The 72,089-nt window shown below is 40.0% G+C and overlaps 1 protein-coding gene and 1 long non-coding RNA gene across 5 annotated transcripts; one reads left to right on the top strand and one right to left on the bottom strand.

Moving 5' to 3' along the window:
* Positions 1–38,270: 38,270 nt before the first annotated feature.
* On the bottom strand, positions 38,271–60,208 carry LOC120940539. Of its 2 annotated transcripts, none has more exons than XR_005749444.1 (4): positions 60,063–60,208; positions 47,777–47,878; positions 40,928–41,075; positions 38,271–38,960 (listed from the first exon to the last, which is right to left on the bottom strand). It is a non-coding gene; the product is annotated as an uncharacterized LOC120940539 (long non-coding RNA). The 2 variants fall into 2 exon arrangements; XR_005749443.1 differs by having other exon boundaries at positions 59,556–60,206.
* Positions 60,209–62,301: 2,093 nt separating this feature from the next.
* On the top strand, positions 62,302–68,841 carry IRX2 (iroquois homeobox 2). 3 transcript variants are annotated; one of them, XM_040353466.1, is made up of 5 exons: positions 62,302–62,987; positions 64,955–65,360; positions 66,097–66,801; positions 67,285–67,352; positions 67,915–68,000. In XM_040353466.1, exons 1-4 carry the CDS (start codon positions 62,751–62,753, stop codon positions 67,326–67,328), a joined length of 1,392 nt encoding a protein of 463 aa, XP_040209400.1. In that variant the 5' UTR covers positions 62,302–62,750; the 3' UTR covers positions 67,329–67,352; positions 67,915–68,000. The 3 variants fall into 3 exon arrangements, with proteins under 3 accessions (XP_040209400.1, XP_040209399.1, XP_040209398.1); XM_040353465.1 differs by having other exon boundaries at positions 62,303–62,987; positions 67,285–67,969; XM_040353464.1 differs by lacking the exon at positions 67,285–67,352 and having other exon boundaries at positions 62,308–62,987; positions 67,915–68,841.
* Positions 68,842–72,089: the final 3,248 nt, after the last annotated feature.

Below are 72,089 nucleotides of genomic sequence, written 5' to 3' on the forward strand. Positions count from 1 at the left end.
AGCTGATAAATCATTTAACATATGTTAAGATAACTTTAGTTGTATAATAATTCAAACACATGTAGCATTTGTGATTTGTAAATGGTTACACTTTAATTTTATTTAAATGCTTGATAGTAACATCACCATTGCAATTTCCATTAAGTAGAATAGTCTTGTTTATAACCCGTTCTGTTAATAGTTCCCTTTAACTTTACAATACATACATGCTTTGTTATATGGCAATGCAACATGAATACCAAACAAAGTAAACTGACATCAAAGGACATACAAAAAAATAAACAGAAAATACACATTGCAAGCAATAAAATCACTTGGATTTTGTTTTTCCTGGCAAATACTAAATGCTTACATTGATTGACAGATGCAGATGCACAGTTCACTAAAACATTTATTTGAGCATCATATTAAATTGTGTTAGAAAAATCAGTCTTCGCAGAAGTATGTAGGTGTCTGCTGTACGCAAAAGGCAAATTGTTGTTTTGAACTATAAACACTGTTTAAAGGTTTAGTGTACACCTTGGATTCCTGCTGCCGACAGAAGTACAGAGACCTAAATCCACTGCATACTGGGACTAACTGATCAAAGCAGTAGTTAAATCTATCCATGGAAAATCTAAGTAGTCTTTGGAGGCAGCTCTTTGAATGCAGATTAGTGATTTCATTGAAGTAGTCAATCAACTGCCTTTTTCCCTGGCTGCTGAAATGTCATTCAGTGAGCATACAAGATAAAAAAAGATGAATAAAAAATAATATTTTAACTCGAACAAACTTAGTACTTGTAGACTTGATCGCATGAATCCGCTTCAGTCAGGATCATTTTAGAGGTAGCTACAGGAATGAATCTCACAAAGGGACTAGGTTTAATCATCCAGTCCCAGACTATATTGATTTTGAGACTACTTTCAATGACTATATAAATAAGCCATTTCTTTGCAACTGTATCTGGAGCCGGTCATGAACCCAAAAACCTTCACAACCTGGTCCAAAGTGAATTATGCCCTGAAGAAATAAATTAATAAAACGAACGTAGCTCGGCTTCCACACCAACTTTTTCCACGTTTCAAGAGCTTAAAAATATAAAATCAATAATCATTTAGTCATAAGAGTAAATGAAGCGACATAACATCAAAGTATACCCTTTAGCCATTCGAGTCATTCTAGGTAATTTATCTCATCAAAAGCCACTGGTAATAATCCTTTTCATTCTGAGACAAGCAATCACACAGCTGCTGCATTATCCCACAGTAAACAGGTTTGAAGAAAATATTAAAAATCAATATCTGTTTCCTTCTATCAGACCAGTTGGCATCCATCATAAATGTGCTTTTGTGAAGAGTTTGTTAAGTTTCACAAGCTTTGGTATGAATGACAACTGAACATAAAACTCGACCGGACTTAACATTAAATGACAACTGGGTTTGTTTAGAGTTACACAAATTGTAAAAAGTGGAGAATGTGATGACATTTCATAAATGGCCATCACTTACCTAATTTAATCAAAACAACCACCAAACTCATCACCCTTTTAACTAGCAAGTCTCCTATTAATTATTTCTAGTTTGTAAGACCACAGATGTCCTGTAATTTAGTTGATGCCTGTGTGTAGATTTAAACATTTCTTGATACAACACTGCATCATGGGTTAAACCCTGCTCTATAAGTGTCAGTTATTTCATTTGGAGCCTTCCTAAATGAAGCAAGCATCCTTCAGCCCTTAAGTTTCAAACCATTTTTACAAACACACTAATGTAAGTAAAGCTGAACTGATGCACATTGTCCTGGAAATAGTATGCAGCCAGGGGTCTAATGAAACTTAAGTCCACTAGAATTTATTAGCTTTGGCTCAGTCAGTACTGTAAGAACAAGAAAACATCCCTTTAATGCCCAGTTTGAATTTGCCATGACTGAACCAATTCATAGCACCATATAATACAACAGAAAGGCTTCTATTACTCTCAGCATTCATCGGGAGACACAGTAGGCCACTGGGTATATGCCTGACTGTTAGGGGCATATACCCAGAAAGTTGGGCCTTTTCTATTGGTCTGCACAGGCAGCCAGCCTCAGTTTAGTCTAGTGACTGGAATAAGACATATTTTTCAGCTCTTCTGGTTTAAGGTTGAAGATGTTCATGGCAGCATCACACTAGACCCCCAGATCCTGAAGATTCACTATAACAGCTACTTCCATGTTTGATGCCAAACCTTGGCCCCTCAAACCTTGGAGATGTACTACAGTCTCTGCTCCTAGGTCACTGTAGTGGAGGACTTTCTCAGCTTAGTGTCAGAACCATGGTCTGAATATCTTGGATATTGATATTTACACTTGCATCCTCTTCTCTAAAGGTGAGTAAGGCTATTCCCAGGGATAACACTGTGTTCCCATCAAGCGTTTGGGCCTTTTCCCAGTTTTCTATTGTTACTTGAATGGCAATATGTGTTGTATTTTTACTAAGCATGGCAATCACTACATAGAGCAACCACTGCATACTTAGTTCTGCTAAAGCGGCTCCCTTTCTCCTCAAGTAGGCTGAGGTGATATATCACACACTCTATTCTTGTAAAGAACACTTTGCTGAGTGCACACCTGAACAAGAAGTGGGTAGAGCCTTGTGCACAAGAGCAGCAGCTCTCTCTGCTCTCTATTCTCACTAGAGGCTTCTATTACTCTCAGCATTCATTGGGAGACACAGTAAGCCACTGGGTACATGCCTGACTGTTGGGGGCATATACCCAGAAAGTTGGGCCTTGATATTGATGTCTACACTTGCATCCTCTACTCTAAAGTTGAGTAAGGCTATTACCGGGGATGACATTGTGTTCTGATGGAGTGTTTGGGCCTTTCCCCAGTTTTCTATTGTTACTTGAATGGCCATATGTATTATATTTTTACTAAGCAGGGCAATCCCTACATAGAGCAACCATTGCATACTTAGTTCTGCTAAAGCACCCCCCTTTCTCCTCAAGTAGGCTGAGGTGATATATCACACACTCTATTCTTGTAAAGGACACTTTGCTGAGTGCACACCTGAACAAGAAGTGGGTAGAGCCTTGTGCACGAGAGCAGCAGCTCTCGCTGCTCTCTATTCTCACTAGAGATCAAGGGAACAGAGGGAGCCAATGGCTACTGCTGCTGTAAATCACAGCCAGTGAGGAGAGATATGGGGCAGGACTCATGCTGTGTGTGTCTATGGACATACAAAGCACAGCTCTGGAACTAACCCACATGTTTGCTCCCATAGCATATGGCTTGCTATGGGGGAAATTAAAAGAGGAGAGGAGCCAGGAGCGCTGGACCCCAGAAGAGGAGGATTGGGAGTGCTCTGTGCAAAACCATTATATGTTTATTATTTAAGAAGAAAAATCCTATAGAATCTCTTTTACTTTGGTCAGCTCAGAAATTTCTACATACAATTGATCAGACCTGGAACAGAGAAAATGTCTGGTCTCTGAGCACATGATAGACACTTTTGTTCATTTCCCCATCTTCCCTCTGCAAGGTGTGTACTGCAAGAAACACCTCCCCCACAATAAACACCTATCCTGCGATAAAAATCTCCCACTAATACACATGCGATCCCAGCAATAAACATACCTCAGCATCAATAAGCAACCCTCGCTATCAATAAACATCCCAATAGCAAAAAACACCCCACCTTCTCATCAAAAGACATTAGGTTGGCTTTAAGTTGGCTGTGGGCTAAATGAGAGAAAGCACTCACTTTCCCCATTTATGCTAATTGGTGTTTATGGTAGAATCTCTCCTACAGCTGATTGTATTCTGACAGCCACTGCACGGCTGTCAATCTTCTGCCTTGTTCCATCAATTTTCATATCAAAGGATATAGGGTAGGAGGATGCAGACATGGCCGCTAATGACTCAAATTTCACCCAGCTCACCAGAAACTGGCCCCATTTTTCATGCATAGCCAGCTTTAAATTCAGCATAACATAGCGCTCTGAGAAGGCCTTCCTCTCAGGCTTGTCAAAACCAAAGAAGAACCTAGCAGTTACCTCAACTCTGATGCACTGCTGTATCTGAGGTCTGACAGGGCTCTCTGCCACTATACAGAGTGCCTGCATAGTTGTAAATGACAGGGAATTTCAGATCCAGGGACATAACACTTAATCCTTAACCCAAACATGTCAAGCCACCTGTTTTGGACAGAACAGGGAATGATTAGAACATTTTTTTTAAATTGGTCATTAAAAACGACTGTGTGTAGGCTCCAGAGCATTTTTCTCATCGTGAAAAATGGGCATTCAAAATTTAGAACATGCTCTAAATCGTCGTTTTTCACGTTGTCGTTTTTAATGACGTGAAAACGGTCGTGTGTAGGCTTTAAAAAAAACGTGCATGCTCAGAAGCAAGTTATGAGACGGGAGCACTCGGTCTGGTAAAACTAGCGTTTGTAATGGAGATAGCACATTCATCACTCTGTAACAGACTGAAAAGCATGAAAACTGAAAAGCGTGAATCGTCTTTCACCAAACTTTTACTAACACAAAATAAGCAATAGCAGCCCAAAGGGTGGTGCCATCCGAATGGAACTTCCCCTTTATAGTGCCATTGTACGTGTTGTACGTCACTGCGCTTTGCTCGAGCATTTTCTTTTCATGATCATGAAGGCAGGCTTGACAAGAATCACGTCGAGAAAAACTTTTCCATGACATTAAAAACGGTCGTGTGTACGTGGCATTACTCCAGAGTCATTGCCGCTAACCTTAAAGTGATTGTAAGATCACCTTGTAAAATAACCCATTTAGTTTGAAACAGAAATTAAAGGCAAAACATTTATGTATATGTAGCTGTATCCCCGTAGGGGCTGCTGGTCCATCTCTCACCCTGCACACAATCTTCAGACACTCAGTAGACAAGAAGCAGTTCTTGTACTTTGTTTTTATCACAGACTGCACTCTCCTAGTCCTCTCAGGTGTGCCTCCACAGTCCTTCTGACTGTTTGAACAATCACCAACCCTCTTGGCTGCCTCTGTGGAACTCCTGGAGACATGCTTGGCAGTGTTCTCCTGCTGTCCTCTTTTGCTCCTCCCTGTACCTCTTGGTCAGGACACCTCAGAATACTCCAGGCAGCTCCACCTCTCCTCTTCTCCTTCCTTTCCAGAAGATTATAGCATTTTTTGGAAGGAAGGAGGAGGTTGCAGTGATGCTGTCTGTTAGTCTCCCAGCACTTCCTGGCTTCCTGCCAACCCAGACTAAAACACACAGGCTTGGCTACATTTTCCTGCACTACAAAAAAATCTAACTGTACACATCCTAGGACCACTAGAAGGTGCTACATATACAGTGCCTTGAAGAAGTATTCATACCCCTTGACATTTTCCAAATTTTGTCATGTTAAAACAAAAACGTAAACATATTTTATTGGGATTTTATGTGATAGACTAACACAAAGTGGCACATAATTGTGAAGTGGAAGGAAAATGATAAATGGTTTTCAGATTTTTTTACAAATAAATATCTGAAAAGTGTGGCATGCATTTGTATTCTAGTAGAACCAATTGCCTTCAGAAGTCCCCTAATTAGTAAATAGAGTCCACCTGTGCGTAATTTAATCTCAATATAAATACAGCTGTTCTATGAAGCACTCAGAGGTTTGTTAGAGAACCTTAGTAAACAAACAGCATCATGAAGAGCAAGGAACACACCAGACAGGTCAGGTATAAAGCTGTGAAGAAGTTTAAAGCAAGGTTAAGTTATAAAAAATTATCCCAAGTTTTTAACATCTCATGGAGCACTGTTTCATCCATCATCCAAAAATGGAAAGAGTATGGCACAACTGCAAACCTAACAAGAAATAAATCACCGCTCTAGGATACTAATCAAAAAAGTCTCCTCACCTGATCCAAAGCTACGGGTGCTGGCAATGCATGGAATGATGCAAAAATGCAGGAAAAACTTTCTGGACAGTTGCACTCCAAAAATTAATTGCTTTTATTATAAAATCAAAAAACACACAAAAAGCATACCACAGCAGACGGGGTAAAAGCTGATGTGTTTCACACCAAACTTTAGCGCTTATTCATAGCTATGAATAAGCACTAAACTTCGGTTTGAAATGTGTCATGAAACGCGTCAGCTTTTACCCCATCTGCTGTGGCATGCTTTTTGTGTGTTTTTTTATTTTATAATAAAAGCAATTAATTTTTGGAGTGCGGCTGTCCAGAAATGTTTTTCCTCCATTTTTAATGTCAATAAAGTTTTTATTGAGATATTTTCAAGCAACAGATAACAAGGCGCAAGGCCTACAGCTGGTGCACCAGCATCATGCAGTGTAAACATAATATCACTTTACTGGTTGCTCACAGAAAGTCAACAAATCCACATAGGCCTTGAACATAAAGGTAAGTATTAGGTTATATAATACTAGGAACGATAAATAACAAAGAAAATAAAATAAAGAAAAAAAAGAAAAAAGAACAAGGAAGTAGAGCAATAAGCAAAGGAATAGAGCTATTACTCAACCATCGAAGACACCAATTGCTATCAGTAACAACAGTTTCACTAATTGAATACTCATTCAATTCTGTAAAGCTTGTTACTTCGTGTATCGAGGGGGGATGCAGTTGTTTCCAGTGACGAGCAATCACAAGTCGCGCACTCAGAAGGATGTGCACAGCTATAATTCTTTTTGTAGGGGGAAGCTTCTCAACGTCTAGTGAGAGCAGTGCAAGGCCCGGCTCCGCTGGTACGTTTAGTCCCAGGACATCTGAGAGTAGGCTGAATACGTCTTTCCAATAATTGGACAATAAAGGGCAAGACCACAGAATATGGTAAAGAGTCCCCGGGCCCCCACACTTCCTCCAACAACAGGCCGAGGCCTGTGGTGCAAATTTTGCAATCCTAGATGGGGTCATATACCATTGTAGTAAAATTTTGTGGGTGAGTTCCCACAGATTGACACACTTAGTCGCCACATATGTCACGTTGATAGCCTTACGCCACTGATCAGGAGAAAATTCTTTCCCTAATTCCTTCTCCCATAATGACATTGCAGAATTCTTGATGAACACACCTTTATTATTAAGTAATAGATAAAACAAGGATATACCTCTGGTCTTTACTGTTGGGCTAGTGAAATACAAAGTTACCTGCCAGGGTAGGGAGATGTCCCTAATCGGGTGGCGCCAAAGGAAATGACTGACTTGTAAGTATGCAAATATATCATGAGTAGATAGATCAAACTCCAGTTGGAGAGCCCGGAAGGTTTTCAGGGCTGGGCCCACCATCAAATCCCCCACCTCCCTTATCCCCTTGGCTATCCACCCGCCAGTCAGTATTAGAAATTATACTAGATAAACATTGTATAGGCAGAGGTATCTTGGAGCAGGTGTGATGCTCGTGGAGGTCTGAGGAGGTAAGTATCTCCCAACTCCGGAGTGATGCCAGAATTGTAGGAGATAGGTCCCCCCCTTGAACAGATGGGATAACGCAAGAAAGTTAAACAGATTACGTCCGGGTACCTGAGACTCCTCCAGCTCCACCCACCTCTGCTCGCTGGAGGGAGGGAACCAGGCCTTAAGTTGGGCCAACAGTGTCGCTATGTGGTAGTCCTTTAATACCACTCACGCCCCCCATACGCCTGGTCTTGATTAATTTGGAAAATGCACAGCGTGCTCTCCTTCCTTTCCATAAATACTTGTTAAGCAGCGATTGTGCAGTCGTAAAAAAGGAGTTTGGTACTGGAATGGGGAGGGCTCTAAACAAATAGATCATCTGCGGCAAAATCACCATTTTAAAGGCCGCCAACCTACCCGACCAGGAGAGTTCTGTTTTAGCCAATTCTCGGAGTTTGGCTTCAAGTTTAATAAGGAATGGCGAGTAGTTAGCCTTAACCAAGTTAGCAGCTGAAGGCGTAAGGGTAATTCCCAAGTAGCTGATCCCTGTATCATCCCAGGCGTATGGGTAGGAGCTGGCCAGCACTTTCTGTAAACCTCTGTCTATATTTAAACCCAAAATATATGATTTACTTTCGTTGACCTTGTAGTATGATAGTTGACTAAAAAGTTGCAAGGATTTATGTACCGAAGCCAGGGATTGTTCCACGTCCGTTAGCATTAGTATTACGTCGTCCGCAAATAAGCTAATGGTATGAGTAGATTTAAAAGTTTTAAAGCCCGAAATTTGAGGATGGTCTCGAATGTGACACGCCAAGGGCTCCATCATAAGATTGAAAATTAAAGGCGACAGCGGGCATCCCTGGCGCGTGCCATTCGTAATAGGAAAAGGAGTAGATAGAACACCCGATGTGAATACCTGAGCCGTTGGACAAGTATATAACGCCATTATGGCCGAAAAAATCGATCCTTCAAAACCGAAAGCGGATAACACCTTAGCCAAATAACCCCAGTGCACCCGATCGAACGCCTTCTCTGCATCCAAACCTAGGAGCAGAGAAGGCGTTCGCGTTCTATTTGCACAGTGGATAATGTTGATCAGGCGTCTGGTGGCGTCTGAAGTCTGACGCCCTTTCGTAAAACCGGACTGATCGGCGTGCACGAGGCCAGGAAGAACTACGTTTAAACGAAGGGCAATTAGTTTGGCATATAGTTTTAAGTCTAGATTAAGCAGCGAAATGGGCCTAAAATTCTTTGGTTCAGACGGGTCCTTCCCTGGCTTGGGCAATGTAATAATTAATGCTTTTAACATTTCTGAGGGGAAAGAGGCCGAGGCAACCGCACCATTGAATAATTCAACCAAGTGAGGTGATAGGATCTGCTTAAATGATTTATAGTATTCTCCCACAAACCCATCAGGACCTGGAGATTTATTAGGTGGCAGGGATTCTATGGCTGCGTGGACTTCTAAGATACTAAACGGGGTGTTCAGCTCGCGTAGTTGATCTGGAGTCAACTGGGGCAATGATAACTTGGACAGGAACTCCTCAATCGCAGCCGGATTAGGCTGGAAAGTGCCAGGATCTTTTTCTAAATTGTAAAGGGAGGCATAATAACTGCTGAAAGCATCCGCTATATCCTTAGGGTGGTATTTTTTAGTTTTAGTGGTGGGATGAACTATATAGGGGATTCTAGATTTATATCTGTGCCCACGGAGACGATGCGCCAGTAATCTACCCGCCTTATCACCGCTGGCATAGAACTGAGATTTAAGCCTTCTGGAGGATTTCTCAAAACCCTCCAGAAGACAAGCCCTGAGATCGCAGCGCAGCTTGGACAATTTTCCTGACAACAGTTGAGTAGGGGCCCGTTTATTCTGCACCTCAAGAGCCTCAATTTCTCTGGTGAGGTCTAAAACACGTTTTTGCCTCCGCCTCTTCACACCTGCCCCAATCTTAATAAATATGCCCCTCATATAAGTCTTATGGGCGTTCCACACAGTAAAACCATCTGTCACAGAGTTCACATTGACATCAAAAAATTCTCTCAAGTGAGATTCTAAAGTAATCTTGGAATCCGCTATTTGCAGAAGTGAGGCATTAGCTCTCCATACTGGGCACGCACCAACCGAGAGGGCGTCAGACAATGTCAGAGAAATGGACGCGTGGTCTGACCAAGTTATGGTGTTAATGCTTGTATCAGTAGTCCTGTGTAGGGTGCCGAAGTCCACCAGGAAGAGGTCTATCCTCGAGTAGGAGCCATGTGAGGCCGAAAAGAAAGTGAAATCCCTCTCATCTGCGTGCTGGCAGCGCCACACATCAAACATGTCATGCTGACGAATAAATTGTTGGAGTGAGGGACCTCTACTGGGGAGTTTCGAGGTCGAGTCCATGGATCTCTCTGGAGTGAGGTTAAAATCTCCACAGCATATCAAGGCACCTTTTCTGATGCGCTCAATTTTTTTCATTAACTTGTTTAGAAAACGAGTCTGGTGAGAGTTAGGGGTGTATACATTCACTAACGTGTAGGAGACGGAATTAATGTCACAAACTAGAATTAGATACCTGCCGTTGTCATCTCTTACTTCTTTATGTAAGTGAAAGGACACTGTATCTCTGATAGCTGTAAGGACACCTCTTCTTTTTGAGTCAGCACTCGCCGTAAAGACATTTGGAAAGTTTTTGTGAGAGCAGTTAGGTTGCGCCGAGGCGCAGAAGTGCGTTTCCTGGGCACACAAGATATCACTTTTGTGTTGCAACGCCTCTGCCCAGAGCGCCTTGCCTTTCGCTGGGTGGTTTAAGCCCCGAGTGTTAATGGAAAGACATGTTATCCCCATTTTACCGAAGCAGAGTCAGTGATTCGGGGGACCCCACAGGAATGCAGGAAGCAGGTAACATAAGTGGCATTCTTTGCTCCATTTTCAGGGAAGTTGGGAGAAATGTAAATATACAAAGCCAGCACAGCTGGGGTATTCACGGATCCTGGCGGAGCACCGCAGCCAGTGGTAACTCCAGACAGTTGAGGTGTGGAGATGCACTCCGGTGTTGTTAGTAGGATCCAATCAGCCAGGTGAACATTCGATAGGCAGGGTCTCGGGATGATCAGGAAAGGCAATCCGCAGTTCATCAGGATGTACGTCGACGGGTGAGAAGAGTCATAGCAGAAAAAAAGTAAAAACAACAAAAAAAAGAAAAGGAACAGCAAAACTACTGGCCCAAACATCGGGGCAGTTCTAAGTAACCAAGTGATGGCGTCGACCATTCGGGTCTGAACACGCACAAAATTGTAAAAAAAAAGAAAAAAGAACAGTTCCACAAAATGCAGCACTTGGCTGCACAGGTACAGTTGGGGGAAAGTTTGTGAATTAGAGGTCAAGCCCCCCCTCGGGAATCATCAGGGTAAAACAAGTATACCCATGTGTCAGTTTCAGGCATGTTTTTTTGAGTTCTTAGCCGTGACCGTTTTCCATTCCTGATCTACCGCCTGTGGTTTCCTCGCGTGGCCATCAGAGGTTACGGTCTCGGGGAGGATTTGCCATTCTCTCAGCATGGTTAGGCCGCTCTCCAGTGAGGTCACCACATGGTTTTTGCCGTCCTTAGTAACAGTGATCTTGGTCGGAAACCCCCACTTGTAAGGGATCTGGTGATTTCTCAATGCTTTCGTTATGGTCACCAGCTCTCTTCTCTTTGACAGGGTGTACTGTGAGAGATCAGCATAAAACTGCAAGTGCTGGTATTGAGACGGCACTTGATCTTTATTGCGCATGGCTACCATCAACTGATCTTTGACATGGAAAAAGTGCAGTCTCATAATGACATCTCTAGGCACATTGTCAGGGAGGTAGGATGGTTTTGGGAGGCGGTGTATCCTGTCAATGGTGATATCGATGGCAGTAAGCTCAGGGAGTAAAGATGAAAATAAAGTAGAGGCATACGTTTTGAGCTCCCCTTGTGGCACAGATTCAGGGACCCCCCTAATTTTTAGGTTGTTCCTCCTACTTCTATCTTCCAAATCTGCAAGTTTGGCTTTGAGGCCCTCCATCTCGTCCTCTCCCTGCTCCTGGGCATCCACTAAATCGTTGATCGTGGTGGCATACTCTCCCATTTTTCATTCTATGTGCTCAACTCTTGTTTCCACCTCTTGTATGTCTGCATGGAATTTCTTCATGCAGGACATCATATCTGCTTGGATAGTACTGCGGAGTGAGAGCAACATATCTTTTAAGGCTGTATCTAGAATGGGTTGGTTAGAGGTAGGGAAAGTCTCTATCCTGTCGGGGAGCTCCCTCGTGTCATCCCCCGAGTCTGCCCCCGTTCCCAGGACTAGGCCCTGTTGCGGTTCCTCCAGTCTGAACCTGGCTTTGGCCGGGCTAGCCGATTGTGGGGTGTCAGGACAGGAATTGATGCTTCCCGTGGACTCGCTGAGTCTGCTCTGGGAGGCAGATGGATGAGGTAGAGAGCGGGACGAGCATGCAGGGGTTGAAGCCTTGCGGGCGCCATCTTGCCTACCTCCATGCTGGCTGAACGGAAAGAATTCCGTCAGTTTGTGAGGTTTCCTGTCCTCCTTGCGCTTCCTCGTCATCGCCGGCAGGTCCCCTCCGGTGCTAGCTGCAATGCTCGGGTGTCGGAACGAGCCTGAACTGATGCTGTGTGCCGCTGGGAATCCCGATGGTGCGGAGCTTCTCCTTCAAGCAGCCATCTCCGACCGCGGCTAGCCACGCCCCCTCTTTTTCCTCCATTTTTGCAAACCTAACAAGACATGGCCGTCCACCGAAACTGATAGGCCGGGCAAGGAGAGCATTAATCAGAAAAGCAGCCAAGAGGCCCATGGTAACTCTGGAGGGGCTGCAGAAATTCACATATCAGGTGGGAGATTCTGTCCACAGGACAACTGTTAGCCGTGCACTCTACAAATCTAGCCTATAAGGACGAGTAGTAAGAAGAAAGTCATTGTTGAAAGAAAACTATAAGAAGTTAAATTTGTAGTTTGTGAGAAGCGGGGAACACAGCAAACATGTGGAAGAAGGTGCTCTGGTCAGATGAGAACAAAATTTAACTTTTTGGCCTAAAAGAAAAATGCAATGTATGATGCAAAACTAACTCTGCACATCACCCTAAACACACCATCCCTACCGTAAAACATGGTGGTGGCAGCATCATGTTGTGGGGATGCTTTTCTTCAACAGGGAAGCTGGTCAGAGTTAATGTGAAGATGGATAGAGCCAAATACAGGGCAATCTTACAAGAAAACCTGTTAGAGCCTGCAAAAGACTTAAAACTGGGGCAGAGATTCACCTTCCAGAAGGACAATGACCCTACATACAGCCAGAGCTACAATAGAATGTTTTTTTTATTCTTAGGGTAAATACAAAGGGGTAGATTCACATACCTTTGCGGTGGCGTATCTCCAGATACGCCGCCGTAATTAGAATTTCGCGCCCGCGTAGCATTACACCGATTCTCAAAGGCAGTTACGCTGAAAAAATAGGCTTCCTCCACCGACGTAACGTGATTGCGGCGGCGTAGAATTGTGTGCAATATAACTTTGGCCGCTAGGGGCCCTTTCATTGTTGTCGGCGTAGAATATGCTAATTTCCTAGATATGCAGATTCACAAACGTATGGCTTTTTCGGTGTAACGTGGTTCCTGCTATTAGGAGGCGCAGCCAATGTTAAGTATAGACGTCATTTCCGCTTCAAAATTTGAATTTTTTACGTCGTTTGCGTAAGTCGTTCGCGAATAGGGCTGGACGTAATTTACGTTCACGTCGAAACCAATACGTCGTTACGCCGTACTTGGAAGCAATGCACACTGGCATATGTACACGGATGGCGCATGCGCCATCCGTACAAAACGTCAATCACGTCAGGTCATCATAAATTTAAATAAAACACGCCCCCCTTCCACATTTGAATTACGCGCGCTTACGCCGGCCCCTTTTACGCTACGCCGCCGCGACTTACGGAGCAAGTGCTTTGTGAATACAGCACTTGCTCCTTTAAGTTACGGCGGTGTAGCGTAAATACGAAACGCTGCGCCGCCGTAACTATGCGCGCCCGTACGTGAATCTACCCCACAGACTTTAGAAACAGTAAGGGGACAAAGCCATTGTGTATTCTTAAGTATATCCAAACACATATGTTCGTACAGAGCTTGTGTCATTATGACAACATTTCCCCCCTTATCTGAGCTTATTATCACTATAACAGGTTTGCCTTTAAGGCTTTTAACAGCTTGTTGTTGTTGGACAGTGAGATTGTCTACAACAGGTGTAACATTCATGTTTTTATTTTCACTGGCCATGGAGGTGAGAAATGCCCAGATATTGGAACATAAATTCGGAAATGTTTGAGATTTGTTTTTGAAAGATTGTGACACTGGAAGGTCTGTAGTGGTGTTGGATTGTGGGGGCTGTGTTTGACTGTGGTTGGATGTTTCATTTTCTTCCAAAGGGAAGATTGGGTCGCAAAGGGCCTGAAATTCTTCCATTGTGAAATGTTTCATTTTTTTCTGTTAATTCTTCATCTTGTATAGATCATACTCGATCAGTATCAAACTGGTATTTGTAAGGTAAATTACATGCAAATAGATTTACATCTTTGATGGTCTCATCTCTATGAATATTGGCAGTGGGGCAAAAATGTAATCCTAGTTTTAATACGTAGATTTCTTCAATGGTAAGGTGATAGGGGGTGAGGTTGATTGCACTTAACTCAATGTGGGATGTGGATTGGGATTTGAGATTTTCAAAGGTCCAGTGGATAGGGTCCCCAGACGGATTAGGTGTGAATCCAGTGTACTTTGTCTGATTCCCTCTATGGTGTAGGATTGCTGGTAAAAACACATTGAGTTTGGAAAAGTGGTGTAGGGGGTATTGCAGATGTGGTGTTAGGGCATGGACCCATAGCAGAGGGCCCAGGGTTTCCTAAAGGTAATGGTTGGTTGGATTTGCTTGAATTTTGTGAAATCATTAATTGAAGATATTGTGCTACTGTATGTCCTAAGTGAGTATTTTGTTGGTGACTGTCACCTGGTCTGGTGTGACCCCCTTCACAGTAAAAAGTGGGAAAGTGATCAGGTCATCGCTTAGACAAGTGCAGAGTCGTGTGCCCACCACCATGGAGACTCCTCTTACATGACCCCAAAGCATTGTGAGAGTGAGGTTTTGATGCAATTCCTGTGGATCTCTGTGGAACTAAAGAAGATAGAGTCAGATGCTGTGCTTGTATCATACTTAGTATCTGCAATAAGATTATTGGCAGGTCTAGGGCCTCGCTTTTGGTCTCTACCTTACTTGGGGGTATGCCAGCGATAGGCAAATCCCCCAGCAAAGGCTGCTCTATCCTTAGTCATCTTAGATTGTTTTTTACTTATAATGTATTTGTTCAGCTTAGCTAGGTAGTTTTTGAGTTCCTGACATTTGTTTTTAAACTGTATATGATTTTTTACTGTGTCATGTGATGTCCTTAAGTCAATGAGTTCCTGATCTAGTTGTTCCATTTCTTTTCTATAATGTGTAATAAGTAATTCCATTAGTTGCATTTGGTCAGTGCACCTTCCCAGGCCATTTGAAATTCTTGAGATACATATTTAAAAGTAGGATAGACCTGTACTCTTAGACCTAGGGGACTGACCTTTTCCAAAATGTATTGTTAGAAGAACTCAATGTGCCAATAGAGATTGGACTTCTTCTTGAGAAGACGTTTCATCGTAATGAAATATTGATTATAATTTGCCTTGTCTTTGTTAGTAGCATTACAACTCTAGTTTGGAATTCTGACATATAGCCAGACCAGGCTGCTACCACACAGTCCATTCTTCCTAAATGGTTTTAATAAAACTGAGTACAATATTAATGACTGAGAAGGTAGATATGGGATTTTAAAGGTGCCACACACAAAATATAGTGTATTTTTTTTATTCTAATCATAAAAATATTGTATCAGATAAAAACATTGAAAATGAAATTATTCATACAGTACTGCTGCAATGTATTCATGTCTAGAGCAATATATTAGTGTACAAATACATCAATATAGAGAAATACAAAAAAATCTACATTTGAACATTTAATCACGGTATACATTATTCTTACAAATGTGGGTAATTTAAACCCCTGAAAGGGAAGATCATACAGTACGTCAACATGACACACGTGAAAAATCCGAAGAATACTTGAGTAGAATTCCAAAATCTAAGTTTGAAATCACTATCTGACTTTGTTGATCCAAGAAGAAACAAACCAGAGATTTTCCAGTGGTGCTAGAACTAAAGCATTAGCACAACATAGGTGCAATATCTGTTTAAAATACATTGCATTGCCATTAAAGAGATTAGCAAAACTCAGTCTTATCACAGTGTACTCGGATGGGTCACCCTCAAGGGCTGCAGCATGGAGCTGCCATGTCCAGGTACCCCAATGGCACTGCGAGAGATGTGGATGCCAAATAATTGCTTCTTCGCATGCTCGGTCCCGTCGGAAATTATGTATTGTGCATGGGCGGTAGCAATTTTTTGGCTTCCGCATCTCTTGCGGTGCCATTGGGGTGAGTGGGTGAGTGGAGGGAAATATAAGGGGTACATGGACATGGTAGCTACATGCTGCAGCTCTGTCATGAGGGTGCCACATCTGAGTACACTGTGAGTATCATCTTCCCGTTTTCCCTTTGTGGTTTTGCAGGATACATTTCAGTATATCTTATTGTCTATTTCCCCCTCAGGCAGTGGGTTTGTTAATCAGGCTCCTGTTTTCCCCTCTGAGGTCACTGATGTCCCGATGCAGCATATGATGTTGGATTTTCAACAGACATTTATTTATTAAACAATAAGATGAGGGGATTCCCCCAGTTCACCCAAATGTGTGCTCTTTTGTATCAATGGTTTACATTACCCACATGTGTGTGCATATACCGTGATTAAATGTTAAAATGTCGATTTTTTTTATTTCTCTATACATTTCTCTATGTATTTGTACACTAATATATTGCTCTTTTGTATTGAGCTGTTAATGAGTACATTGCAGCAGTACTGTATGAATAATTTCCTTTTCAATGTTTTTATCTGATGAAATATTTCAATGATTAAAATAAAAATAAATGTTTTTACTATGTTTTATGTGTGGCACTTTTAAAAACCCATATTTACCTTCTCAGTCATTTGTTCTACTTGGGGATGGGGTACAATTTCAGACACCAGTCTCTTTTTTTTATTTTTTATTTTTGAGTACAATATTAATATACATCACCTATGTTTAGAGGTTTTTTATCTACATTAGTAACAATAATGGACAAGATAATGATGTCCTCACAGGGTGGTACTGTTGATACCAAAAAGATGTACTATGAAAAAAAAGAAATAGACATTCCAACTGGGCTACTTTGAGCCATCATGTATTTAAACGTAGAAGCCTATCTATATTTACTCTGCATATGTTATTTTCTCATGGCAACTTCCAGGTGGATGTATACACATACATATACACAGTATAGGGCGTGACCCACACAACATCACGGAAGTGACGTTTGGGCTCCACCGTCTACTGTTCGCTATCTGGAAGTGATTGCGGTGTCTGCAAGGAGGCACACGCTTCCTCCTGGGCGGTGATAGCTCCATCTTGGGTCACATTTATGCTTGTCAATTTATGTTTTATGTACGTAGTTAGTATTAAGGGGTCTTCTGATGTATGGGGAGTTTTATCATAAATAAACAGGATTACGCTATGTGCAGCCATTCTTGTATTTTATGACTTGTGTTGGAGCCCTTGTACCAGTGGATCTGTATCGATGGTGAGGAACCAGAGCAAACTGGCTGATGAACACTTAACTTAAGGCTTGCTCATTAGAGGCTTCTGGTGAGTTTGACCCCCTGGGGAAGTGTGCTTTACAAAGTGGAAGTTTTTTTTCTAGTGGATGGTGCACGCTAGGACAACCGTTAACTAACACCTATAATGTTTTGAACTGCTCCCACTGTTATTACTACACAAAGGACTTATAACTGTGAAGCTGGTCACATGTTTATTATTTACATTTTTAGCGCTGTTTTAGTATCCGAATGATCCAGTGATTGGACTGTTTTATTTTTATACTACTGTTTTGATTTTTTACACATTTTTAAAATAGCAGCTTAGTACTTTTTCTAATATTCTGCAAATTATATTTGGAAGTGTTTTTTTATCATTGTGTGCATTGCTAGAGAGCTGTAGGACAGATCTGGCGCTGAGTAGGTGTATTGCAGGCCTTATTCTACACCGTTTACTATATGTATATATATATATATATATATATATATATATATATATATATATATATTATATATATATATATATATACAGTATCTATATATTATTTTTCCCTCTGTATGTAGACCTCGTGATCCGAAGACTATATACCTGGAAATCCTACTTGAATGATCTCAGGGAGGATTATATGGCACACCTTGTTATGTATAGCCTTATATACTATTAGGTGTATCCTATACGTACACTGTGTTCCTATTTATATGTTACTATATCCTTGTCAGGCCCCAGGGTCGTTGCCAGTGATTGTGCTCCCATATCTGCCTTTAAGACTTCCTTGATATCTCCACACCCATTCAGCTGCTCTGCTTTACTGTCACTAAGTGTTATTGCCATTATTTCTGTAAGTAAATGCATTGAACATCCTCTTATATACTTGCTTTTTCTGATGTATACATTTTTTACATATACTGCTGTATGTATTTTATCGTCATCATTTATTTTTTCTGTATTTTTATTGTTTAGACATGATTAGCTTCTGAAGAAGCGCATTGGTGTGCAAAATTAGTCAAGCTTAGACTGAACAAATATCAAATATCAAGCAGAACTGACATTCCCTAAGTTGGCTCTGGTGACCCCCCTACAATATTATCACCAGGATAGTACCTGGTCAGGTCATCTATTGTGTTATTATATTGGGTTACTTGCTCCTTCTTAACTGGCTGTGATTGACAGCAGCGAGAGCCAAGCACTGTTACAATGTGTCACAATGCTTGATTTTTTTTTTCTTAAAACTTTTTTTTTATTACATTCTTTCCACTCATTTAGTGCTTGTAAAGTGCTGCATACCAATGCAGTGCACACAAGGCACTGTAGATTGGGAGTTACCAGAACTCATTGGTGTGAAAACAACCTTCACATTTTTTGTTGCTTGTTCACAGGTTTGCGTTACTTTGATTTTCACCATTTTGCAAAAAGGCGCAATTTAAAATGTGATTAAAGAAAATATATAGGCGCTAATATGAGATGGGAATATAACTCCATATCCTACACTCTATCTATGTTACAATGATAAAACCAATGACCAAAAACAATGTGAATAGAGCATGAATACTTAATGAATACAACTAATAAATACAGTGTGCATATTATAAAGTGTTCATATGAATGAAACTTTTTAATGTATTTCAAATGAATAAATGTTTATCTCTTACATTGTGCTGATTATTTCCCACCCAATGTGCTCATATGAATGTATCACTCACCAAATGATGTTGGCCTCTTCATTGAAATAAAGGTCAATAATCACTTTGAACTTTTATATCTCCATTCTCTCTTTTCTCCATACTGGCTCCTTAGGTGTAGAGAAACGATCCTTCTTCAATAAACTGCTTCTATTTGGGCACAGATGCCAGATCTGTCCTCTAATGTCTCCAACTTTCCGCCATGCAAACCAAAAAATTGTAATCATATATAGTGTAGTGTTTTTTAAAAAAATAAAGGAATAACAACAAGTATAAATGAAATGCTCACATTAAAAAGTGCCCATGTATCGGCACTGATATCACCCACCTGTATGAAGTTGTAAGAATGCTGCGGCTCCGCTCATGCCCTGGAGTCGACGTGCGTTCTATTAACTGCAAGTGTGGGACCGGAATTTGCGCACCAGATGTTCCGCCTCTATGTGCGTTTTGCCAATCTGATGTTATCAGGGTGTAGGTTAGGGAGGGATATTCACATCTGTTATTGATGCCATCAACGTCATCCCTTTAACGCTGCACTCCACGAGCACTTCAAGCCTCAGATTGCTCTACTGCAGGGTAGTCTTCCGGGCCACAATTGCAGACTGACAGTGGTAAGATCCGGCAGTGCAGAGGATGGTCTATGTGGACAGCTTTACCCTGGATCCCTGCATACTTATATGTGCCTGTTTTAATGATCAACCATGTGAGTTGCTAAATGTTGTACCTTCATTAAATGTAACCATATTGCTACACTACACTTAGAGGCACCTTTCTTCTCTTTTATGCTCAGTTGTGATGTGACACTACTTGTATATCAAGACATCTCTCGTTTATCAAGTCAAAATTTATAAAAGAAATTAGCTTGTCTTGCAAAACACTCTCAGATCAAGTTACTCTCAATCCAAGGTTTTACTAAAAGTAAATTAGTTTGAGAGCGTTTTGCAAGACAAGCTTAATATTTTAATAAATTTTGACTTGTTATACAAGTGACTGGTGTCATGTCACAACTGAGTATAAAAGAGAAGAGAGACACCTCTAAGTGTAACAATATGGTTACATTTAATGAAGGTACAACATTTAGCAACATATTGCTACTGTCATGGATATGCAAGGACTCTCTTCCTGGCTGTCTTTTATCATCTTCCTCCCTGTATAGCTCCACCCCAGGCCATCACAGGAAGCCTATATTAACTGTTGCACTGCAGGTCTGCAGTGCTGTTCAACTTTGTTTGTAGCTTGAGTCCCTGTCTGCCGTGTGATACGTTAACCTTTCTGTGTACTGATTTGGCTTGTCCCTGACTACTCTTGTTTGCCTGTGACCCTGACCTTTTGGCCTGTCCTTTGGTTACCCTAGTCTGCATGTTGCCCCGACCTCGGCTTACCCATCACTTTCGCTTGTCCTGGTTGCTGCTTCCCCTCTCTCCCTGCGGAGCGTGACCTAGGGGATCCCAGGGGTCGCGACCTGGATCCAGCTGCAGCGAAGGCCATCCTCACCACTAGAGGCTCTGGTGAATACAAAGCTGGGTCTTAGACTCCGCGCCCTGGGGAATCTTGGGCTCACGCTTCCTCTCTGATTGAAGCAGTCGGCTATAGGGTTCACTACCCTGTGGTGCATCCCTGACATCAACGGGGTGCACTTGTCACCTGGCCACAGGTGACCTGACAGATACACTTAGAGGTGCCTCTCTTCTCTTTAATACTCTGTAGCTCCTGCTGGGTTTTGCTTCTAATCGCCTTGTGGAGGCTTCCATTTGTGGATGGACATTTTATGGTTACACAACCTGGTCACATTGCTATAATCTTTTTATATGGACTATAAACTGAAGGACCTATGAATAAATGGTTGTGGAACAAATCATTTGAGTTTCCATTATTTCTTATGGGGAAATTTGCTTTGATATACAAGTGCTTTGGATTTCTGGAACAAATTATGCTCGCAATCCAAGGTTTGTTTTCACACATTTTATATGCTCATTGATATGCTCATTGAAAATAGTACTGTATTAAGCATACATAGTTATACACCAAAACGTTGTCTGCTACTCCTCGAGTATGAAGATACAACATTTGTGAGATTGTTTTGTTGCCTAACCAGATAGAGTGATCCAAAATCAATGGAGCAAGCTTTCAAGGGTCATAAATTACACATATAAATTAATGGCTACCTGTGACATTTTCAGAGACCCTGAAGTGCCAGAACAGTTAAAAACACTCTCAAAAGGACCACATTTTGAAAAACAGACACTCCAAGAATAAAAGGTAAGCACTGGCTGTAATCAGCAAAGCTGGAAATAATGGCATTGGCTGTGAGTCACAAACTGGAAAAACTGGCATTGGCTGTGCGTAGTTGTGAGCTAAACTGCCCTGGGTTCAGTTCGGCAAGGGATTGGCCAACCTGAATTCCATTAAAATCAGCAGGAGTTGAATCTGTCAAATTTAAAATACATATTTTATGGACTAATAGGCAAAGGGCTATAAAAATAGCAGGACAATGCCCTGGGCAACATGTGCCAGTGCAAAAAAAAAATATCCATGCAACCAGGAGCACTAAAATTTAAAAACAAAAAATATTTAAATTGCAGGCAATCAAATTTGACAGTTCATCTTTTTAAAAGAAAAATGACACATATCCCCCCAAGGGCTTACTATTTTGGGGGACATTTTAAGGAATCTGTGTGCTGTTTAAAAAAAAAAAAGCTGGCAATGAATGTCATATGCTTGCAATTTAAATAGTTTTTACTTTTTTCTTTACAAATACAATTTTTGCTGTAGCACAATCTACAGCAATAATGAAAAATATAATTGAGTCTTATATGAATTTTAAAGGGGCACATCACACACAAAAAATAAAAAATTACCCAAGGAAATCCTTACCAAACCCTTCTTGGTCTGGTATGGATTTTTAGGGGGACTCCATGCAAAAAATAAAAATAATAAAAGGAAAAGAAAAGTGTGAGGTCCCTCAAAATATCCTTTCCATGCCCTTAATCTAGGCATGAAGCCTGGCTGGGCAGGAAAGGGAGTGACAAGTGTGTCCCCCAAACCATACCAAGCTATATGACCTTAACATGGGAGGGTGCCAAACTATCTTGTCCCCATGTTAATGAGGATAAGGACTTCTTCTCCACAACCATTAGCTGGTGGTTGTGGGAGTCTGAGGGCAGGAGGCTGATCATAATTTTGAAGCCCCTTTTAACAATAAGGGGGCACCCAGTTACTTTCCCCCCACGTGAAGGAGAATGGGGTAAATAGTACCCCTACTCAATCACAAGAAAAATTGCAACCTATAAATAAAGACACACAAATGTTTGACAAGTCCTTTATAATAAATAATCCTCAAAAAAGTTCTTTGTTGTAAATCTACCATCAATCATGTTGTCCAGTGATGCAGATCCATGTCAAGCATGACATTCAACAGCCAATTTCATTTGCTCTTTCCTTTTTTTTGATGCTAGCTAGTTCAGCAAACAGTAAATGCTGGCGCTAGGTGTGATCAGCAAATGGAAACACTGGCACTGGCTGTGATCAGGCCCTGGCTGTAATATGGCTTTGGCTGCAGTCTGGCACTGACAGTAAATAGTACCCCTACTCATTCACAAGAAATCTCTCACTGGTTATAATCTATCTCTGGCTGTAATCTGGCACTTTCTGTAATCAGATAGGGGCATTGTGATCATGTAGGGCCCTGTGATCATGCAGGCTCATTGTAGCCAGTGTTTACACTTGTGGTTGCTGTGATTGGTCCAGAACCAAGAGTCATCTGTGGTGAGAGGCTTCCAATAAATTATTTTTTTATATATATTTTTGGGGATATGAATTATAGCAAACGTAAGACCAAGTACCACCAAAAGAAAGCTCTATTTGTGGGGAAAAACAGACATCAATTTTGTTTGGGTACAGAGTCGCACAACCGTGCAATTGTCAGTTAAAGCAACAGGTGCCGTATAGCAAAAAATAGCCTGATCATTAAGAAAATTCTTCCGGTCCCTAAGTGGTTAAGTAAAGCCCTTTTAAATCGTGTAGGGTGAGCCAGTGCTCCTGGGTCCAGAAAAGGGCAGGTCGTCACTGGTGTTGGGCGGAAGGACCTAATACATTAATTATTTTTTTAAATAAACCCCTGCATGAGGAAAGGCATAATGAGCTAGTATGCACAGCATACTAGCTCATTATGTGTCACTTCCCTAAGATCAAAGCCCCCGAAGTCCTACTCGGTCCTGTCCACCGCCACCACCATGATGAGCTTTCTTCCTGTTATCGCCGCTCTGGCGCTGTGATTGGCCGGAGCGCGATGACGTCACGCATTTGCGGAATTCCGGCAATATCACGGTATCTACAACTTACAACACCTGCACGGTCAGTGCGCCTGCGCCGTTGTCTATGGCATGTAGGTTTAGGAGATATTGCAAACACCTACAGGTAAGCCTTAATCTAGGCTTACCTGTAGGTGAAAGTGCTTTAGGAGGGTTTACAACCACTTTAAGTGGCTCCTTTAAGGGTAAGCACTATTAGGTAGATTCACAAAGAGTTAGGCCGGCTTATCAGTAGATAAGCCGACCTAACTCAGAATCTACGCCGCCGTATGTTTAAGCGTATGCTCAAACAGAGATATGCTTAAACAAAGCTAAGATAGGACGGCTTGCGCCGTTCTATCTAAGCTTGCAATTTTTCGGATGGCCGCTAGGTGGTGCTTCCATTGCGGCCGGCGTAGATTATGTAAATGAGCTTTTACGCAGATTCCCGAACGTACGCGAGCCCGCCGCAGTCGAATTATGTCGTTTCCGTAAGGCCTTAGGCGGCCTAAAGTTATTCCACCTATGAGGTGGAATAATAATGTTAAAGTATGGCCGCCGTTCCCGCCGCGAGGTTCGATTTTTTTACGTTGTTTGCGTAAGTCGTCCACGAATCGGGAGTTACGTCGTTTACGTCCGCGTCAAAATCAATAGGCCCGTACGGCGTACTTAGCCACAATGCGCCCTGGGAAATGTAGGCGCCCGGCGCATGCGCAGTGTAAAAGACGGCAAAAAACGTGAGGTCAAGCCTCATTACCATGATACACGCCCCCCTCCAAGTCATTTGAATTAGGCGCTCTTACGCCCGCTCGTTTGAGGCTACGCCGCCGTAGATTAGCAGGTAAGTAGATTGAAAATCACTAGTAGCCTAGCTAATTTACGGCGGTGTAGCCTAAACAGGCTAGGCTACGCCGCCCTAAATTTATTCCAATCTACCTGAATCTACCTATATATATCAAACTACCACTTTGCTGTTTGTTTGTTTTTTAAATGTCTCTGGTTCAATATAATTTTCTTTTTAGTGTAACAAAACACCTGTCCTTTGTTCCTTTTTCAATCTGTTCACAAAATGATCCTTCTGATGATTATTTTTTCCTAAGTGTCTCTGAGATGATGCACTTGAATTATTTGTTTAGCAAAACACCTGCCTGGTTTGTGTTTCCATATTTTAGCTTATTCTGCCTGCTCACGTTCTTATATTGTCCTGGTGCTGGCTAATTATTACTAAACCGTGTCTAAGGGCTATAGATCTGATATGTTTTTGTTTTTTGTTTTGTTTTTTTAATGGGTATATGTGGCTATATCAAGAGTTTTGCGGTGCAGCTGGGCTAATGATATGGGATGTTTTGTGTGCACATTGTTGTATAAATTTATTTTTAAAGTAATTGTAAAGGATAATTTTTTTCCTATAAAAATAACAAACTTGTTATACTTACCTGCTCTGTTGCAGTGGATTTGCACAGACCAGCCCAGATCCTACTCTTGTCGGTGCCTGTTTGCTGCTCCTGGACCCTCCCACTGTTCAGTGTCCCCAAAGAAAGAAAATTGCTATGGGGGCACACAAGCTGAGTCACTGCTCCCTATGTCCATTCAGACACAGAGCCCCGATTCGGCCCCACCCGTTCTCTCCCCAGATTGGCTATCTGACTTTGATTGACAGCAGCAGAAGCCAATTGTGCCTTTGCTGTGTCTCAGACAATTTAGGAAGGAGAATCTTGTACAGCTGGGACAGTCATGGACATCGCTGAACAGAGAGGGACCTCGGGTAAGTGTTAGGGGGGCTGAGGGGGGCTTCTGCACACAGTAGGCTTTTTATCTTAACGCATAGAATGCATTAAGATAAAAAAAAAAACTTCTGCCTTCACAACTACTTTAAGGGATAAAGTGAGATGTTTCCGAAAAGGCTTTTGAATGGACTGTCAGCAACAACTGTATGGACTGAATGGACTGTAGGCAACAACTCATAACTTAGTTCAGAACTTCAGCTCAGTTTATACTGTACATGTAAACCTAACCAGTAAAAGCTCAGCTTTAATATAACTTAGGGAGCCTATTTTTGTTTTGACTGCTAAGTTTAAATGTACTTTAACAGATCTTCCAGTTCCTCCAAGCCCTATACCAATCTCTCCCGCCATGCAGTTTTTCAGCAGCACCCCCTATGCTTTCAATATCACAGATAAAGTACATTGTCAATATGCTGTTGGGACCTCACCCTCACTTAAAGTGCTTGTCAAAAAGCCACTTTATTGGACCTTCCAAGCCAGCTGACCTAAGTTCAAAAGCCAGGCAGTGCATTATGATTACAAAGAATTTAGTCTGGTGAATTTCCACGTTAATTTGCTGGGACAGCAATTTTCAAACATGCTGGATTTGCCATAAATTCATGTTAGCTGCAAACCCACATCTCATTCCTAAAAGACAGTCAAAATCTATGGATGCTATAAAATCAGCATGAGCCAGGCAACCAACATTTAAAAAAAAGATTAGCAATGGCAGTCAATGTATTTCTCTTATTACTTGTTTTCTTTAAAATGTAAATGCATGTTTTTGTCTTTTTTTTTTTTTTTTTTAAGTACATCTCTGTTTTGTTTTGTTTTCCCCTTTAAAGGTCCTACAAAAAAAAAATATATATATACTTGTGGATTTGCCAGAAATGCACTGCCAGAAAAAAACACACCAAAATGATGTACTCAGGAAACCATATTTTGTCAGGCGAGGATTCTGTAAATAGTAAGAAATAGTTAGAAAAAAGGCAAGTAATCAAAGCTAGCTTAGAAACAAAGGAACAAATACTCCAGTACATTTTTTGAATACTTTATTAGGGTAAAGAAAAATATAAAGGGATTCTGCACGTTAACAACTGATGTCAAGCTTTCATATCAATCTATAAACTAAAAGGAACTGATCATGATAAAAACATAGGGCCAGATTCACAAAAGGGATACGACGGCGTATCTCCTGATACGCCGTTGTATTCCTGTTTCTATCTATGCGACTGATTCATAGAATCAGTTACGCATAGATATCCCTAAGATCCGACAGGTGTAATAGTTTTACACTGTCGGATCTTAGGATGCAGTACCGCGGCCACCGCTGGGGGGAGTTTGCGTCGTAAACCAGCGTCGTGTATGCAAATTAGGAGTTACGGCGGATCCGCGACGGATTTTTGCGTTCACTTCGTCCCTGCTAGTCTAGTTTCCCGTCGCAAAGTTAGTCGTTGTTTTAGGTGCCCTAACTTTAGTCAGCAAACGTATTGCTGTCTAAAGTATGTCCGTCGTTCCCACATCGAAATTTCAAATTTAACGTTGTTTGCGTAACACGTCCGGGAATACGGAAGTACGCTACGCGCGTCACCGTTCGAAAAAATTACGTCACGATGCGCAAAGCACGGCGGGAGTTAGGAAACGGAGCATGCGCAGTAGGTCCGGCGCGGGAGCGTGCCTAATTTAAATGGCACACGCCCATTTGAATTGGCCCGCCTTGCGCCGGAGGCCGCGGGCGTAGTTTTCATCGCAAGTGCTTTGTGAATCAGGCACTTGCGATGAAAACTTGCGGCGGTGTAACGATACGTTACGCCGCCGCGATTCTACGTGAATCTGGCCCATAGACCCTAAAGTGAAATAATGTTTTTTTTTTATGCTTTTAGTGAATAGCACTGGGTTAATAATCCACCACATTTATTAACTTTTTTTCTAAGTCTCAATCTGCAAGGGGTTTTATTTCCTATTTGAGTTTTTTCTGTGTAATAATTTACTTGTACCTACATTCATAAAAGCAATGCTAGAGTTCCCCCATTTTGGTAACAGAACTGGAAACATTATCAGATGTAACTGGAGGGATCCCTGTAAGTTTTGCGTAACCTTCTGTACCTGAAACCTGATACTAAATACAGGTGCCCCTCCCCTCCCCCGTATGCTTCATACTCTGCTCTACAGAGATATAAAAAAGAACAGTACTGTACATGCTAGTTTTAGGGAAAGTTATCATTTTAATGGTAGTAATAATGGTAGCATGGACTGTCATATCAAATAGTATGGTTCCCCTGTCACATGTAGGCCAATTTCATAACAATTGCTGCACAGCTGAAACAACTGGGATAACATGGAAATTTAAAAAAAATAGATAATTCAGACAGCAGCATACTTTAAATCCCTGAAACACCAGCTTTGGTCTGAATACTTTTTACCATAGATATCAAAGTATTTTCTTTTATGATTTTGTAATGTAAAACTGAAAGAGATAAATAGCTGGATTCAGGTAGCCGGGCGCATCTTTGAGGCGGCGTAGCGTATCGTATTTACGCTACGCCGCCGTAAGTCAGAGAGGCAAGTGCTGTATTCACAAAGCACTTGCCTCCTAAGTTATGGCGGCGTAGCATAAATGGGCCGACCTTATCGCGCCTAATTTAAATGAGGATGAGGAGGGCGTGTTTTATGTAAATTACTCGTGACCCGACGTGATTGACGTTTTTTACGAACGGTGCATGCGCCGTCCGTGGACATATCCCAGTGTGCATTGCTCCAAAGTACGCCGCAAGGACGTATTGGTTTCGACGTGAACGTAAATTATGTCCAGCCCCATTCACGGATGACTTACGCATACGACGTACATTTTTCAAATTTTGACGCTTGAACGACGGCCATACTTAACATTGACTAGGCCAGCTATTTGTTTGACTAACTTTACGCCGGGAATCGCCTTACGTAAACGGCGTATCTTTACTGCGACGGGCGCACGTATGTTCGTGAATCGGCGTATCTCGCTGATTTACGCATTCTAGGCGTAAATCAGCGTTCACGCCCCTAGTGGCCGGCGGAACTAGACAGCTAAGATACGACGGCTAGGTTTAAGTGTATCTCAGTTTGAGCATACACTTAAACATACGACGGCTTAGATTCCGAGTTACGATGGCGTATCTACTGATACGCCGGCGTAACTCTTTGTGAATCTGGCTAAAAGTATTTTAGTGTCAGTCTATATATGCTTTCTGCTATGATACTAAAGTAAAAAAAAATTGATTTCTGCTGATGATTAAAAACTAGAGCAAACTGTGGTAATTTATCCTTTAAAATGTGTGGCATCAAAGCTCCGATCTTTTCAAACAAAATTTAGGCATGTTTTTTTACAGACCTACATCTTACCAACTAATCTGCTTCTTGAAATGGGTGCATAGCCTCTTTTTATGGCCATTTTAAAAGTTAATGCATATCTAAACCCAAAAGCAAAAATGTCATACATTGCCATGTAAAAGTCCTTAGATGTAACTGTTGCATTTGTTTTCTTTAGTAAGCGTTTTCCTCTTCCTGTCCCTTTGTATCTACACTCATTTCTCCACTGTATCTATGGGAGCAGCAATCATTGTCAAACATGTCTGGCTTGTCCATCTCCATTCCAAGTTGGATTATTGGGACTAATAGTTAACACAAGAAAGAAAATGATGTTTGTACTTTCTTTTCATTTCACAAGAAGTGACAAGAACATTTCTCTAATTTCTTGCATTTCTTCAATAATTGACAGGTATTTTCTTGCATGAAAAGTTATAACAAATGTAGCTACCAAACTAAAAGTCTGGTAATCCTGATATACAATATAATACATTTTTGGTTTTGATACGCTTGGACTGTCAAAACCCAGATCCTTCCTCCAGCTGTGTTGCTGACTTTCCAAGCTGCCTTATACGAGTTGTTTAACAGGAGATAGCCAAGCTTACAGTGGTATTAAATCCAAAACCAAAAATGAACTACATTGCGGCTTACAAATCTAGATGTGGTGGCTGCATCTGTTTTCTTTTCTTTGGCTTTGTTCCCTCTGTCTTCCCTTGGTGATCTGGCCAATAACACACCTCCTGTATTAGTCAGACATAACTCTGGAGGGATGAGAATAGGAGGCACAGCAGACAGCAGTAAGCATTTTCAGTCTGGGGGAGGGGGTGTTAAATGCATTAGCAGATTTAGATGCACTTACAAATTGAGGCTAAACTCCAGGTCACACTTTATATTCAGTTACAGCAAACAGTTATTTTTTACTTTTGGGATAAAGGTTAGAAACTTTAAAGCAACTATTACAATTGTTAAATGGTTTGTAAACTGATACATTCTGTTGGGGAGTTTGTGCTTTTGACAAACAACAGTTTTGCTGGCTGGATCACTAGATAACAATAGAAAAAAGAGAGCCTAAAAAACGAAACTAATACAGCCATCCCATGTAAGAACTGATAAGCTGCAATGTAATAAATGTTTGCTTTTGGGTTTAACCACTTGCTGACCACCAATTGTACATTTACTGCTGACAGAAAGCTCTTCCAGGCATTGAGACACGCGGGTTCTCGTGGGCACTGAGCATGCCCCCTGGGGTGCATGGTGGGCACAGCGGATTACGGTGCATGGTATCGGGCCACTGTGAGCAGCCCAGATAACACATGATCGATGTGCGATCACATGTCACACAGTAAGCAGTTGTTTACCATTTAGAGTGGGGTGCCTTAAGATTGTGCATACAATTTACAAGGGTAAATATGGTTGAAAAAAGGTTGAGAAACGCTGCTCTGGGATATATAAATACCAGGGTACAAACTGCAAAATTGTGGCATGGTTTCAAAGTATGTGCAGGGAGAAGAACATACCTACTAAACTGAATATTAGGTAATATACTGTACACATGAGACAAAAGCTTAAACAAAAAGTCATAGCCTGCAGACAAGACTTTTGAAACTCCCCTCTGTATCATCCTTCTGGCAATAAAGCAAGTGGGTCAGTACATTCGGTATATGAAAATGAACAACATAGAACAACATATAATGCAGGGCAATATTTGTTTCCTACCATCTTAGACACACGTATGTGATGATTTTTTTAAGTTTTGAACAAAATGGGAAAGCTTAGATCTTTTTTGGGGGTTTTATTGTGATATGTGCCCCCATTGGGGAAATGTCCTTTTTCTTCCCTTTCTGGTTAGTGGTGCTGGCTAGAACAAGAAATGAGAGGTAAGGAAAATGGAAACAATGAAAACATTCTTTAGTAGAGTGGGAGGAGTTATTATCTTTTTTTTATTCTATAGGTAGATTTCTCTTCACTTTGTCTTCCAGTTACTAGACCAATCTGGAATAGAAAAAGCCTTAAGCCTCGTACACACAACCGAGTTTCTCGGCAAAAACCAGCAAGAAACTTGCTGGGAGATATTTTTTTGCAGAGGAAACCGGTCGTATGTACATTTTCGTCGAGGAAACTTTCGAGAAACTTGACGAGCCAAAAAGAGAGCAAGTTCTCTATTTCCTCGACAGGAATGGAGAAACTTGCCTTGTCGAGTTCCTCGACAGCCTAACAAGGAACTCGACGAGGAAAACTATGTGTTTCGCCCATCGAGTTCCTCGGTTGTGTGTACGAGGCTTTAGAGGTTGATTTACTAAAGGCAAATAGACTGTGCACTTTGCAAAGTTCAGTTGTACTTTGCAAAAGCAGTTGCCCCAGCGCTTAGTAAATTAGATAAAGCTTCACTTTGAAAAAAAAAAATAAACCCAATAATGTGCAAGGAAAAAAAAGAAAAAACAGCAAATTTGCTTGCTCATGAATGGATGGTGGCAGTCAGTGGAGCTTCTGCTCATTTTCAAAGTGCACAGCCTATTTGTCTTTAGTAAATCAACAACCTTAAAGCCACGACTGAAAAACCTATTAGAGATGTTGCACTACTCCTGTTTTTTTATTTTTTTTTATATATAATCTCTATTTATATTAAGACATTTATACAATCAACGGATAAAACACAAAAACAAAAAATATTGTACAAATCCCCAAGACATTTAACTATTCATTAAAAAAGGAAAAATAAAAAGGAAAAAACAGGGAGGGGTGGTCCATAAATCTTTAATACTGCCTTCATGGAATGGGAGACTATAAATTTGTTGTGCTATAATTGATCCATTGTTCCCATTTAACATACAACTCTAATCTTCTAATCTATTACTAGGTACAGACCCATTTCTCATTTTCCATAATTTCATTAACCTGCTTCACCCAATTTTCTATAGTAGGCGCTTGTGATTTCTTCCAAAGGCCGGGATTAGTCCTTTAGCTGCATCTAATAGGTGTGGGACTATACTCTTCACATATGCCATGATGGAAGTTTGAGTGCCATGAAAGAGGCATTGCACAGGGTCATCCCAAATTGAGGCCATTGTTTATCAGATATTAATGTCCGGAGCTAAACCCAAAATGGCCTGATCTTGGGACATTCCCACCATATGTGGATATGGGATCCTTGTAGCCCGCAACCCCGTCAGCATCTATCCAAGCCTTAAGGGTATGCAAAACATCTTCCGGACCCTGTACCACCTGGATAGAAATTTATAAAAAGTCTCCTGTATTTTAGTACTTATCAATGATGAGTACCTGGATATACTGAGGTTTATTTTAAGCTTTGTAGTTTAGGGAAGTTAGCTCTTTTGAGGAAATACGGGGCTGGGATAAAATCTTAGAAACAAAGAACATGGAGGAGAGATGGGTTTGCTTTAAGAGCATATTAAATAAGGGAATTAGCCAATGCATCCCATTGGGAAACAAAAGTCCTGGGTGGATTAACTCCAATGTTAAAATACATATAAAAGCAAAGGAGAAGGCCTTCCAAAAATACAAGGCTGAGGGATCATCATTTTCATTCAAACTTTACAAAGAATGCAACAAGATGCAAGGCGCCTTTTACACGAATGACTGTTTTGCCGCAGTTAAAAGCATGTTTATGTTTTGCTGGAATTCAAGACTCCAGGAACAGCGGTCAGCTGCATTTGTACAGTGCGATTAGCTGCGGTTGCGTTTAGCAGCGGCACGATATTGAATGGGGATCCGACTTGGATTCCTGCCAATACCATGCTTTTTGTCTGGTATGAATCTTGAGGGGGAACTCCACGCCTAATTTCAAATAAAAAACCGGCATGGGTTCCCCCTCCAAGAGCATACCAGGCCCTTGGGTCTGCTATGGATTTTAAGGGGAAACCCATACACTGAAAAAATGGGGTGGTGGTCCCCCCAAAATCCATACCAGACCCATATCCGAGCAGCAGCCCGGCCGGTCAGGAAAGGGGGTGGGGATGAGCGAGCACCCCCCCTCCTTAACCGTGCCAGGCCGTATGCCCTCAACATGGGGAGGTAGGTGCTTTGGGGCAGGGGGGCGCCCTGTTGCCCCCCCACCCCAAAGCACCCTGTCCCCATGTTGATGAGGACAGGGCCTCTTCCCGACAACCCTGGCCATTGGTTGTCGGGGTCTGCGGGCGGGGAGCTTATCGGAATCTGGGAGCCCCCTTTAATAGCCCCCCTGGGCTTCTTCGACGTCTTCTGCCGGGGAGGTCCCAGTATTCACCACCGTCTGGTTCTCTTCCGCCGGGGGGGGCGCTTTCTTCTTTAGCTCTTTTACGAGCACCCCCCCGCAGCTTCATCGACATCTTCTGTGGGGGGCGGGCCCCGTTCTTCACCGCCGTCTGGTTCTCTTCCGCCGGGGCACCCCTCTCTTCTTTAGCTCTTTTACGAGGGGGCCCAGGCTTCTTGGACGTCTTCTGATGGGGGGGTCCCGGTCTTCACCACCATCTGGTTCTCTTCCGCCGAGGGCCCCCGCTCTCTTCTTTAGCTCTTTTACGAATGGGGGGGCCCAGGCTTCTGTCACCTTCTGCCTTCTGACTTCTTCTTCTCTTCTTCGATGTTGACACGTCGCTTCCTCCTGCTGTACTGCCGTGTGCACGGCTCGCACCTATTTATATAGGCCTCTTATGACGTCACAGTCCCATCATGCTCCAGGTGGTGATGATTTAAGGGGGCGGGGTCACCGGGTGATATCCACCCCCTTATGTCGTCACCACCCAGAGCATGATGGGACTGTGACATCATAAGAGGCCTATATAAATCACAAGGCATTACAGCGGGAGGAAGCGGCGTGTCAACATCGAAGAAGAGAAGAAGAAGGCAGAAGGCGACAGAAGCCCGGGCCCCCCCTGCTCGTAAAAGAGCTAAAGAAGAGACCGGGACCCCCCCCGGTGGAAGAGAACCAGACGGCGGTGAAGACTGGGCCTCCCCCTGGCAGAAGATGTTGAAGAAGCCCGGGCCCCACCTCGTAAAAGAGGTAAAGAAGAGAGGGGGCCCCGGGCTAAGAGAACCAGACGGCGGTGAAGACCGGGACCCCCCCCCGGCAGAAGACGTCAAAGAAGCCTGTGTGCCCCCACTCGTAAAAGAGCTTAAAAGAAGGAAGCCGGGGCCCCGGGAGAACGCCCCCCCGGAGCTGACTAATAAATTACTTTAAAAAACCCTGTGTAGTGTGTTTTTTTACATTTTTTTCCGTCAGGTAAATGAGTAGGGGTACCCCCTACTCATTAACCTAGGGTGGGGGCCTGGGATCTGGGGGCTCCCGGATTCCGATAAGCTCCACGCCTGCAGACCCCGACAACCAACGGCCAGGGTTGTCGGGAAAAAGGCCCTGTCCTCATCAACATGGGGACAGGGTGCTTTGGGGTGGGGGGGCTGCAGGGCGCCCCCTGCTCCAAAGCACCTACCTCCCCATGTTGAGGGCATGTGGCCTGGCACGGTTAAGGAGGGGTGGGGCGCTCGCTCATTCCCACCCCCTTTCCTGACCGGCCATGCTGCTGCTCGGAATACGGGTCTGCTATGGATTTTGGGGGGACCCCCACGCCGTTTTTTTTCGGCGTACGGGGGTTCCCCTTAAAATCCATAGCAGACCCAAGGGCCTGGTATGCTCTTGGAGGGGGAACCCATGCCGTTTTTTTATTAGAAATTTAGCGTGGAGTTCCCCCTCAAGATTCATACCAAACGCAGCTGACACAGTGCACTGCGGTTACCTGCGGTTATGTGCCAATAGCTGCGGAACATCACAGCTGGACCCTTTCAGTTCTATTTTTTCTATCCGCACAAAATCACGAGTAACAAAACCGCAGGTAACCGTAGTGTGTGAAGGGTGTCATAGGAACGCATTGTGTGCTTTTAGCTGCGGTAAAATCTGCAGCTAAAAGCACCATTCTATCCGTCCGAAAGGGGTCTAGGGGTGCAATTAGGGCAGCTAAGATAGAACACGAAAGAAACATAGCGGTGGAGGGTAAAAACAAATCCCAATTTGTATATAAACAGTCTATTCACAGCACAGCTCTGCATGTTCCTTCGTTCCTCTGCCTATGCGGAGTGGAGGTGTGTGCCTTTCCTCCAATCAACTCTCACACAGTGTATGCCCAGACTCCACACCCACTGCTGAATGAGGAAACAACATTTGTAACAGGATCTGCACTTTATAAAGTGTAGAAAGAGAAAGACAGAAGATATACAAATAGGGAGATGTGTTTCATCCCTGTGTATCATCTGAGGCTATTCACTTCATTGGGTATAGGCAAGGGTTTACAACCACTTCTGTCAAAATTACAGATTTTTTTAAGATTTTTCATGTATGGACACCATTACTCTGTCAGCCAAATTATGCTTATTAGGGTATGAAATTAGTGGTAACACATGTGCATCAGCACAAGTGATTTCCTTTCAAAGTTGTCGAAGGGAGGCCATACATCACAATTTTTTTTCATTCAACCAGCAGGTTTAATAAAAAAAAATTCTCCGATTCTCCTATGCAAACATTCAATGTGCATGGGGTAATTCCCCCTCTGTGCTAATGTATTCTGCCAGCCTTCCCTGCTAGCAGAATACAATGATCAGGTTTGCCAACTATAGCTGATGGCACTGATTAGGCAAAAAAATTGACTGGCTGGTTGTACAGAAGTCGATCAAGAGATGGATTTCTGTACAACCAGTCTGCCCATAGATAAACAAAATCATCCATTCCCTGCTGAACTTCTACCCATATATGGCTGGCTTAAGTTGGTGATCAATTAAGGAAAAATAAAGTGAGGGTAATTATTTTGGGCAGATTTTTCAGCACAGGGTTTTTATTAAAGAATGAAGGGTAAAACTGGAGCATGTTAAAAACATTAGGAAAGCAATAAAAAAGAACGTTAAACAATAAAGTTTGTAAATAATTGTAAACTTTTGCTTTTCCCATTTTTGAAATTAAGGCCTTGTGCACACAGGCATAAAAAGGCACTTTTAAAATGTCCAGGCCCATGCAGGTAATCCATATATGCACCCTAAGCGGTGTAAAAAAAATGACTCGCATTCCTAGGGATGTATATTTGCGAAAAATTGCATAAATACATTCTTTTGGCTAACATAAATAAATATTTTAGCCAAAAGAGTCAGTTTACATGCATTGCTTTTAAACACCATAAGCCTGTAAACGTACAAAAAGCGCATAATTTTTTTTTAAGCTGGATTTTTCTGCCAGCTCTTGGCAGAAAGATCCAGCATACATAGGAGTTTTTTTTAATATGCCGTGTGCATGAGGTCTAAGTCTCTTTTCAATTGTAAAACTGCAATGCATGGTAAGGCATGAAGCTAAGTGCAGTGCATTGCTTAGCTATTTTGAATGACACCCCAATGCACCTAGCCATCACACAACATTGAACCACAAAGCAGAAATGTGAACTATCTAGCTTGGTGATAGACTAAGGTGGGAAAATGGTTTGACAGGTCCTGAGATATATGCAAATATGCAGATATGGATGTTGACTGTAAACATGACAATTGTCTTGCTCCTGTTACCTTGTAATCCTTCCTAAATTAGGCTCTTCTTCATTTTAAAGGATCAATAAGGAGGCTCAGAAAACAGAGTTGAGGCCCCAGGAAAACTCTAGAATTACAAAGAACCTTAGCTACATCTATATATGTACATGACTGAAGTAAACATAGCGTGTCACCCTATTTACTAATTTTATTGAGAAGGCATTTTGGTAAATGGACAGTCACAGTTCATGGAGTGGCCCAGCCAGTCTTCAGACCTTAATCTAAATTTATGGAGGGAGCTGAAACTTCGAGTTGTCAAGAGACGAAGCCTTAAGGATTTAGAGAAGATCTGTAAAGAAGAGTGGACCAAAATTTCTCCTGTGATGTGTGCAAACCTGGTCACCAACTACAAGAAACGTCTTACCTTTGTGTTTGCCAACAAGGGTTACTCCACCGAGTACTAAGTCATGTTTTGCTTGGGGATCAAATACTTATTTTACTCACTGAACTGCAACTTAACTCATAGCATTTGTTTTGTCTTTCAATAGATTTTTATTTTTCAAATACAGAATACAATTACAGTATGACCAAAGGCTGGGTCTACATCATTATAACATTCAACAAACAAGGCATATTGTCAGCAACAAGGCCTCAATTGATTTCATATTGCCCAACTGTGGGCTGATTAAAGGAAGCATACGAGCTAGCTAACAGGGGAAGGGGAGGAAAATAAGTGAATATAGTGGTCTCTCGCTCGGGGGAGTCCTACCTGTTCCGGGCACCCCTAATGGGATCATTCTGTGCCCCGGCCAGGGCCCCCCTCAATCCGCCCCCTCCAACAAAAGTACTCGTAAGAAAATTAGTGGATTCAAATTTTACTTCAGTGCACCTCTAGCTCGTAACCACAAATTTAATTAGGCCTATAGTGTTGCCAAATTGTCTTTATAAAGAAACGAATATAAAACATTACCCTTAAGTCATACAACTATCTTAAAAGAATAAGAGGTAGGAAAAAGAAAGAGAGGTGGGGGAAAGAGAATAAGAAAGGAAAGGGAGCATGAGCCTAACTAGAGCTGGAGGATGCAGGTTTCACAGGGTGTACCCCTAGTCGCCAGAGATATGCCACAGTGTGTTGTTTCGTGTTTGATAGGATGCTGGCCAGCTTTTCCTGTGCCATAATCCACAAAATCTTGCGGTTTACCTCTTCAATGGAAACCCTGCGTTGTTCCCAAGCCCTAGCGATTGTGATTTTAGGCCAGAGGAGCATAAATCGGATCAGCTTCTGATTGGGCTTGGATATACCAGGAACCCGAGCATTTAGGAGAGCAACAGATGCTGACCTGGGGACCGAGCATTTAGTGACTGTATAGATGAGGTTAAAAATCTTCTTCCAGACTGGTCTAATTCTGGGACATTCCCACCAGACATGCACCATCGAACCCAGGAGTTGGCATCCTCTAAAGCAACTGGGATCTGATAATGGGTAGATGGCCGCAGGTCTGGCGGGAGTCATGTACCACCTCCTGAGAACTTTTTTTTTGCTTCCATCAAGGAAGTATTTAAGATATTTAAGTATTTAAGATACCCCGAAATGAATCAGAGCAAGCCGCTTGCCAGGTCTCCAGGTCCCATTCAAATTGGAGGTCGGCCTCCCATGCCATCATGTAAGAAGACTTCTCATCGGGCGAGTGAGTGAAGAGTAGATGACAGATGTCCCCTTTGTCCCATGGCCTGCCCACGCCAGAGATCGTAATCTGTAAATTTGGGAGGTAGCAGCCTCTCCGTCCATAGAGTGTGTAGGAATTGTGATATCTGTCTAAATCTGAATTTTTCAGTGTCAGGGAGATCCAATTTGGTTAAACAGTGGTCTAGTCATAGCATTTGTTTTATGTGTTTTTTTCTGGATATTTGGTTGATATTCTGTCTCTATCATTTAAAATACACCTATGATAAAAATGATAGACCTTTAATTTCTTTGCACATGGGCAAACTTTCAAAATCTGCAGGGGATCAAACAATTATTTTACCCACTGTATGTGCCATGGGATAGCACAAAGCAGTTAGCAGCAAATAAAACACAACACTTTATTGGAATTTATTTTGGTCACGGTGGTATTTATGGGGTAACCTTAATTCAAATCAAAAAGCAGATTTATTTAACCAATAGATATCCGTATTTGGCTAAACCATCCACCATAAACACCAGATAAACTGGACGACTAATTCCCCACTAAATAGGGACCATTACAGGATTTTGATAATAAGTGAGGGTGGGTGGGAGCTGCAGCTGGATTTTATGAGAGCAGGAAGCGCAGGCTGCACCTTCCTGCCAAATTAGACCAATCCACCACCTGTTGTCACTCAGATTCTGTAATTGCCAATATCGGCCTGCAAGAGAGGTGTGAAAGGGAAAAGAAATACTCAGCCCTTTGTGCCATCCCATGGGGTCCTGCTGAAGGCTGGGGACCCTGTCATGGGATAGCACAAAGGAGTGCTAGCACAAAGGAGTTAGCAGCAAATAACACACAACACACAGTAATTAAATACCTTGAAATACTTTATTGGAAGTTATTTTGGCCACAGTGCTATTAAATTGGGCAACCTTAATTAAAATCAAAAAACAGATTTATTTAATCAATATATAGCTATCTTTGGCTAAACCATCCACCATAAACAAAATTAGTCACAATGTCAGTCCAGATAAACTTAACGACTAATCCCCACTAGCCGAGACCAGCCAAAAACTGGCTGGCCGAGGGTCCCCCAACACCGTGGCTAAACCAATCAAGTTTTGCAGACCCATGTTGAATATGTTGAGTCCAAACAGATGCACCAGGTTATGCCTAAATAGACCAGGCAAGTTCAACATGACGGTATGACAGTCCACCAGAGGAAACTAAATAGGTATGGACTGTCCTATTCAGGCATCTCTGAATCTTATCAATGTAGTGAAAATTACCCTGTGGAGACCACATACGCCTAGGAATCATCTCTGGATAGGCCAAGACAGCATGAGGGAATAATAGTTTAAAAGAACATACATTTTTTTCATCTCACAGAGAAGCTCCCATATCCTTATTTTTCCAACATCATTAGCCCCGGTGTGAATAATTAAAACTTCAGGTGGAGAACTTGCAATATATTAGAGTTCAAACCTTAATTGGCAGAATAAGTCCTTGACTCGATTCTTGGCCCAATAAATAAATGAATGACCAACTATCCAAATTTTACTCTTCGACGAACCTGAAAAATAACAGAATTAATTCATCAACGGGTTAGGACGGATATAACGTGTGTACCTATCACTATCCCAACTCCCCATCCTTCTAAGATCAGCAGGGGAGAAACCTAAATGATTGGCAGTTGTGGCAGCACCAATCCTAAAGGAATGGGAAGTAAAGTGGGGAGTGGGGAAAAATCAGCATGATGAAAAAGGAACCAGGCCTAACCGACACATATCGAAATGCATTGGAAACAGGACAGATTTGGAGAACAGAATAAAGTAATATGTCTGCCAAAACACAGTGACTCTGTTTTAGATCTACTGATGAATATTTTATTAGAATTAACATCAAAAGAGACATGAGAAGATAACGGAAAGCTGAATGACGATTTATTTGGAGCAGTAAATTCACCCAGTCTTAATGCTCAAATAAATGCTAAAGTAAAGGCAGATCGAAACAGCATGACCTCGAAGGAAGAAAAACAGACAACCTCAAGAACTGAGATGAGATTACCAAATAAATCAATTGATATTGGACGTCTGGTGTCCAAACTCGGTTTCTTGAAACCCTTTAGAACCTGCAAGACCTGATAAAGGGATGTTAGGCTAAGAAGGCCAGAAAATTTCAGGATTTTATGTATTGAGGCCTGTCTGAAATTAGAATGCATTAAAAAGGACAGAAAAGATAATGCCACATATGCATCTACTTTGAACCCTTTCACTGCCAAGTCCGTATGCCATATGGACCTACAGAAGTGCCGCAGGTGGCCAAGTCAGTACAGCTTACGGACCTCTTTTCTCCCTCTCCTATAAGCTTATGGTCACTTCAATGAACACAACCCGCTGATCAGAGTTATTAACCCATGCCGCAGCTTCCCTGTCCCCTGCCTCTACACCCTACCCCACCCTTCCATCTAAAACTGCCCCCCACTCTCCTCTCCTAACACCTTCACCCCCCTTCTTACCCCCCAGCACTAATTACCCCCCCTCCACCCGATCTGACCACCCTTGCAAACCCGCTCCCTGCAGCCACCATCATTAGCCGGCATCCCTCCTCTTCCACTCCCGCCGGCTTCAGGTCCTGCATTGGGCTTAGGGGGGTCTTTTTATTCTAGAGGTCATATGCTTTCAGAAAATATATGGTTTGGGGGGGGGGTCTTTCACAAATTCTGAAAGCTGTAACGGAAAAATGAAAACCTTCAGATTTTGTGTCAAATTTGGATATTTACATTTTTGCATACGTTCGATTTTCACCATTTTGCAAAAAAAAGCAATGTAAAAATTAAAACTTTTTGTGATTTATTAACTCTATACAGGTTAAGCTTTTGTATTTAGTCGTGATTTAGCAGAAATTTTGAAAAATGATCTGTGTTTTAATGGTGCTAATAATGGTGCTAATAATGGTTCTAGTGTATTTTTTGAAAATACCACGGGTCTAAAAAATCAGTAGTAACTTATTTTTATTTTAAAGGTCATATGCTTTATATATGGTTTTGTGGGTCTTTAACAAACTCTGAAAGCTGTAAGGGAAAAATTAAAACCTTATGATTTTTTGAGAAATTTGGATATTTACACTTTTGCGTCTGTTCAATTTTCACCATTTCGCAAAAAGGCGCAATTTAAAAGTTACAAATATTTGTTATTTATTAACTCAATATAGGTTAAGCTTTTATATTTAGGCATTTTGTAAAATTCACTGTGTTATCTGCTAATAATGGTTTTAGTGTATTTTTTGCAAATATATTGGTTTGATAAACATTTGCGCAAATACCACTGGGTCTAAAAGATCTGTAGCACCTTATTTTTATTTTACTGATCATGTGCTTTCATAAAATATATGGTTTTGGGGGGTCTTTCACAAATTCTGAAAGCTACAAGTGAAAAATTGCAAAAATCGTCTGGCCACCTGAGTGTACAAAAAGGTCCTGGCAGCGAAAGAGTTAAAGGATTGATAGACATATTCAAACAAAAAGAAGACCATTTGTACCAGGAATTCATGTAATCCTCCCAGGTCTTGACTGAAACAGAATTCTTGAGGGTGGCAGAGATCAATCCCAGATCAAGCACCAGAGGAAATCTGGGCAAGGGAAACTGATTGGATCTGCCTCTTGAGCCAGTTCTCAGATCCTGAAAAACTGGAAATGGGATAAAGAATTTGCTATGTTATTCTCAACTCCAGGAATACATTTTGCCTTTAAAAATATATTAAACCTCATACAATGTAACACAAGAAAACTGAGTATTTTAATAGCTAACTCTGATCTAGAGGATAATTGATTTATTGCATATAATACCCCTTTACTATCTGTGTGCAAGAGAATGCACTTATTCTTGAACATATCACACCAGATAACCACCAAAACTACCACTGGAAGCCCTCCAAGTCTTGTGCCATTTAGCAGCACACCAGAGGCCTTGCAGAAATGCACCAAAACCAATCGTGCCGGAGAAATCAGTGAACATTTTTAGGCTAAAGTCATCAGTCAGTTCTTCCTGTCATATAGTAGAACCATTAAAACCGCTTAAGAAAATATCCCAAATCTTTAAGTCTTCCTTAATTTGTTTAGAAATAGTAATGTGCGCAAAGGGGTTTTTAATACCCCTTGCAGCAGGAGCCAATCAACGAGAAAATATTCTAGCCACTGGTATCAGACTAGACCTAAAGAAGAAATTCTAAAATCTCCTCAATTTGTTTTTTAATCTTATCTTCCACAACACTGGGGTGAAGCAAAACTGGATGCAAATAACAGATGAGCAACTCTTACCATTAAAGGAAGGAACCAGAAATCCCTCACTGAAACTTTTCCACAACAGCTTCGCCATCACTGTGTTTGGATAGCAAACACGCCATGGTAGTATTTTTGCTAGTATCAACAGCGTTCTGGCTTTTTTTTTGCGAGTGAAGTGCTTTCCTAAAGCATCTAACAGCTGGGTTTGTCCCGATACAGAACGAACACTCGTTTTTGTAACTGCCGTTTCATAAGAACCAACACTGGCCTTCATTGAATGCAAAGCAAAAAACCTTTGCAAAATTAATTTTGAATAAGGCTGGGCTTTTGTGTAATATAGGGTCTTTGTGGTAACATCAGGTTCAACCACAGTCCCACATCTTTAACTCCCCAACGTAGAGAAGGGTGGACCAACAGCTTTTGCTTGAAATTTTCATCATAATGATCAAAATGATGAATCGCCTCTGCTACGATATCCAAATGCTGGAATACTGTAAGCCTGAGCATTTTTCCTGAAAGCGTTCACCCAAAACCGCAGCATAAATACAGAAGGCTTGAAGCCAATTCTGAAAAGTTTTTGGTATGACCCTCCTCCTATCTTCCTCAGTTCTTTCGTCACCCTTTTTATCAGTTTTAACAAGAAATACTTTAGATGCCAGCAATAAAGACAGCAAATCCACAAAACTACCATTCCAGTTTTTTTAATTTTACTGTGTGACATTTTTTGATTTTAAAACCTGGGGAAAATTGGGGAAAAAGGACCTGAAAATTTCTGAGAATCAAAAAGAATTATTACAAGCATCAGAAAACTGTGCCCCTGAACATTTGTCTGGAAACATATCAAAATAAACACCAATAGCACCAGAAAACTCTGCCCTAAAACTTTATTATTGAAATACCTCAGAACTTTGAGCATTTTTAACACCAGCTAAAATATTAGAAAGAGCATTAACCACTAAATTAAATTCATTAATATTAGACATAATATTAAAGGGATATACAATATAATACTGACATATAATCACACACGTAGGTTGGACTTGATGGACTTTTTTCAACCTCATCTACTATGTAACTATGTAACATAGACCAATTCTCATCAGTATTCATACCATTAGAATGCCCACTAGAGGCTGCTGTGAAGAAGTGCTTCCATCTGAGCCAGAGGAAGCACAGACATTGTTGAGCAAAGGAGAAACAGCATCCTTCCTCTTCCTTTTTCCACCAGGCTGCCTGCCTGTACCACATATGCCCAAAGCTCCTTCAGCCACATTTTCAGAGCTGACGTGCGCCTGTACAGGAGGTGTGAGGGGGCAGGACTCTTCCTTCAGGCACCACCTGCCATTCTTCCCCACTTGAGCTCTCGGCTTTTTCAATGAGGCAACCTTCTGAGGTGGCAGCAGAGCAGGAGCAGCTGGCTTTTATGAGAGCAGCAAGCACGGACTGCAGCTGCCCGCCAAATAAGACCAATCCACCTTCTGCTGCCATTCAGATTCTCTTCTGTAATTGCCAATAGCAACCTGCGAGAGATGTGTAAAGGGGGAAAGAAGTACCCAGCCCTTTGTGCAATCCCATGGGGGTCCCGCTGAAGGCTAGAGACTGTGTCATTCTAGTCTTGCAAAGGTGGCTCCTCCTAAAGCACTCAAGGCATCCCACACTCCTACTGTAAGTTGTAGATGCTCTTCTGCAGAAGAGAGGTATATAGTGAAAGAGGAGGAGAGGAGAGCTATGTACTAGAAGGTGAAGGGGGTGAATTTTGGGGAGATAGTCATGTCCTGGGGAAAGTTGTAAACTGGCCTGCAAGATATGCATTCCTGAACCCTGCACTGTGTACATAGCACACTTCTGCATTCTCTATATAGTGCACTCCCAAACGCTGCACCCTGTACTCCTGAGCCGTGCACTCTTAAATGACGCACTCCTGAACCCTGCATTCTGAAGGTTGCATATTTCTGAACTCTTCACTCTGTGTGTAGCACCCTTTTGAACCGTGCACCCTGTAGGTACTGCACTCCTGAACCCTCCACTATGTAAGTAACACACTCCTGAACTCTGTAAATGGCACATCCCTGAACTCTGCACACTGTATAAAGTGTACTGCTGGTTAACCCTGCACTCTGTATGCAGCAATCTCCTGAACTCTGCACTTTGTGCGTAATGCCCTACTAAACTCTGTGCTCTGTATGTAGTGCACTCCTGAACTCTGCACTTTGTGCATAATGCACTGCTGAACCGTGCGCTCTATATGTAGCAGATGGCCAGGCATACTCCTTCTCCAGGCATACTGCGCTCTCTGTGCCCCCTCCTTTTCCGGGCATACAACGCTCTCTGTTATCCCTCCTTCTCCAGGCACACCGTGCTCTCTGTCCCCCCTCCTTCTCCGGGTATAACAGACTCTCTGTTCCCCCCTCCTTCTCTGGGCAGCAGCACGAGCCAAGCAGGAGATCAAAGACACACAGAGCGGGCTGTGTGTGCATTCTGTTTCCTCACCCTTCTTCTTTCTGCAGCGGGGTTGGGATTAATAAAGCAGCAGCAGGACTGAGCAGCTTGCAGAGGGGGACACTGAGTTGCAGGAAATTAGTGTGCAGTAACCTCTAACAACTGAATGGTGAGTGGCAATGTGTAGTAACCTCTAGCAACCAATCAGCGAGCAGTAATGTGTAGTAACCCCCTCACTTTTTTTTTGTTATTTTCCTCCTCTAAAACCTAGGTGCTTCTTAACCCCCTTAGCGGTATCCCCGAGTGTGACTCTGGGTTGTTTTTCTATGCTAAGATCGGTATCCCCGAGTCACGCTCGCAGTAGATGTGCAGAGTGTGCAGCGGCGCGGCTTACCTTTCGCAGCATCCACAGACAAGTTACTCACCTTGTCCCTGGATCCTGCGATGCATCCCCGCTGTGTGAGCGAGCGGGACCTCGCTCGATTCACAGTGTCCCCGTGTGCCGCCGATCTCCGTTCCCTGCGACGTTACGATACACAGGGGCGGCGAACGGCGCCAAATTCAACAAACACATTACATACAGAATACTGTAATCTTATAGATTACAGTACTGTATGTAAAAAAATACACACCCCCCCTTGTCCCTAGTGGTCTGCCCAGCGCCCTACATGTTCTTTTATATAATAAAAACTGTTCTTTCTGACTGCAAACTGTAGATTGTCCATAGCAACCAAAAGTGTCCCTTTATGTCAAAAATGGTTTTAGAGCAGCTAGAAAACAGCGATAATAAATTATAATCACTTGCAGAATTGTGCGATATCGATTTGTGGGGAAATTCGTCATAAAAAAATAAAAGTAATGACAGTGACAATTCTGCAACTGAGCAAATTTCAGTGATTTTGAGTTGATTACATTATTGAATATTTTTTATTATAATTATATTATTATTTGTTATAATTATTTATAATTATTTATTATATTATAATTTATAATTTTGTTTTTAAAAAAAATTCATACCCGGGATGCCTACTAGACTCTTGTTTGGTCAGATTTAAATGAGTTATTCCTAAGAATTGCAGGCCTACAGTATAAAACGCCAAATTTTCTTGCAAAATAATTGTACCGCTTTTGGTACGTGATTCCAGACAGAATCATACCGCCAGGGAGCTTAAGGTCAGGTGCGTCTTATGGTGCAAAAATACGGGTACTTTATTTTATATATCAATTTTAAAATAACACCACATTATCACACTTACAAAACACACAAAAAAACATATGCCCACCTCTATCAGACATATATCACTCATGTTCATAATACATATAGTCTCCTGTAATAATAGTTTAACAAAATCAATACAACAATAATCATATTTAGAAATAACTGGAGTATTTAAAATTGGTTATAGGTGATCCTCCAAATGGAATATAGTTATGCACTTGATTCCAAAAACTCAGCCAGTATGTGAGCTGATGATTCCAATATATATATATATATATATATATATATATATATATATATATATATATATATATATATATATATATATGTAATGACCACAGTCCAAAACCAAAAGTGTGTTAGTGATATACACTGCAGAGCCTCAAATGATACAGCAGTTGAGCCCTTGAGTCACTTTCATGTGGCACTGTGGTCCAGAGGAGGATATTTTACAGGGCCTATGTATTCCCTTGGATAGCCAAACATATGTTCCAAAGCTCTAAAGACCTTCCTAGCACACCAGTAAGGGCTCATTCTAAAAAGCCATTGGCATAACAGACTTGGATTTTAAAAGTATTTCAAAACATGTGCAGTCATATATCCATAGTTTAAGTCCATATGTTCCATATGATCAGGTTGAAACTATTTCTTGTAATCCATATAGTGGCACTTGACTCAAATCAGAGTGGAGAAAATAGCATATGCATATGTATTGTACCTATCAGTCTATGTTGGATCATATAGGATTTAGACCTTACATATGTTTCAGATTGTGTAGAGTCATGTGCCCATAGCCTAAGTACATGAAGTCCATATGGCCAAACCAGGACACTTGGCTCAGATTAACATAAGGAAGATGATTTATGCATATATGTTTTATACTTATCAGTCCATGCTGGATCACCAGTGAGGAGGTGGGCTGTTAAGAACAATGCATGACCATTTTTGCCAGATATTGATCGGCTGCTTTAGAGGCAAACCATTTTCTTCTGAAGCAGCCAGTTCCTTACTTTAACCTGGGCCAAGTGTTACTACATAGATTATAAGCAAGAGTCCTGGTTTTAGGCTATGGGTACATGACTGTACAAACTTTGAAACATATGTAAGGTCTAAATCCTTTATGATTCAACATGGACTAAGAACAATACATATGCATATGCTATTTTCTCCATTCTGATTTGAGTCAAGTTCCACTGCGTCTGATACGACAAAACACGTTAGATGGAGCTTGGATGTGTGATATCACTGCGCACAAGGACTGTAACCATCTTGTTGGTTGGAAACTTTCACAGGATATCAATTATATGCTCGAATTGATCATATACTTTGAGAGTATTTTGGAATCTTTTAATAAATATTGAAGTGTCTTTTCATACAACGTCATGTTTTGTTCTCCTTTTCACACACATATATGGTGATCTGACCTTGGGAGGAACGATTCCAGAAGGTAGACCAAGATTAAGCCATAACCTCTGTGAAGTCTATTGTGAGCCTGACCGTGTCTGATTGACGATTGAGTATTGTTAGACTTCTTATAATTTGGTGGTCTACATCAGAGGGTGCTGTGGTGTTGGTGGAGGATTTTGTCACTGCTTATAGGAGAAAATATTATAAACACTTTTATTTATGGATTTGTATAAACACTTTTTGAAAGACTGTTTTGCAACTAGAAAACACTGCATTTGTATTTCTATATCCATGTTCACTGTCAACAACAGTTTGTGCTAGTTACTTTTTTAAGTTGCATTGTGTTACCTTAAATGCAGGGGGGATATATATATATATATATATATATATATATATATATATATATATATATATATATATATATATATATATATATATATATATATATATTGTGGAATCATCAACTTACTGGTTTTTGGAATCAAGTGCATAATTATTTTTCATTTGAAAGATAACCTAAAACTAATTTGAGGTGCTGAATTATCTGCTTAATTTCTGTAAAACCTTCATCCCAAAATGTTAAAAATCTGCTAGGGCATCTAACACTACTGTCTCCCTGGGTTAGCAATGGTTCTGTACTAAGATGTCTTTGTTGCTCCTCTATCAAGTGCGGAGACCGGTCGTGTATACACTTTTCGACGAGGAAACCGCCAAGGATCTTGTCGGACCAAAAAGAGAGCATGTCTTCTTTTTCCTCGACGGGAATGGGAAAATTTGGCTCGATAAAATCCTTGGCGACTTCACAAGGAACTCGACGAGCAAAACTATGTGTTTCGAAAGGAAATATTACTGGCTAAACCACCAGATGAAAATAAAGGGAAGAAAACATAAAAAAAAGAAAACAAATTTAGCCACCAGGTTGATATTCTGCAATATGTTAAAGGGTAACTTCACTTTCCTGAGAAAAATATAAACCAAAATTAATAAAGCATATACAATTGCTACGCAAGTCATATTGTAATTGAATGTTATTGAAAATTACCTTTCCTTTTCAATCTGCAGTGCTGATGGTGTACAGAACATCCTCCAGAAATGTTATTTCTTGAAGTCTGCACTAAGATACAAGTCAGATACTGGGCTTCCCCTGCAAGAAAAATCACATCTAAATTCATAAAGGGATTCAGTCCCTGACACTTTCCTCATTACAACCCTGAAAGTGAAGCAGTTGATTGATAATTATAAAGCCACACAAATTCACATTCACTTACAGACAAACAGCTATTTCTTCAGATTAACAAAAGGTAGTAATCTGCAACAGAATTTGTTAGAATCCTTGAAATGTATGTAGATCACCCAGATGGGAATGTTTTTTTCTCAAAAAAGGTACTCTTTAAATTTTTGTTTTTGCTTTTAATTACCTTTAAACCTTTCACTGCTAGAGCCCTTTTAAATTTTTTTATTTTTTTGCACTCTTGTTAAATTGTATTTTTTTTCCCTGAAGGTTAGATTTAAAGCCCTCAAATGTTAAAAAATTACACTGAAGTGTATCTTAGTTCACAAAAATACAATATATTATCAGATTTTTTATAAGATATAAAAAAAAAGATGAGGGTGCACCAAATAAATAGATACCCAACATGTCAAGCCTTCAGTTTGCACACACACGTGAAACGGTGACAAACTTTTAAAAAATCAGAGTTATCCATAAATATCCTAATATTTGTAGCCCATTCACTTCTACCCTGGCAAATCTGAGTGAGTAAACCCCTGTCTCTTTTTATTTATTTTTTTATATACTGTCACCGTCGAGTGTCCTTGATCACTGTCACGCCAGTTATATGGCGATGCTGTACTGCACTAGTGATAGTATGTAAAAAAAAAAAATATTTGAAAAACTATTTTTTCTTTAGTTTCTTCATTTTCAAAAAAATTCTAAAAATTGTGACAACAAATTACAACTTCAAAAAATTTGCCATGCCTCTTACCAAATACTTCAGACTGTCTACTTTCCAAAATTTGGGGGATATTTCTACTGTCCTGGCATCTCATTGGGAAATCATTGGCCATCTGTACATCAGTATTGATCAACATAGTTTGTGAACTCTTTCCTACAGACTAAGTAATAAACACTGGCCCAGATTCAAGAAGCACTTGCGCCCGTGCAACCATAGGTTGCGCGGCGCAAGTGCTTACTTGCTCCGGTGTAACGAGTGCTCCTGATTCAGGAACCTCGTTACACCGACTGCAGCCTAAGATATGACAGGCATAAGCCTCCTTATGCCTTCATATCTCAGGCTGCATTCTTGAGTTGGCCGCTAGGGGGCGCGGCCATTGTGATCGGCGTATAGTATGCAAATTGCATACTACCACCGATTCACAAAAGTTGCGCGGGCCCTGCGCACGCAAGGTACAGAGTTTCCGTACGGCGACTTTAGCGCAAGGTTGCTCCTGCTATAGCAGGGGCAACCAATGCTAAAGTATAGCTGCGCTTCCCGCTCGTGAAATTAAAATTTCACGTCGTTTACGTAAGTGAATCGTGAATGGCGCTGGACGCCATTCACGTTCACTTAGAAGCAAATGACGTCCTTGCAACGTCATTTGCCGCAATGCACGTCGGGAAAGTTTCCCGACGGAGCATGCGCTGTTAGCTCGGCGCGGTGGGATCATTTACATTAGGCAGCCTTACGCCCGGCTATTTTGCATTTTGACCGCGCAATTTACGGAGCTACTGCTCCGTGAATCGCGGGCATTTCAAAATATTTGCGTGGGCGCAGAGCAAAACTCGTTGCCCTTTGCCCACGCAAATATTGCGTGAATCTACCTGAATCTGGCCCCCTGAGTTGGGTTATTTTCACCAAATTATTGTAGCAGAATACAGTTTGGCCTAAATTTATGAAAAAAATATTATTTATTTGCAAAATTTTATAACAGAAACCAAGAATTTTTTGTCTTTTTTTTCATTTATTAAGCATACAATAAAAACCCCAGTTCTGATTAAATACCACCAAAAGAAAGTTCTATTTGTGGGGGGGGAAAAAAATTATAAAAATGTCATATGGTACAGTGTTGCAATAGTTATTCAAAATGTGACAGCGCTGAAAATTGGCCTGAGCAGGAAGGGGAGGGGGGGGGAGTGTCCGGTATTGAAGAGGATAATAGCCCTGTCTGCTCAGACAGGAGACTAACATTTCTTCCCTACTGTGTGCAAACCAAGCACCTTCTGTGTAATGCCAGACATGCCTTATTTCTACATTCACTCTTGGGTAGGCTGACTGATTCGGATCACTCACCCATCCAGGCATTGTCTTCTTTCAATATAGCTGATTTGCATAAGATGTTAAAGATGAGTCTTTGCTGAATAAAGTGAACTCTAGGCATTCCTAACAATGACAAAAGTTGACTTTAGCTTCTAAAGCCTAGTAGACACTAGTAGGGGTTTTATTTTGGTTAAACCCAGCACTGCTGAATGAAAAAAATGACAGCACCAGAGGAACCGTTGTACTAACTATCTGACGTAAGTACAGCGATCTTCCTTGCTGTTCTATTGTGTTCTGACAGGAAAACTGCCCCACAGCCAGAAAACTGTGGTTAGTACTCTCCGCTATTGGCACTGATTGGGAGCCGATTATCAAACCTTTTCTGGTTATGCCCCTTTGACAGAAGAGGGCCAAACGATCGGCCTTTGTTGGACCGGCCGCAATACACCCAGACCGAATGTAAGCCAGTTTCTCCTGAAAAAGTCGATGCCGCCTCACATTGGGCTAGTTGGTACTAGGCTTTACTGTCTGTAATGGTTAACACATTCATTTTCACAATTTAATAGTGAAAAGTTATACATTTGAGAAAGTAATGTAATAGTAGATTTTCTATTTCTAAAAAAGAAAAAAAACTTGTAATATATATATATATATATATATATATATATATATATATATATATACCATTTTAGCATGCATTTTGCCCCTCTACCAGTGGCACATAGCCCCCTGATTACTTACTGATAAACCTTGTGCCTGATTTCTAAACTAATGCAAAACATGCTCATGTCTTTCTGCTTAGACTACCTGTTTTCAGAATAGTAATCCTACCAATCTGTGGAAATGAACAGTGAGGCCTCGTACACACGACCGAGAAACTCGACGGGCGAAACACATCGTTTTCCTCGTCGAGTTCCTTTTTAGGCTGTTGAGGATCTCGACAAGCCAAGTTTCTCCATTCCCGTCAAGGAACATTCTCTCTTTTTGGCTCGTCGAGTTTCTCGACAGTTTCCTCGACGAAAATGTACACACGACCGGTTTCCTCGGCAAAAATATATCTCCCAGCAAGTTTCTTGCTGGTTTTTGCCGAGAAACTCGGTCGTGTGTACAAGGCCTCAGAGGCAGATTTACGAAAAAAGGCAATAATCTTCCCTTAATTATAAAAAAAATTTGAGAGTTCGCTTACAAAGCATCACATGCTAAGGCCTGATTCACACTGATGCATTTTTTAGTGCTTTTTGCATTTTGCTTATTTGCACTACAGAATGTGTTCCATGCGAAACCATGGTAAATGGACTGTAGTGCAAATCTGCAAAAAGCACTAAACATGCATAGGTGTGAATCAGGCCTAAAGAGCTCAGTTTTTGCATACAGGTTGCTGTCTGTTTAGAGACATTAGGCTGTAGTGTAATGCACGTTCTTTCTTCTTTTTTTTCACTTTAATTGGGTGCTGTGTACTGACGTGCAGTGCCTTCCAGTGCACTGCATATCTGCATTTTAGGGTTTGTTCACATTTGAGTGGAGATCAGCATTTTTATTTATTTTTTGCATTAGAACTAAAACAATGGTTCTCTGTAGGGAGATTTACTAAAATGGCAGCATGCAAAATCAGCTCTGAATAGAAACCAATCAGCTTCTGAGTTTTAGCCTCAGCAGAAATGAAATCGTTTGAGTTTAGCTGAACTTGCTTGATTTCATTCTGGCATGTCAGTCCCGACTTTGGGGGGCAATTTTAGAGACGGATTGCGGATTGCTCAACGGAGACGGATTGCTACACAAATGTCTATGGAAATCACACCCCGAAGTCGCCAAAAGTAGTACAGAAACTACTTTTGGGAATCGGTGTCGCACAAATTCGGATGGTGCCATTGCCAGCAATTGCTGCCGAATTGGCATGCAATTTGACATGTCAAATCGCATGCCAAATCACTCCAATGTGAACCAGGGCAAATCGTGCTACTTTACTTGAAGCAGCACAATTTCAAAGTAGCAAGGTCAGCGCAATTTCAGCTGCTACTTGATAGACATCTGTGTGGCTTCATGCACAGATGTCTATTGAAGTTGCACCTGAAATCGGCAAAAGTAGTGCAGAAACTACTTTTGCAAATCAGTGCGGCGGCTCAAGATCTTTGTCGCACCGATTGAAACAGTGCCATTGCCTCCAATAGGCTGCGACTTGTCATGCGATTTGATCTCTAAAATTGCATGACAAATCGCTCTAATGTGAACCTAGGCTTAAAGGGGTTGTAAAGGTACAATTTGTTTCCCTAAATAGCTTCCTTTACCTTAATGCAGTCCTCCTTCACTTACCTCATCCTTTCGATTTTGCTTTTAAAGGTCCTTATTTCTTCAGAGAAATCCTCATTTCCTGTTCTTCTGTCTGTAACTCCACACAGTAATGCAAGGCTTTCTCCCTGGTGTGGAGTGTCATGCTCACCCCCTCCATTGGACTACTGGAGAGTCAGGACACTCTCTATGTTGGAGATAGAGAAAGGAGCTGTGTGTTAATGGGCGTCCTGACTCTCCTGTAGTTCAAGGGAGGGGGTGAGCATGACACTCAACACCAGAGAGAAAGCCTTGCATTACTGTGTAGAGTTACAGACAGAAGAACAGAAAGTGAGGATTTCTCAGAAGAAATAAGGACATTTAAAATAAAAATCGAAGGATGAAGTAAGTGAAGGAGGACTGCACTAAGGTAAAGGAAGCTATTTATGGATTTTTTTTTTTACCTTTACAACCCCTTTAATGTCAAACCTCAATTGAACAAAAACTTAGAAGCTAATTGGCTACCATGCACAGCTGCACCAGATTCTGAGTGCTCCAGTTTTAGCAAATCTCCCCCTATGTGTCCTGTTCGCACTTAAAGTGGTATTAAACCCCAAACCAGAAAAGTATATATTGCAGCTTACCAATCATTAGATGTGGTGGCAGTATTACTTCTCTTTTTTTTTTACTTGTTTTACCTCTGTTTTCAGCTGGTGATCTGTCCAGTAACACACCTCCTGTTTTAGAGTGTCCCCCACACCGGCACTGAATGTCCACCGGCACCCACCGATCGTCCATAAAACACACAGAACTGAGATCTGCCTATGTAAACAAGGCAGATCTCTGTTCTGGCAGATGGGAAGGGATGGATTTTGTTTCCTGCAAAGCAGGAAACATAATCCATCTCTTCCCTTGGTAAAGGCGCCTAATACAGTACACAAGGACACTGACTGGGCACACAGTTAACCCTTTGATCACCCAAGATGTTTAACCCCTTCCCAGCCAGTGTCATTAGTACAGTGACAGTGCATTTTTTTAGCACAGATCACTCTATTAGTGTGACTGGTTCCCGTAAAGTGTCAAAAGTGTTATTTAGTGTTCAACTGTCAGCTACAATATCGCAGTCCCACTATAAGTTGCTAATCGCCGCCATTACTAGTATAAAAAAAATCGAAATAAATATAAATTCCATAAATAAATACCATATTTTGTAGATAGCTATAACGTTTGCATAAACTAATCAATATACATACACTTATTGGGATTTTGTTTACCAAAAACATGTAGCAGAATACATATTGGCCTACATTTATGAAGAAATGTATTTATTTATTTATTTTTATTTGTATTGGATATTTTTTTGGGGGGGGTTATAGCACAAAAAAATGAAGAATGCAGTGGTGATCAAATATCATCAAAATAAATCTCTATTTGTGGGGAGAAAAATTACATAAATTTTACTTGGGTACAGCAAGACCGCTCAATTGTCAGTTAAAGTAACGCAGTGCCGTATCACAAAAAATGGCCTGGCCATGAAGGGGGGAAAATCTTCGAGAGGTTAAGTGGTTAAAAGCGCAAGGCACCACCGGCCAGAATGCCTGCCAGAACTGACACTTCCTGCATGGTAAGACACAGTCTTTTACTGTGCAGGTAGTGTGGCCATCACCGGAGCTCACCTTACCATACCTCTGGGTTGCATTAAAGTGTCAACTGGGCACAGAGAAAACAATTGTATTCTATGTGCCCTATCAACGACATGTGTTGATCCAGTGTAGAAAAACGCAGGTCACTTCATGTGTGAATCAATTATCCAATCATTTGAAAAGCATCTGCACATGACTAGGTATTAAAGGGGTTGTAAAGGTTCATTTTTTATTTCCTAAATACAGTATTTATCGGGGTATTGTGCGCTCTGGCGTATAGCGCGCACCCCTAATGTGGACCCGCAATTCCTGTAAAAAAAACATTTTAGTACTTACAGTTTTGGTGTCTTGCGCGGCGTCCATTGGCGGCCTCGTCGGGTCCGGCGTCCATCTGCGGCTTTGGTGGTGTCCTCCCGGCTTTTCCCGCGCTGTCTCTCCGTCGAATTGCTGCTTCCTGCGCTCAGTTTGAACGTCTCCGCCGATGTATACCGAGCGCAGTACACTCGGCTACATTCGGCCAGGCTCAGCTTCGCTCGTGCTCACGCTCTGTGGCGTTTATGCGTGAGCACGAGCGAAGCCGAGCCTGGCCGAATGTAGCCGAGTGTACTGCATTCGGTATATGTCGACGCAGGCATTCAAACTGAGCGCGGGAAGCGGGTATCGGCGTATATCACGCACCCACGATTTTCCCCTTATTTTAGGGGGAAAAAGTGCGCGGTATACGCCAATAAATACAGTAGTTTCCTTTAAGCTAGTGCATTGTTGGTTCACTTACCTTTTCCTTCAATTTCCCTTCTAAATGTTTTTTTTTTCTTTGTCTGAATTTCTCACTTCCTGTTTCTCCTCAGTAAACTTTCCACCATCATCCGAGTGGTGGAAAGTAATTTAGAACAGCTTACTGAACAGCTTACTGAGGAGGAACAGGAAGTGAGAAATTCAGACAAAGAAAATAAACATTTAGAAGGGAAATCAAAGGAAAACGTAAGTGAACGTAAACGTAAACGTAAGTGAACCAACAATGCAAGGCTCCATGCACACTGGGCTTAACAAATGTCTGTTCTCTCAGGAGTAAAAAACGTCCATATATAGAATTTTTTGTACAAAGTTTAGACGAGTCTCGGAGAGTTTTAAGTTTTTTCTGCCTCCAAGCTCCATTTAGAAACGCAAATGAGAAGTTTTTTTTTTTTTTTTTAAACGTTTAACTCAAAATATGCCTTTTATGTGCATGTACACATAGGATAACATTGAGCTGCTTCTACAGGCAGGACACAAAACTCCTGTAGAAGCAACGTTTTTTATGCCAGTGAACAGGGATTTTTTTTGTTTTTTTTTCATATGATTGGGGAATTAAAGTAAATATTCACACAATGTTTTGATTGTGAATTTCTTTAGTAGCTCAGCCTCCAAATGTGCTCCATCCTTCCGGACCATCCTAAAACACAATGTCAGTAACTTGGCAAGAAAAGAAGAGACAAAATCAAGTAAGATGATAAAAGGAAATGCACACCAATGTTCCATATTGTCTTTATTCAATTTTCATGAACACTTCAGTGCTGATGCTGCTTTCTCTCCAATATTTTTTTTTATCCCATTTTCTAATTAGCAGAAGTGGCTGCACACCCTTGAAGCAAAGCTGCCATGCCAGGCTTGGAGGCCTGTGCTCCTTGGAAGGAAGTGGCTTGTCTCCAGAGGGGTTATTTTCAACAGGTGCACTGTGGTGTCAAACGTGCTGAAAGGGGACTCAATGGAAGCAGCTGCCTGCCTGTTTTCTTTTAACTTCTCTCCATTCATACACAGAGGAACAAAAAGGAACGTTCATTCATAAACTCCATTATATTTTACAGCAGGAGGGTTAAAACATTGCAATTCAATTTTACTGGCTCTGATTTTAAATAAATCTTTGCTGACTGTATGATTTCATAGGTAAAATGCATTACCAGCCTGGAGTGGATACATGATAACTCCATACTGTTTTTTTGCCTGCCAAGAGTTTCAGGGTCGTGGCCATCTGACACCAAATCGTTTAAAGATCAATTTCTGACTGTGCATTTTTCAGTCCATCTCCTGCAGAGTAGACAATCATAATACAGGCCTCTTGTCTATCTATGGTGAAGTGTGTGTGTGTGTGTGTGCTGTGTGCTGTGTGTTAGCTGATTGGATAAACCTACTTCCACATAATTAGGCAATGGCAGCTGGGTAATAGTCTATAGAAGAAAACACCAGCAACAATAACAATGTAACACTTTTCTTTTCTAATCACTATGACAGCAAGTGCTTTTATTCCCAACATTTTACATTAATCAGTCCATCCCTGTTTACATATGTACCATTTCATTTATGTAATTTAAGTGTGTGTCTCTGTGTGGATTTAACATTTAATTAATGTGATTTAACAGAGAGTGTTTGTGTACACATACAACATTTATTATTTAGTGTGTGTGTATGTGTGTACATTTGTAACATTAATTGAAATTGACATGTCTGTGTATGTACATGCATAACATTTAATTTGCATAATATAAGACGGGGTGGTGTTCATATATAACATTTTATTTACTGTTTGTAATTTAATAGTGCGAGAGAGTGTATGTGTGTGTGTACATGTATAACATTTAATTCATATAATGTAAGAGAGACTGTGTGTATGTGTGTCTGCAATATATAACATTTCATTTATGTAACTTAAGAGAGAGTGTGTGTGTGCACATGTAACATTGCATTTAGGGCATTAAAATTGACGTTTGTGTGTGAACACATATAACATTTCATCATTTATACAATTCAGGGGAAAGAGTGTGTGTTATACAGTAGTGTAAAGGTGCGTGCATCCATAACATTTAATTTACAAAATGTGTATGTACGTGTATATATGTATAATTTTTATTTTGTGTAATGTAAGAATAAGTGTGCGTGTGTATCACTTGCATGTAATTTGAGAGTGAGTGTGTGTGTTTTTGTGTATATATATATATATATATATATATATATATATATATATATATATATATATATATATATATATCACCCCACTGGTGTAATTTAAAAGTATGTGTGTATGTGTGTCTCTTGCATGTAATTTAAGAGTAAGTGTTTGTGTATATATATATATATATATATATATATATATATATATATATATATATATATATATATATATAACACCACTGGTGAAATTTAAAGTTTGTGTATCTCTTGCATGTAATTTATAAGTGAGTGTGTGTTTTTGTGTGTGTGTGTATCTCTTGTATGTAAGTGTGTTTTTGTGTGTGCGTGTGTGTGTATATATATATATATATATATATATATATATATATATATATATATATATATATATATATATATATAACACCCCACTGGTGTAATTTAAAAGTATGTGTGTATGTGTGTGTGTGTATCTCTTGCATGTAATTTAAGAGTAAGTGTTTGTGTGTGTATATATATATATATATATATATATATATATATATATATATATACTGTATTTATTGGCGTATAACACTCACTTTTTTACCCTGAAAATAGAGGATAAACTGTGCCTGTGTGTTATACGCAGGGGGCTGTGGAAAGTTTTTTCCCTGAAACTCCCCTCTTAAATTTAGGGTGCTTGTTATACGTCTGTGCGCGTTATACGCCGCTAAATATGGTGTGTATATATATATATATATATATATATATAACACCACTGGTGAAATTTAAAGTGTGTGTATCTCTTGCATGTAATTTATAAGTGAGTGTGTGTTTTTGTGTGTGTGTATATATATATATATATATATATATATATATATATATATATATACTTATGTAACATTTCATTTATGCAATTTAAATGAACGTGTTAGTACATATCTAACATTTCATTTCTGTAATTAATGTGTGTATTTGTCTGCAAAGTCTGTTCAGGTGCCTTATACTTTTTCTCATTTATTACACAATTTATACTATAATATAAATCAGTTTTGTGGTTCACTCAAAGCAAACTTTATGAACCATGGGATAGGCTGATCTATAAATTAGACATATATTTATGCATGTCATTTGTTCACAGAGAAAAAAAAATGAAAAATAAAACTGTGCCCATTTTTCTGCATCTGTTAAAAAGTGCCCGAAGTACGGTGTGTTTAGGTAGGTCTGATGGATTTCTAGCTGTCTCCACACGAAGGAGCTGCTGCTTTAACAGCAATCTTCAAATGACTGAGCTAAATGCTCAGAAATGGAGGAGCCGGTAATTAGATCCAGCACAGGCTGTCTGCAATAAGACTCAATCCATTGCTTAGAGCGCCCTCTTCACTCAAGAGTCAGGACTGCACACTCATCGCCTCCAAAACTGAAACCCTTGGACTCGTCGCCCATCCGCAATCTTTAATTGTTTCTGATTCCATTTATTTATTTATTTAAGGGACGCCTCATTTCAATGTGTACTTAGTTAAGCAGTTCGGCAATAGCGATGGCCTTTTGAAGAGCCAAGTTGTGCTTATCTAGATGGGGGATCAGAGAATGACACCGATGAAATCAGAGGAATTCTAGTTGATGAAAACAGATCAGGAGCTCAATATTGTTAACAGGCATTTAAAGTAAAGCTTCTTAGTATCTGTGGACTTTAGGTTGTTCATATATCAAACAGGAGAACTAATGGTGCCCAGATGGAGCAGGCACATCTGCGAGTGATTGGTACTCTATAGTAAAAGTACAAGTAATGCTGCTAAAACAAGAATGCCTCAATCACATCGTTTATCCAATTTGTATAATAAGTAAATAACAGTTGTCATTTGTACGACAAATCACCCTGTATTTATATTGTCCCCTCCCTGTTCATAGAGAGAACCGGCGCCTATCAATTTAATATTTCTGCCATTTCTAAATATTAGGTGAGCACCTAGTCCCATGGCATAATAAAGTCTGCAATCGCCTACAAAAATAAAAATCACTTTCTGTAATTGGTATTTTCTAATAAATCATCAAGTTTGATGAAATTACAAACACTTACATTACATAGTTACATAGTAGGTGAGGTTGGAAAGATACACAAGTCCAATGTGTGTGATTTATTGCTGTGCTCCAAAAAGTAAAAAACTATTTACTTCCTAAATAAAAAGTTGTATCGGCAGTCCATGTTATAGTAATAATTATCTAACTCATTCTAAAAAAAAAAAAAAATTGCAATCAGTTACAAAAAATAAATAAAAAATCAGAGTGTAAGGTAAACTTCCTAATAAGCTGGATTTTATTTCCAAGAAATGTCGGGCATTGGAGCTCCTTCCTTCTCCCAAGACATGCACACATCTCTACTATTTATTCCTAAACTAAAGGCGTTTTTCCTGCCAATAAAATACAAGTCACTTCAAAGAAACACAACTCTACTTTCCAACCCAGATTCGCCTTTTTCCGTGCATTTGCATGAATTTAGAAATGAGCCGCAATATTCACACGGTGACCTATTTATCATAGCTAGCCAAACTTGGCATGCAAAACTCTGAGCTACATATACATAGCAAACCTCTATTATTTTAAAGATATCTATCACTGAGATATAAAACATTAAATTATATATATATATATATATATATATATATATATATATATATATATATATATATATATATATATATATATATATATATATATATAACAGTATTAAAAGTTGCAACAAAGTACTTACACAGTGTAAACACACACACACAAGTGTCTCCTTTGCTTCCTATGGTGGAGTAATAATGAGTATTAATTGAATGAGCGAAGTGATAGTAAAAAGCTTCCCAAAGTACTTGGAATTTGTGCTCTGTCAGTTCAGGCTGATGGTAGAAGCAAGGAATGTATCATTTCAGAACCGTCCCTCACTGTACATTCAGACCGACTCTCTATGCTAATTCCCTACAATTGATTTAGCTGTCTCAATCAAGTGTCTGAAGCTATGAGACCCAGAGAAATATATGATTAAAACTCTGAGACAAAGAGGAATGTTTTATTCAGATGCTATGAACTCCTATTGATTCTCCCGTACAGGCACTTACATAGAAATGGGGACAGTGCAGGGATGGCGCATTATTGTCTAAAACATTAGATTATTTAAAAGAAAAAAAAAAAGAAAAGAAAAAAAAAAACACTAATGAAAATTAGACAGGTTACTGGAGGTGGTCATCCTAGTGGCAATACATATTAAGATTACCATTTCATCTGGATACTGTCCTGGAAAACGCGTAATCTTGATGGAGAATGGATGGCAGTTCGACCGCACTTATTTTATTTTTGGAAAAGTGCGCCTCCTACAGGTCAAATCTGAGATCTGTCTGTAAAAAAAAAAAAAAAAATCCCAAATGATTATCAGCTTTATAGGAAATGCGAGCTGTCTCTGGAAACAAAAAATCCCAAATGTTGGCATAATCTTTATAAAAGGGCACCTTTTTCTTTCTCTCTCACTTTCTTTCTTTCTTCCTTTTTTTCTTTCTTTCTTTCTTTCTTTCTTTCTTTCTTTCTTTCTTTCTTTCTTTCTTTCTTTCTTTCTCTATTTTTCTTAATCTCTCTCTCTCTTATTCTTTATCTCTTTCTTTCTTTCTTTCTTTCTTTCTTTCTTTCTTTCTTTCTTTCTTTCTTTCTTTCTTTCTTTCTCTTTCTCTATTTTTCTTAATCTCTCTCTTTCTTATTCTTTATCGCTTTCTTCCTTTCTTTCTTTCTTTCTTTCTTTCTTTCTTTCTTTCTTTCTTTTTTTCTTTCTTTCTTTCTTTCTTTCTTTCTTTATTTCTTTTCCGTTTCTCTTTCTTTAACTCTCTGTCTCCATCTATCTTTATTTCTCTATCTTTATTTCTTTCTCTCTCTCTCTCCTTCTCGCTTACTTTCTTTGTCATTACTTCTCATTCTTTTTCTTTCTCTTATTCTCTCTTCCTTTCTTAATATCTTTCTATCTTTCTCTCTATCGTTCTTTCTTTCTTTCTTTCTTTCTTTCTTTCTTTCTTTCTTTCTTTCTTTCTTTCTTTCTTTCTTTCTTTCTTTCATCAATTTCTCTTTCTTTAACGCTCTTTGTCCATCTTTCTTCTATCTTCATCTCTCTATTTGTATTTATTTCTCTCTATCGGCTCTCACTTTCTTTGTCTTTACTGTTACTTCTTTCTTTCTTTCTTTCTTTCTTTCTTTCTTTCTTTCTTTCTTTCTCGCTTTTATTCTTTCTCACCTTCCCTCTGTTTTCCTCATCCTCTTCCTCCTTTCTCTCTCTCTCTCTCTCTCTCTCTCTCTCTCTCTCTCTCTCTCTCTCTCTCTCTCTCTCTCTCTCTCTCTCTCTCTCTCTCTCTCTCTCTCTCTCTCTCTTTCTTTCTATTTCTCGTTCCCTTTCTTTTGTCTTTCTCCCTCTCTAACTACTTTTTTTTTTTTTTATGTTTATATTATATAAAAAAGTAAACCATTCATTTTATTTATTACTAGGTATGGAGTTGTGGTGGTGCATTTAGTAATACACACATAAACTACGTGCTCACATATATGTGTAAGTGTGTGAAAATATATTATATTCTATTGTATTATATTCTATTGTATTATATTATATTATATTATACTGTATTTTTGAAAGGTTGAATGGAAATGTGCAGATATTCTTCCCGCGTGTCGGTGTTAAAGCATTCTGGATATTGCTGTATGACCTGAAGTAGCATTGCAAAAAAAAAAAAGCCATTGTTAATATGCTTGGCCGCTCCTTGTCATTTGCTAATAGATCTTTGTGTCTTGTGTTCCTCTGTCCATCTATATTAGAAGTGAGGTCAGGGGACGGCCTGCGCCTTATTTGCCGGTAGCCTATACTTGGCACAAGTCAATGGTATTGAAGTGGTCATGTGCAAAGGTCATAATACAGCACAAATCAAGAGCACAAGGTGACAGTAGGCTGATTAGCATGTATTAGACGTCCTCTCCTGCGTGCCCATAGAATTATTGGCAGGCTGGGTTTTGAATAATTGTAGGAGACCCGAATGAACTGAGCCACAAAAGTAATTATGTGTATGATTTCCCCTGTAGTATAGGAAATACTGCCTGGCCTTGCCTTGTTCCTGTAGATTATTATTAATATTATTTTTATTATGAATTGTGCACATGTGACCAGTTTTAGACCTGGCTGCCATTTCTTATGTGCAAGTGCTGACTGGCTAATAGAGAGAGGATTACTTCCATTAAAGCAGTCAGTCTTCCTCCCCTCCTCCTGTCCCTTGCCTTTCCCTGTCTTCACACGTAGAGGAGGGGGGGGAGGAGGAGGAGGAGGGGGGGGAGGTTCCTCTGGATATGTAGATGACATGGCTCTGATGGACAGCTCCGTTTTCCAAAGTGCCTTAGCAAACTCCAGCCTCTTTATTCCTTAACTCCTCACTTCTCACTCTGAGCTGCCCCCACCCACAAACCATCACCTCCCTCCTCTCCATGAAGGAGAAAAAAAAAAAAAAAAAGAAGCCAAGAAAAAAAAAAACTCGTCTTTGCAGGCGCTGGGGGAGCTGGCTGGCTGCTAGAGCTCCATATGCAGCAAGCACTTTCCTGATCACCTCCAGCACTCTGCTGCTCCACGTCTCCACCACTTCATGATCCGCTTCCCCCCTCCATCACCCTCATCTCTTTGATTCCTATTTCTGATTGGATTTCTACCTATACATGATCACAGACAGAGTAGATTGATCTCTGGCTGGTGGGGAGGGGTGGAGGCAAAGACACTTTTATTTCCCTGCATGAGTGAGGACACAAGCGAGGAGCCACAACTGAGACAGAATAAGGGCAGAAGCTTGTCTTTATTGACCTCTCCCTCCCCACCCCCTCCTCCCTATTTTTTCCCACCCTGATCCCCCTCTGTAAACTCATCCGGTCCCGGTTATCTTCAGACGGACCTGCGATGTCCTATCCTCAGGGTTATCTCTACCAGCCTCCTGGCTCCTTGGCTCTCTACTCCTGTCCGGCTTATGGGGCCTCAGCGCTGGCCGCCCCGAGGAGCGAAGATCTGGCCAGATCCTCGTCCGGCTCCGCGTTCAGTCCTTACCCGGGATCCGCAGCCTTCAGCGCCCAGACGGCCACTGGCTTCAGCAGCCCGCTGTCCTACTCTGGTGACCCCGCCGGATTCCCCTCCTACGTGGTAAGAGCTTCTTTCTCTACATCCTAAGGACATTTCTCTCCACTACAGATACTTTATCAGAGAAAAAAAAAATAGTTTCAATTGTTAGCCCAACTCCTAGCAGAGGCACAGAAGTTGGAAGGCCAACCCTGCACCTTTTTTTCCTAATACAGTTTGTGTTTATAAAAAAATAAAATAAAATACATTTTATATAAATATATATACATACATACACACACACAAATTGGCCATAGATTGCAAACATTAAAATATATACACACATATACATATAGTATAAGTGTATAATATATATATATATATATATATATATATATATATATATATATATATATATATATATATATATATATATACATAGATACATAGATAGATACACACATATATACACTTTTTCTTTATTTTCTTTTTTTTACATGTATAGCTATATAAACATATTGTTAAACACTAAATGTTATATATATATATATATATATATATATATATATATATATATATATATATATATATATATATATATATATATATATTATACAATTTTCCTTTTTTTTTACATGTATAGCTATATATACATATTGTTAAACACTAAATGTTATATATATATATATATATATATATATATATATATATATATATATATATATATATATATATATTATACACTTTTCCTTTTTTTACATTTATAGCTATATATACATATTTTTAAACACTAAATATTATATATAACGTTCCCCCAATCACGTGACAGCCTTCCATAATTTCGACCCCCCTGCTCTAATTACATAATCAATCGATGAATACACAAAAAAAAAGTATCTATTCTTTTTTTTTTTTTCTTTTTATCTGTTGTGCTAAATATATTTTGACGTCGCTTTAGTGTATTATGTAGTTACCGTGTCATTCATCACTTAGCTTAATGATGGATCACTTCTATTTTAATCACATTGCTGCTTAGCGCCCTGCGATATTATTATATTAAGATCTCATTAATATTTATATTATTTTATACTATTTTTTTTTCTTCTAATACGTGACATAAAGCAGCATAAATGGGGTTCTCCAGAAGCTTGTGTCATTTATTTGTGCTTTGTTTGCTGCTGTGTGTTTGTTGCTGTCTGTAAGCAGGTTTCCTTTTCAAAGGCTGTTGATACTTTAATACGCTTATGGATGTGAAAGCTTCAAAAAGAAAGAGCAGGATCTTTTTTTTTTCTTTTGTGACATTGTAAAAAGTCGTTTTTTAAGTCCATTAAGGTCATGGCAGCAGAAAATAGTTATCCTGGGTGGGTAAAAAGTTTTTCCCAGTTGCTTTTAGGGGGGAAATCTTTAACTCGCCTGCATTATGCACAGTTAAATAAAGGCAATTTGAACGTTAAAGGGCGAATTAAAATGCTAATTGCATGCCACTTGAACAATCCGAAGTCATGCATATCTTCTGATTTGCAAATTGGATTTACAATGCATTAGATCAGTGAATTGTTTGGAGCTCCTATTGTTCTAGGGAACAGCTTTCAGATAACCAAACTTCTTCTCACTTTTGAAGTTTACAATGTAGCTGAAGGATTTAAGAGCTACCTGTGGCTTCTTTTCATAATACAATCAAATCAACATCGGTGTGATTTTCCAGCGATCTATTTAATGATCTTTAGAGTTTTCCAATCCACACCAGGCTACAGATACAAGCGCTCTCCTGATGACGGTTGAGGTGTTTACATTTAACATAATGGCTTCTGGCAGCTGCGATGTCGTTAAGATTCAGCAAGGGAATAGGGTTAATCAAAATACAATTTTAGTTAAAAATATTGGATTTAAATAATTTATGGCTTCGCTGCTGTTTTCACACCCTATTAGAATTTCGATGTTGTGGGAAAAAAAAGAAAAACATTAAAGAGTGTTATTAAAATAACTGTCTGCTTTATTTAGATAGCGATGATCTGTATTGATCTATTTTTTTTATTCTTGTGTGTTTTTAGGGTTCTCCATACGATGCACATACGGCTGGCATGACAGGGGCAATCAGCTATCATCCATATGGCAGCCCGGCTTATCCCTACCAATTAAATGACCCCGCTTATAGAAAAAATGCTACTAGGGACGCTACAGCCACGTTAAAGGCCTGGCTGAATGAGCACAGGAAGAACCCTTACCCCACCAAGGGCGAGAAGATCATGTTGGCCATCATCACCAAGATGACCCTCACCCAAGTCTCCACGTGGTTTGCCAATGCCAGGAGGAGGCTGAAAAAGGAGAACAAGATGACCTGGGCACCTCGCAATAAAAGTGAGGACGAGGATGACGATGATGGAGATGGAGAAAGAGGCAAGGAGGATCATTCTGATAAGATCCAGGATAACAATGAGACCTCAGCAGAGGATGAAGGTGAGCCTTGCTGCCAGACTATTCTTCTTCTCTCTAGACTGTAATAGGCCAGGCTGCTCAACTAGCTCATTGATGACTAGGGACATTGTGATTACCTGGCCTTTATCTTTCTGTAATCGAGCCCATCAATTCCTTAAAACCTTGGGCATTTTAGTGGTAATTTAATAAGTGCCACATATGCTTTCATAAATTATTGATTTATTTTCCGATCGAGCAATAATAGGTCAATAGTCGACAACACAATCTATTGATATGCCACACATAGGGAAATTAGATTGGATCAGTAGTTGGAAGATATGAAAATAGGTTATCCATGGTATGCCTGTTTCCACTATACTTCATAATCAATCTGATTATAAAAATTACATCTCGGTCAGATATAAAAATCGAATTGTGTATGGTCATTGATTCCTAACTTGATGGTTTTGGTCGAATGTCACATCGATCAGCGAATATAATCGCAGCATATAAGGCCACCATTCGATCGGATTCTGATTTCATCAGTGAGATCTAATCGCACATTAGTAATATAATTAAAACTTGTATAGCCACATTAAGCATGTTTAATAATCCCCTGTTGGCCTTCTAAAAGCGAGACAGTAATGGAAGCCCCTTAGCAGTATTGTCATTTAAATTTCTCATCTTCTCTTCATTTTAATGTACAGACCTCTGGTGAATTGACAGAAAATACTGTATTTAACTCCCAGATAATTATTTTTCTATTTCTTGTTTCCAGGTATTAGTTTGCACGTTGACTCATTGACTGACCACTCTTGTTCTGCTGAGTCTGATGGAGAAAAGTTACCTTGCAGAGCTGGAGACCATCTTTGTGAATCAGGCACTGAATCCAAGGACAAATATGAGGATGAAGAGGACGAGGAAGACTTAGATGAAGAAAACAGGAGTCTCCCTCCCAAACCTGTGACCTCCTCACCCCTCACAGGCATAGAGGCACCAATCCTTAATCACCAGCATGAGGGGAGCCCCAGATCTTCTAACAAAGCCATCTTGGACAATAGGATTTCCCCAACTTCTCAGACCCAGGCCAGCAAACCCAAACTTTGGTCCCTGGCTGAGATAGCCACCTCAGACATTAAACATCAGAATATAGGGCAGAGCTGCCAGCCGTCTACTGTATCCTCTGCCACCTCTTCATCAGTATCCCACAACTCTGCCTACCCTTCCTCTTCAATCCTGGGAAGGCACATCTACTATACATCGCCTTTTTATAGCAACTATACGAACTATGGAAATTTCAATGCTCTCCAAAGCCAAGGGATCCTGAGATACAATTCAGCCACCATGACTACCAGCGAGGCACTAAATCAAACTGTTTTAAGCAGCAACTCTCTACACAAACACACAAGCAATGACTGTCTAAAAACTGCCAGCAACCAGATAGATCAGCACTACAGGTCAGCCAGCTATGACTCTAAAAAAGGTGGGTGTGCAACTCCCCAGGACAATGTGTTCCATCCATAACTCGAACCTAGTTCATGCTTATTTGCTTTGATGAATTATTATTATTATTATTATTATTATTATTATTATCATTATATGAAAAAGAACTCTACATAGTGTTAGCTCTTCCTGCTGTATGTCTGAATGAAGAAAACCCAGAAACGATTGTCTGTAAAAAGTGACTATGCACAAGCTTTGCCATATGAAATCCAAATGCACAAAGTCTACTGAAAGTAGCCCCACAATAGTCCAAATGCAGCCTTTCCCCATGTGTAACGCATTTGGCCTGCTGTCACACTGTGTTTGTGCTTCTAAATGAGAGTATTTATGTTAATTGAAACCATAGCATTTAATGTAGCTCCTAAACCTCTTGGCTGCGAAAGGCAGTCCATCGGAGAATTGGTACCTATAATCTAGTTAGCTGGCTGTGTCCTGTGACTAACTGACGGTTATATTTTGACAGATCCCACTGAAGTCTGCACAGTAGGAGTGCAGCCATACCTATAGATGTGCAATCACACAGCAATGGAAGTAAGTAAAAACAGTCTCTGTTGCTCTGATCATTTGGCACTGACTCCAAGCCCTATTGTACAGATAACAACTGCCTTTACCGTCAATTGCCTCCTTTATTACTAGTTATAGCCTAAATAATTTCATGTCATATTATGGCTCCAAATAAGGCCTTATGTCTGGGGCCCATTAAATAAGGCAGTTTAGATAAATGATTTATTAATGACTGAAAAGCACTCTGGGCCCTGTAATTATGAGGCCATTTAATTCTTTATTGTGTTATCTATATTAATTCACCCGTCCCCAACCTTCCCTATATAAATATAGATACATATATATCTATATATACGGTTACATTCAATAATACTTTAAAACGTGATGCACTGCATTGAACCGATCTGTTGTTGCAGCTTTCTCACATATAAATGTCATCAATCTACAACGATGTATGATGATATATATAAATTGCTAGACTGAATGTATTGAAATGATCGGTGCACAAATATCAAATTTTTAAGTCTTGTGTGACAAAAAAAAAAAAAAAAACAATTTAGCGACTTGTTTTTTTTCCCTTGATTCACAGGTAGGTGTCACAATTGCTTAGAAAAAAAAAACCTCAGCAAGCCATCTTCTCTCCCCGAGCTAATAAGTAAAACGTATCTAAATCCGGATCACATCTTGTGCCACTGTATAAAAGAAGACACACAGAGCACTATTAAATCTACAGACTTTCCCCCCTATGTTTTTATTTTTAAACAATAAAGAAGAGCTCCCTTGGACATATGTGAAAATGATTGGTATAGTATAGTTACCCTGATGTATATTGTGATTATTTTTTTTTTTTTGTTTGGGGCAATCTCTTTATTTTCTCAGGATATCTTTGACTTGATCACAGCGTTGCCACGGTTATATATTCTATAGGTATGATAGAATTTTATTGTAAAGACTGAATGGAAAAGGAAGAACACTTATTTCTAAAAAATAAAAAGATCTATACCATAGAGACAGTACGTCTTGACCGATGAACTGGAGAACTAAATTATGTGGGACAAAGTAAAAAAAAAAAAAAAAAAAAGATTTCATATTTATTTTTGTAAAGATATGAAAAAAAAGCTTCTAGTAATTTATGCAAGTTGTATTGCAATGAAATTTAACATTTGTTTTGTAAATAAATTCTGACTGTTTTTATTTGAAAACAGATGATGATCACTATGAACCTTTCTTGATTCTTTGATTGTCAATGAGTATTCTTTAATAATTTATATACTGAACTGTAAATAAACACAGATTAGAAATGAAATTGTTAATCGTCATGCTATTACAACCTATGCACAGACCACATACAGGCTTTTGCCTAAAAAAAATAATAAATGAAGAAATACCCGCTTATATGCAAGTGTGGAAATGTTTCCATCCAATCAGCCAGACAGGTTTCAGGCAGGTTTGTGGCTTTATTATTGTTTCATTATCTTATTGTGTTTATGAATAAAGTCTTTAAAAATACCCTTTATATTGATGAGCTGTTTCATATGGGCACAAGTTTGCAGGTTCATTTCTTTTCACTGAGTGTGACATATATACACACACATATATATATATATATATATATATATATATATATATATATATATATATATATATATATATATATATATATATATATATATATATATATAATCTATTGCCATTTGTGATTATTATTATTATTATTTTCCAAACACACACAACCCTCACCCCCTCCTTCCTATGACATTTCCACCATTTTGCCATCTATATTTTCTCATGAGCGTCCTCAGCAGGCATATATGAACAAGTGGCCAGGTCTCTGGGTCACTTGCAGGTATGGTACAGGAAGGAAAGTGACACTGACCACTAAACAAATGAAAGAAGGTATGTCTCGTACAGCGCAGTCACTAGATAACGTGCCTTTTAGCTTGCTTGGAAACATAAAAGCCTATCTATTCCCTACCAAGATAAATTGAGTGTATATAGCATGTGGTAATAAAACAAGAATAACAGCTTCTTAGAATGCCCTTTAATCAATCATACACTTATTTTTCAAGAGCCTCGTCTATTTCATTCCATGATTAATAACGTTCCAGTGTAAGAGCATTATTAGATCCCAGCAGGGGAGATCCTGTATGCTGTTAGTTGTTTAGGAATGGTCATTTGGGGTTTAATATGGGCTGATATTGAGCAATTTATAAAGTCGTGGCTAAACATCTGCCAACTTAGATAGACCCATGAGTGTGAGGATGGAAAATTGCTGGACCAGTTGATATTGACAAACAGATTTCTCTCCAGTGGCCTAGTGCAGTGGAAACCAGTAGTGACTTCTTGCCCTGCCTTGTTAAAAAGGGCATCTGAAAGTTATCTTTAATACTTCAGCTATCAGTCCAGTGCGTGTTCACAGGATATGAGAAGTCCTGGGAACAGACAGTGCATACAGCAACAACTTTATATCTATCTATCTATCTATATATATATATATATATATATATATATATATATATATATATATATATATATATATATATATATATATATATATATATATATATATATATATATATATAGACACACACATAAATATATGGAACTTTGCTATATATGATAGATAGATAGATAGATAGATAGATAGATAGATATAGATAGATAGATAGATAGATAGATAGATAGATAGATAGATAGATATAGATAGATAGATAGATAGATAGATAGATAGATAGATAGATAGATAGATAGATAGATAGATAGACAGAGAGAATATATATATATATATATTTCTATCTTTCTAAATCTATCTATCTATCTATCTATCTATCTATCTATCTATCTATCTATCTATCTATCTATCTATACATCTATCTATACATCTATACACATATAATTCTGGGAAGTGTGAATATGTTCGTGACATCAGCAGATTACAAAACAAGTACACACACTTAAATGTTTTTTATATATATATATATATATATATATATATATATATATATATATATATATATATATATATATATATATATATATATATATATATATATATATATATATATATATATATATATATATATATATATATATATATATTTGTTGTTTGTTCGGATGTACTTTCTTTTTGATCAGCTAATGTGAAGTGTGTGTGTATCTGTGTTGTGTGTACCTATTTGAAATATATAAGACAACACCACAATCATATACACACGTATTTTAGGGAAGTGTGTGTATATATATGTATGTATCTATCTATAATTCTGGGAAGTGTGTGTATATAGGTATGTATGTATGTATCTATCTATAATTCTGGGAAGTGTGTGTATATAGGTATGTATGTATGTATCTATCTATAATTCTGGGAAGTGTGTGTGTGTGTGTGTGTGTGTGCCTAATCCCTAGCCTTGGATGTTTGACTATGTATTTCTGCTATACAGGTTGTGACATGGACCTTTCAGGTGCTGCCTTTGAGCCCTTTATTGAGGTGGCTTTGTGTGTAAATAGGTTTAATCTCAGGTGGGATCCCCGGGGACACGATGCAGTTGTCAGAAAGGACTAGGGGCGATTTTCACTCACAACTGCCTTGCTCCCGTCTAGCTTGAGCTTTTCCTTGCTCCCTTCAAATGTCAACATTTGTTCTCATAAAAGAACTATTGTTTCTGGAAGGCTGCTCACTAGCAGAGCACACCTCACCTTGCTATGAAAGAAGACATTTAGCAGGGACAGTGCTCCTCAACTTTCTTTATAGAGAGGAGGGGAGACCCTGCTGGGGTACCCAAGAAGCAAAGCACCACCAGGCGCCCCACCAGGCGCACCACCAGGCGCCCCACCAGCTCTAATCAAATACAAATTGACTACAAAATGTGTCGCAACATTCTTAACCGAAATAACCTGAAAAGTAAAAGAAGTGGATCATTGTCGACATTCTCATCATTCCATTTCCTCCCTGAGATTTTACAAGAATGCATCTTTTTTATTTATTTTTTTACAAATTCTAGGAGATAATTGAACTGCATCATAGAGGTTTGGGAGTGATATCCACTGGAAGTATTATACTTAGCTTGCCAATAGGTCAATTTGCGAGCATGCCTATGATAAGGTATCAGAGGGATCCTTTAATGAGATGTTGAGGAAAAAAGGTGTGAAGCTTGTGGAGCCTTAATAGTTAATCCACTTCACCTTGAACTGCGCTGGCTCTAGAGGTTCACACATTAGCACTGTTTTTTTTTTTCTTAAAACAATGACAGTCACTGTTTAAATCCGCTTTCCCCATGAAAAGGAACTCAACGTGTTTATATAATAAATAGCTTCCCGCCCATGGATTTTGCTAAGGAATTTAACTGCACAACTCCTTATCCAACTTTTTTTTTTTTTTAATTTTTACTATCCTACGTGTCAAAACAAACTTATTTTTCCTGAAGTCAGTAAGTGATCTGATGTTTGTTCTATGGATGACATTGGCTTGGGCTGCCGTTTTTTTTTTTTTTTTGCCCCATCAGCTCTGTGCATATGTAGCTATCCAGGACCAATTATTTATTATTTATTTATTGCTCTTCTTAACGTTGCTGTAAAAAAAATGTGAATATAATTGCAGTATTCAGGCTGGTGTAGATATTGTATTCAGGCATTAGCTCTTTTCTGCAGTTTTAAGCTGGATTCACATCTATGCAGTTTTAGTGCTTTTTGCATTTTGCAGATTTGCACTACAGTCCATTTAACATGGTTTCCTATGGAGCAAAAAGCACTAAAACTGCATAGGTG

The sequence above is a fragment of the Rana temporaria genome, chromosome 5, assembly GCF_905171775.1.
Source record: "Rana temporaria chromosome 5, aRanTem1.1, whole genome shotgun sequence".
In the NCBI taxonomy this organism is placed as follows: domain Eukaryota; kingdom Metazoa; phylum Chordata; class Amphibia; order Anura; family Ranidae; genus Rana; species Rana temporaria.

Bases quoted from the DNA above. Each gene is read 5' to 3' on its own strand.
- IRX2 (XM_040353464.1), top strand. From the start codon at position 62,751: ATGTCCTATCCTCAGGGTTATCTCTACCAGCCTCCTGGCTCCTTGGCT. The intron at 62,988-64,954 runs GTAAGAGCTTCT...GTGTGTTTTTAG, and splicing joins CCGGATTCCCCTCCTACGTG to GGTTCTCCATACGATGCACA. The intron at 66,802-67,914 runs GTGGGTGTGCAA...CTTGATTCACAG, and splicing joins CAGCTATGACTCTAAAAAAG to GTAGGTGTCACAATTGCTTA.